At 47.0% G+C, this 60,948-nt stretch overlaps 12 non-coding genes across 12 annotated transcripts; 2 read left to right on the top strand and 10 right to left on the bottom strand.

The window, feature by feature from the left end:
- Window positions 1–1,202: 1,202 nt before the first annotated feature.
- Trnar-ucg (transfer RNA arginine (anticodon UCG)) lies at window positions 1,203–1,275 on the bottom strand. The gene has a single exon. It is a non-coding gene; the product is annotated as a tRNA-Arg (tRNA).
- Window positions 1,276–2,206: 931 nt separating this feature from the next.
- Trnak-cuu (transfer RNA lysine (anticodon CUU)) lies at window positions 2,207–2,279 on the bottom strand. Its single transcript has one exon. It is a non-coding gene; the product is annotated as a tRNA-Lys (tRNA).
- A 452-nt stretch (window positions 2,280–2,731) lies between these two features.
- On the bottom strand, window positions 2,732–2,804 carry Trnar-ucg (transfer RNA arginine (anticodon UCG)). Its single transcript has one exon. It is a non-coding gene; the product is annotated as a tRNA-Arg (tRNA).
- Window positions 2,805–4,225: 1,421 nt separating this feature from the next.
- On the bottom strand, window positions 4,226–4,298 carry Trnar-ucg (transfer RNA arginine (anticodon UCG)). Its single transcript has one exon. It is a non-coding gene; the product is annotated as a tRNA-Arg (tRNA).
- Window positions 4,299–5,202: 904 nt separating this feature from the next.
- Trnak-cuu (transfer RNA lysine (anticodon CUU)) lies at window positions 5,203–5,275 on the bottom strand. The gene has a single exon. It is a non-coding gene; the product is annotated as a tRNA-Lys (tRNA).
- Window positions 5,276–7,277: 2,002 nt separating this feature from the next.
- On the top strand, window positions 7,278–7,350 carry Trnan-guu (transfer RNA asparagine (anticodon GUU)). The gene has a single exon. It is a non-coding gene; the product is annotated as a tRNA-Asn (tRNA).
- A 692-nt stretch (window positions 7,351–8,042) lies between these two features.
- On the top strand, window positions 8,043–8,115 carry Trnar-ucg (transfer RNA arginine (anticodon UCG)). The gene has a single exon. It is a non-coding gene; the product is annotated as a tRNA-Arg (tRNA).
- Window positions 8,116–11,268: 3,153 nt separating this feature from the next.
- Trnar-ucg (transfer RNA arginine (anticodon UCG)) lies at window positions 11,269–11,341 on the bottom strand. The gene has a single exon. It is a non-coding gene; the product is annotated as a tRNA-Arg (tRNA).
- A 14,781-nt stretch (window positions 11,342–26,122) lies between these two features.
- Window positions 26,123–26,195, bottom strand: Trnak-uuu (transfer RNA lysine (anticodon UUU)). The gene has a single exon. It is a non-coding gene; the product is annotated as a tRNA-Lys (tRNA).
- A 452-nt stretch (window positions 26,196–26,647) lies between these two features.
- Window positions 26,648–26,720, bottom strand: Trnar-ucg (transfer RNA arginine (anticodon UCG)). Its single transcript has one exon. It is a non-coding gene; the product is annotated as a tRNA-Arg (tRNA).
- A 5,790-nt stretch (window positions 26,721–32,510) lies between these two features.
- On the bottom strand, window positions 32,511–32,583 carry Trnar-ucg (transfer RNA arginine (anticodon UCG)). Its single transcript has one exon. It is a non-coding gene; the product is annotated as a tRNA-Arg (tRNA).
- An 8,996-nt stretch (window positions 32,584–41,579) lies between these two features.
- Window positions 41,580–41,652, bottom strand: Trnar-ucg (transfer RNA arginine (anticodon UCG)). The gene has a single exon. It is a non-coding gene; the product is annotated as a tRNA-Arg (tRNA).
- Between the last annotated feature and the right edge of the window lie 19,296 nt (window positions 41,653–60,948).

Raw genomic sequence — 60,948 nt, 5'->3', positions numbered from 1 at the left:
GCGACTGCGACTGCGACTGCGACTGCGACTTCTGCGAAGCCCTAACACTTCGATACGTAGCAGTACTCTGCAAGGTATCGAAGGGCGGAACTCTTCCGAGGTCCGCCGAAGAATCGGCCGTACTGCTTTGGCAAATGCTTTATCTGCGCTATTCGCCTTAGTCACATCAGAGAGTAATTCTTAATAATACGCCTGTCGCTAATTGTTCCTCATCACAGATACTGTTTGCTATACGGCCACGATACGCAACTGATTTCCAAGATTCGTTTTCCTCCTGTGAGTATGGAACTCACGAACCCTGGTTTACTAGACCAATCCTCTACCACTGAGCTAAACAGGCGCCGCCTAGCGGCACTTTTGCGTACTTCGTCCATATGGTCGTCTGAATCATCAGACTTCAGCTGACAACACATCATATTTTCGACTAATATTTGCAGCTATGGCGACCCATTACTGCTTGGCTACACATCTGACACGTAGCGGATTTCTCTCCAAACAAAACCACCTGCACTTCAGAACATGACTTTCACACATGTCTACAAAATCACCTTCATCTTCAAATACAGTTTTCTTGCGACTGATGGAGTCGTAGGCAAATTTTAAAGTTGCTATTTCCATTACATCACGTTAATCAGAAAATCGGTAATTTACATCTGCAGCGGAAAAAAATTCCGTTCCGAACAGCGTAGGGCTCGAACACACGAACCTGTGAATAAGAGTCTCATGCTCTACCAACTGGGCTAGCCGTGCTGCCTCGTTGGATACCTGCTGGGTAGCAAATCACACTGTACTCGTTTGGGTTGGGTGGTCCCATACAGAATCTCTCCATGCTGCCTAATGTTTTCCTAACGTCACACTCGTCACGTAGTTCACTTTTATTTCATAATCATTTCTGAGAGGTAAAGGAATTGCATGACAATCAGCAGAGCTAGCGGCGTCAAAATTAACACACATACTTGATGTGACTCAAAAGCCGAACGAGTTACTTTCCGACGTTGTTTTAGATGTGCAAGTGCCAGTCAAAACTCGCGGTGAGGGCACTCTGCCGACCATTTAGCTAGTTAACACCGGTCTTGTTGTGTGTGTTTCAGGCTCAAGACCATCTCAAAGCACAGAATGGTCAACAGCAACATTCAGACGGTTTCGTACTGCTCAATTGCTACATTAAAACGGTATGTTTCTTTTTCAGAACTGGAAAAACACGACCGTGACAGGATTCGAACCTGCAATCTTCGGATCCGAAGTCCGACGCCTTATCCATTAGGCCACACACTTACTGACGACCAAGTACAACTTATATACGACTCATCTCGAAACGCTCACGCCCCTGAGGAATTGTGTTTTCGTTCCACACAGCCGCTGCCCCTTACTCTTTGCCACCCATTCGTTACATTCAACCTCTTACGAGACTGACCAAACATAGACAGGAAAACAAGACCACACACTTTGCGCATTCGGAATCGATGGCAGGGTGTCCCTCGCCGCATTTGCTACGATGGCCATTTGCTACTTCTGCAGAAGCGGCGGCGGCGACGACGACGACGACGACGACGACGACGACGACGACGACGACGACGACAGGCTCAGAGGTTTGTGAGAAATACATCTATAAAATGTAATTCAGACTGACTCGTCCCACTTTATGCCGTACTGCTTTGGCAAATTCTTTAACTGAACCATTCGCCTTAATCACATCTGGGAGAAGTTCTTAATAATACGCCTGTCGCTAATTGTTCCTCATCACAGATACTGCTTTCTATACGGCCACGACGCGCAACTGATTTCCAAGACTCGTCTTCCTCCTGTGAGGATGGAACTCACGACCCCTGGTTTACTAGACCAATGCTCTACCACTGAGATAAACAGACGCCGCATAGCGGCACTTTTGCGTACTTCGTCCGTATGCTCGTCTGAATCATCAGACTTCAGCTGACAACACTTCATATTTTCGACTAATATTTGCAGCTATGGCGACCCATTACTGCTTGGCTACACATCTGACACGTAGCCGATGTTCTCTCCAAACAAAACCACCGGCACTTCAGAACATGACTTTCACACATGTCTACAAAATCACCTTCACCTTCAAATACTGTTTTCTTGCGAGTGATGGAGAAGTAGGCAAATTTTAATGTTGCTATTTCCATTACATCAAGTTAATCAGAAAATCGGTAATTTACATCTGCAGCGGAAAAGAATTCCGTTCCGCCCAGCGTAGGGCTCGAACCCACGACCCTGTGAATAAGAGACTCATGCTCTACCGACTGAGCTAGCCGTGCTGCCTCGTTGGATACCGGCTGGGTAGCAGATCAAACTGTACTCGTTTGGGTTGGGTGTTCCCATACAGAATCTCTCCATGCTGCCTAATGTTTTCCTAACGTCACACTCGTCACGTACTTCACTTTTATTTTATAATCATTTCTGAGAGGTAAAGGAATTGCATGACAATCTGCAGAGCTAGCGGCGTCAAAATTAACACACATACTTGATGTGACTCAAAAGCCGAACGAGTTACTTTCCGACGTTGTTTTAGATGTGCAAGTGCCAGTCAAAACTCGCGGTGAGGGCACTCTGCCGACCATTTAGCTAGTTAACACCGGTCTTGTTGTGTGTGTTTCAGGCTCAAGACCATCTCAAAGCACAGAATGGTCAACAGCAACATTCAGACGGTTTCGTACTGCTCAATTGCTACATTAAAACGGTATGTTTCTTTTTCAGAACTGGAAAAACACGACCGTGACAGGATTCGAACCTGCAATCTTCGGATCCGAAGTCCGACGCCTTATCCATTAGGCCACACACTTACTGACGACCAAGTACAACTTATATACGACTCATCTCGAAACGCTCACACCCCCTGAGGAATTGTGTTTTCGTTCCACACAGCCGCTGATCCTTACTCTTTCCCACTTATTCGTTACATTCGACATGTTACGAGACCGACCAAACATAGACAGGAAAACAAGACAACACACTTTGAGCTTTCGGAATCGATGGCAGGGTGTCCCTCGCCGCATTTGCCACGATGGCCATTTGCTACTTCTGCAGAAGCGGCGGCGGCGACGACGACGACAGGCTCAGAGGTTTGTGAGAAATACATCTATAAAATGTAATTCAGACTGACTCGTCCCACTTTATGCCGTACTGCTTTGGCAAATTCTTTAACTGAACCATTCGCCTTAATCACATCTGGGAGAAGTTCTTAATAATACGCCTGTCGCTAATTGTTCCTCATCACAGATACTGCTTTCTATACGGCCACGACGCGCAACTGATTTCCAAGACTCGTCTTCCTCCTGTGAGGATGGAACTCACGACCCCTGGTTTACTAGACCAATGCTTTACCACTGAGCTAAACAGACGCCGCATAGCGGCACTTTTGCGTACTTCGTCCGTATGCTCGTCTGAATCATCAGACTTCAGCTGACAACACTTCATATTTTCGACTAATATTTGCAGCTATGGCGACCCATTACTGCTTGGCTACACATCTGACACGTAGCCGATGTTCTCTCCAAACAAAACCACCGGCACTTCAGAACATGACTTTCACACATGTCTACAAAATCACCTTCACCTTCAAATACTGTTTTCTTGCGAGTGATGGAGAAGTAGGCAAATTTTAATGTTGCTATTTCCATTACATCACGTTAATCAGAAAATCGGTAATTTACATCTGCAGCGGAAAAGAATTCCGTTCCGCCCAGCGTAGGGCTCGAACCCACGACCCTGTGAATAAGAGACTCATGCTCTACCGACTCAGCTAGCCGTGCTGCCTCGTTGGATACCGGCTGGGTAGCAGATCAAACTGTACTCGTTTGGGTTGGGTGTTCCCATACAGAATCTCTCCATGCTGCCTAATGTTTTCCTAACGTCACACTCGTCACGTACTTCACTTTTATTTTATAATCATTTCTGAGAGGTAAAGGAATTGCATGACAATCTGCAGAGCTAGCGGCGTCAAAATTAACACACATACTTGATGTGGCTCAAAAGCCAAATGAGTAACTTTCCGACGTTGTTTTAGATGTGCAAGTGCCAGTCAATACTCGCGGTGAGGGCACTCTGCCGACCATTTCGCTAGTTAACACCGGTCTTGTTGTGTGTGTTTAAGGCTCAAGACCATCTATAAGCACAAAATGGTCAACAGCAACATTCAGAAGGTTTCGTACTGCTCAATTGCTACATTAAAACGGTATGATTCTTTTTCAGAACTGGAAAAACACGACCGTGACAGGATTCGAACCTGCAATCTTCGGATCCGAAGTCCGACGCCATATCCATTAGGCCACACGGACACTGACGACCAAGTGTAACTCATATACGACTCATCTCGAAACGCTCACACCCCCTGTGGAATTGTGTTTTCGTTCCACACAGCCTATGCCCCTTACTCTTTCCCACCCATTCGTTACTTCCAACCTCTTACGAGACCGACCAAACATAGACAGGAAAACAAGACCACACACTTTGCGCATTCGGAATCGATGGCAGGGTGTCCCTCGCCGCATTTGCTACGATGGCCATTTGCTACTTCTGCAGAAGCGACGACGACGACGACGACTACGACGCGAGAGGCTCTGAAATTTGTGAGAAATACATCTATAAAATCTAATTCAGACTGCCTCGTCCCACCTTATGCCGTACCGCTTTGGCAAATGCTTTATCTGCGCAATTCGCCTTAATCACATCTGAGAGTAATTCTTAATAATACGCCTCTCGCTAATTGTTCCTCATCACAGATACTGTTTGCTATACAGCCACGTTGCGCAACTGATTTCCAAGATTCGTCTTCCTCCTGTGAGGATGGAACTCACGACCCCTGGTTTACTAGACCAATGCTCTACCACTGAGCTAAACAGGCGCCGCCTAGCGGCACTTTTACGTACTTCGTCCGTACGGTCGTCTGAATCATCAGACTTCAGCTGACAACACTTCATATTTTCGACTAATATTTGCAGCTATTTCGACCCATTACTGCTTGGCTACACATCTGACACGTAGCCGATGTTCTCTCCAAACAAAACCACCTGCACTTCAGAACATGACTTTCACACATGTCTACAAAATCACCTTCACCTTCAAATACAGTTTCCCTGCGACTGATGGAGACGTAGGCAAATTTTAAAGTTGCAATTTCCACTACATCACGTTAATCAGAAAATCAGTAATTTACATCTGCAGCGGAAAAAAATTCCGTTCCGCCCAGCATAGGGCTCGAACCCACGACCCTGTGATTAAGAATCTCATGCTCTACCGACTGAGCTAGCCGTGCTGCCTCGTTGGATACCTGCTGGGTAGCAGATCACATATTACTCGTTTAGGTTGGTTGGTCCCATACATAATCTCTCCATGCTGCCTAATGTTTTCCTAACGTCACACTCGTCACGTACTTCACTTTTATTTCATAATCATTTCTGAGAGGTAAAGGAATTGCATGACAATCTGCAGAGCTAGCGGCGTCAAAATTAACAAATATACTTTACGTGACTCAAAAGCCGAACGAGCTACTTTCCGACGTGGATTTAGATGTGCAAGTGCCAGTCAAACCTCGCGGTGAGGGCACTCTGCCGACCATTTCACTAGTTAACACCGGTCTTGTTGTGTGTGTTTCAAGCTCAAGACCATCTCCAAGCACAAAATGGTCAACAGCAACATTCAGAAGGTTTCGTACTGCACAATTGCTACATTAAAACGGTATGTTTGTTTTTCAGAACTGGAAAAAGACGACCGTGACAGGATTCGAACCTGCAATCTTGGGATCCGAAGTACAACGCCTTATCCATTAGGCCACACAGGCACTGATGACCATGTATAACTTATATACGACTCATCACGAAACGCTCACACCCCCTGAGGAACTGTGTTTTCTTTCCACACAGCCGCTGCCCCTTACTCTTTGCCACCCATTCGTTACATTCAACCTCTTACGAGACCGACCAAACATAGACAGGAAAACAAGACCACACACTTTGCGCATTCGGAATCGATGGTAGGGTGTCCCTCGCCGCATTTGCTACGATGGCCATTTGCTACTTCTGCAGAAGCGGCGGCGGCCGCAACGACGACGACGAGGACCGCGAGAGGCTCTGAGATTTGTGAGAAATATATCTTTAAAATGTAATTCAGACTGCCTCGTCCCACCTTATGCCGTACCGCTTTGGCAAATGCTTCATCTGCGCCATTCGCCTTAATCACATCTGAGAGTAATTCTTAATAATACGCCTGTCGCTAATTGCTCCTCATCACAGATACTGCTTTCTATACGGCCACGACTCGCAACTGATTTCCAAGATTCGTCTTCCTCCAGTGAGGATGGAACTCACGACCCCTGGTTTACTAGACCAATGCTCTACCACTGAGCTAAACAGGCGCCGCCTAGCGGCACTTTTGCGTACTTCGTCCGTATGCTCGTCTGAATCATCAGACTTCAGCTCACAACACTTCATATTTTCGACTAATATTTGCAGCTATGGCGACCCATTACTGCTTGGCTACACATCTGACACGTAGCCTATGTTCTCTCCAAACAAAACCACCTGCACTTCAGAACATGCCTTTCACACATGTCTACAAAATCACCTTCACTTTCAAATACAGTTTTCTTGCGACTGATGGAGACGTAGGCAAATTTTAAAGTTGCTATTTCCATTACATCACGTTAATCAGAAAATCGGTAATTTACATCTGCAGCGGAAATAAATTTCGTTCCGCCCAGCGTAGGGCTCGAACCCACGACCCTGTGAATAAGAGTCTTATGCTTTACCGACTGAGTTACCCGTGCTGCCTCGTTGGATACCTGCTGGGTAGCAGATCACACAGTACTCATTTGGGTTGGTTTTTCCCATACAGAATCACTCCATGCTGCCTAATGTCGCAGTACGAAACCGTCTGAATGTTGCTGTTGACCATTTTGAGCTTGGAGATGGTCTTGAGCCTGAAACACTCATAACAACACCGGTGTTAACTAGCGATAAGGTCGGCAGAGTGCCCTCACCGCGAGGTTTGACTGGCACTTGCACATCTAAAACAACGTCGGAAAGTAACTCGTTCGTCTTTTGAGTCACATCAAGTATGTGTGTTAATTTTGACGCCGCTAGCTCTGCAGATTGTCATGCAATTCCTTTACCTCTCAGAAATGATAATGAAATAAAAGTGAAGTACGTGACGAGTGTGACGTTAGGAAAACATTAGGCAGCATGGAGAGATTCTGTATGGGACCAACCAACCCAAAGGAGTACCGTGTGATCTGCTACCTAGCATGTAGGAACGAGGCAGCACGGCTAGCTCAGTCGGTAGAGCATGAGACTGTTAATCACAGGGTCGTGGGTTCGAGCCCTACGTTGGGCGGAACGGAATTTTTTTCCGCTGCAGATGTAAATTACTGATTTTCTGATTAACGTGATGTAGTGGAAATAGCAACTTTAAAATTTGCCTACGTCTCCATCAGTCGCAAGAAAACTGTATTTGAAAGTGAAGGTGATTTTGTAGACATGTGTCTAGTAAACCAGGGGTCGTGAGTTCCATCCTCACTGGAGGAAGACGAATCTTGGAAATCAGTTGCGAGTTGTGGCCGTATAGATAGCAGTATCTGTGATGAGGAACAATTAGCGACAGGTGTTTTATTAAGAATTACTCTCAGATATGATTAAGGCGAATGGCGCAGATAAAGCATTTGCCAAAGCAATACGGAATAAGGTGGGACCAGGCAGTCTGCATTACATTTTATAGATGTATTTCTCACAAATCTCAGAGCCTCTCGCGGTCCTCGTCGTCGTCGCTGCGGCCGCCGCCGCTTCTGCAGAAGTAGCAAATGGCCATTGTAGCAAATGCGGCGAGGGACACCCTGCCATCGATTCCGAATGCGCAAAGTGTGTGGTCTTGTTTTCCTGTCTATGTTAGGTCGGTCTCGTAAGAGGTTGAATGTAACGAATGGGTGGGAAATAGTAAGGGGCAGCGGCTGTGTGGAACGAAAACACAATTCCTCAGGGGGTGTAAGCGTTTCGAGATGAGTCGTATTTAAGTTATACTTCGTTGTCAGTGACCGTGTGGCCTAATGGATAAGGCGTCGGACTTCGGATCCGAAGATTGCAGGTTCGAATCCTGTCACAGTCGTGTTTTTCCATTTCTGAAAAAGAAACATACCGTTATAATGTAGCAATTGAGCAGTACGAAACCGTCTGAATGTTGCTGTTGACCATTTTGAGCTTGGAGATGGTCTTGAGCCTGAAACACTCATAACAACACCGGTGTTAACTAGCGATAAGGTCGGCAGAGTGCCCTCACCGCGAGGTTTGACTGGCACTTGCACATCTAAAACAACGTCGGAAAGTAACTCGTTCGTCTTTTGAGTCACATCAAGTATGTGTGTTAATTTTGACGCCGCTAGCTCTGCAGATTGTCATGCAATTCCTTTACCTCTCAGAAATGATAATGAAATAAAAGTGAAGTACGTGTCATTTCTGACAGGTAAAGGAATTGCATGACAATCTGCAGAGCTTGCGGCGTCAATATTATCACACATACTTCACGTGACTCAAAAGCCGAACGAGTTACTTTCCGACGTTGTTTTAGATGTGCAAGTGCCAGTCAAACCTCGCGGTGAGGGCACTCTGCCGACCATTTTGCTACTTAACACCGGGCTTGTTGTGTGTGTTTCAAGCTCAAGAACATCTCCAAGCACAAAATGGTCAACAGCAACATACAGACGGTTTCGTACTGCTCAATTGCTCCTTTATAACGGTATGTTTCTTTTTCAGAACTGGAAAAACACGACCGTGACAGGATTCGAACCTGCAATCTTCGGAACCCAATTCCGACGCCTTATCAATTAGGTCACGCGGTCACTGACGACCAAGTATCCATTATATGCAACTCATCTCGAAACGCTCACACCCCCCTGAGGAATTGTGTTTTCGTTCCACACAGCCGCTGCCCCTTACTCTTTGCCACCCATGCGTTAGATTCAACCTCTTACGAGACCGACCAAACATAGACAGGAAAACAAGACCACACACTTTGCGCATTCGGAATCGATGGCTGGGGCCCTCGCCGCATTTGCTACGATGGCCATTTGCTACTTTTGCAGAAGCGGCTGAGACGACGACGACGACGACCGCGAGAGGCTCTAAGATTTGTGAGAAATACATCTATAAAATGTAATTCAGACTGCCTCGTCCCACCTTGTGCCGTACCGCTTTGGCAAATGCTTTATCTGCGCCATTCGCCTTAATCACATCTGAGAGTAATTCATAATAAAACGCCTGTCGCTAATTGTTCCTCATCACAGATACTGTTTACTATATGGCCACGACATGCAACTGATTTCCAAGATTCGTCTTCCTCCTGTGAGGATGGAACTCACGACCTGGTTTACTAGACCAATGCTCTACCACTGAGCTAAACAGGCGCCGCCTAGCGGCACTTTTGCGTACTTCGTCCGTACGGTCGTCTGAATCATCAGACTTCAGCTGACAACACTTCAGATTTTCGACTAATATTTGCAGCTATGGCGACCCATTACTGCTTGGCTACACATCTGACACGGAGCCGATGTTCTCTCCAAACAAAACCACCTGCACTTCAGAACATGCCTTTCACACATGTCTACAAAATCACCTTCACCTTCAAATACAGTTTTCTTGTGACTGATTGAGACGTAGGCAAATTTTAAAGTTGCTATTTCCATTACATCACGTTAATCAGAAAATCGGTAATTTACATCTGCAGCGGACAAAAATTCCGTTCCGCCCAGCGTAGGGCTAGAAGCCACGACCCTGTGATTAAGAGTCTCATGCTCTACCAACTGAGCTAGCCGTGCTGCCACGTTCGTACCTGCTAGGTAGCAGATCAAACAGTAATCCTTTGGGTTGGTTGGTCCCATACAGAATCTCTCCATGCTGCCTAATGTTATCCTAACGTCACACTCGTCACGTACTTCACTTTTATTTCATAATCATTTCTGAGAGGTAAAGGAATTGCATGACAATCTGCAGAGCTAGCGGCGTCAAAATTAACACACAAACTTGATGTGCCCCAAAAGCCGAACGAGTTACTTTCCGACATTGAGATAGATGTGCAAGTGCCAGTCAAACCTCGCCGTGAGGGCACTCTGCCGACCATTGCGCTAGTTAACACCGGTCTTTTTGTGTGTGTATCTGGCTCAAGACCATCTCCAAGCACAAAATGGTCAACAGCAACATTCAGACGGTTTCGTACTGCTCAATTGCTACATTATAACGGTATGTTTCTTTTTCAGAACTGGAAAAACACAACCGTGACAGGATTCGAACCTGCAATTTTCGATCCGTAGTCCGACGACTTATCCATTAGGCCACACGGTCACTGACGACCAAGTATAACTTATATACGACTGATCTCGAAACGCTCACACCCCCTGAGGAATTGTGTTTTCCTTCCACAGCCGCTGCCCCTTACTCTTTCCCACCCATTCGTTACATTCAAGTTCTTACGAGGCCGACCAAACATAGACAGGAAAACAAGACCACACACTTTGCACATTCGGAATCGATGGCAGGATGACCCTCGCCGCATTTGCTACGATAGCCATTTGCTACTTCTGCAGAAGCGGCAGCGGCGACGACGACGACGACCGCGAGAGGCTCTGAGATTTGTGAGAAACACATCTATAAAATGTAGGCAAATTTTAAAGTTGCTATTTCCATTACATCACGTTAATCAGAAAATCGGTAATTTACATCTGCAGCGGAAAAAAATTCCATTCCGCCAGCTTAGGGTTCGACCCCACGACCCTGTGATTAAGAGTCTCTTGCTCTACCGACTGAGCTAGCCGTGTTGCCTCGTTGGATAGCTGCTAGGTAGCAGATCACACAGTATTCGTTTGGAATGGTTGGTCCAATACAGAATCCCTCCATGCTGCCTAATGTTTTCCTAACTTCACACTTGTCACCTACTTCACTTACATTTCATAATCATTTCTGAGAGGTAAAGGAATTGCATGACAATCTGCAGAGCTAGCGGCGTCAAAATTAACACACATACTTGACGTGACTCAAAAGCCGAACGAGTTACTTTCCGACGTTGTTTTAGATGTGCAAGTGCCAGTCAAACCTCGCGGTGAGGGTACTCTGCCGACCATTTCGCTAGTTAACACCGGTCTTGTTGTGTGTGTTTCAAGATCAAGACTATCTCCAAGCACAAAATGGTCAACAGCAACATTCAGACGGTTTCGTACTGCTCATTTGCTACATTTAAACGATATATTTCTTTTTCAGAACTGGAGAAACATGACCGCGACAGGATTCGATCCTGCAATCTTCGGATCCGAAGCCCGACGCCTTATCCATTAGGCCACACGGTCCCTGACGACCAAGTATAACTTATATACGACTCATCTCGAAACGCTCACACCCCCTGAGGAATTGTGTTTTCGTTCCACACAGCCGCTGATCCTTACTCTTTCCCACTTATTCGTGACATTCGACATGTTACGAGACCGACCAAACATAGACAGGAAAACAAGACAACACACTTTGAGCTTTCGGAATCGATGGCAGGGTGTCCCTCGCCGCATTTGCCACGATGGCCATTTGCTACTTCTGCAGAAGCGGCGGCCGCGACGACGACGACCGCGAGAAGCTCAGAGATTTGTGAGAAATACATCTGTAAAATATAATTCAGACTGCCTCGTCCCACCTTATGCCGTACCGCTTTGGCAAATGTTTTATCTGCGCCATTCGCCTTAATCACATCTGAGAGTTATTCTTAACAAAAAGCCTGTCGCTAATTGTTCGTCATCACAGATACTGTTTGCTATACGGCCATGACGCGCAACTGATTTCCAACATTCGTCTTCCTCCTGTGAGGATGGAACTCACGACCCCTGGTTTACAAGACAAGTGCTGTACCACTGAGCTAGAGAGGCGCGGCGTAGCGGAACTTTTGCGTACTTCGTCCGTATGGTCGTCTGAATCATCCGACTTCAGCTGACAACACTTAATATTTTCGACTAATATTTGCAGCTATGGCGATCCATTACTGCTAGGCTACACATCTGACACGTAGCCGATGTTCTCTCCAAACAAAACCACCTGCACTTCAGAACATGAGTTTCACACATGTCTACCAAATCACCTTCACCTTCAAATACAGATTTCTTGCGACTGATGGAGACGTAGGCAAATTTTAAAGTTGCTATTTCCATTACATCACGTTAATCAGAAAATCGGTAATTTACATCTGCAGCGGAAAAAAATTCCGTTCCGTCCAGCGTAGGGCTCGAACCGACGACCCTGTGATTAAGAGTCTCATGCTCTACCGATTGAGCTAGCCGTGCTGCCTCGTTGGATATCTGCTAGGTAGCAGATCACACAGTACTCGTTTGGATTGGTTGGTCCCATACAGAATCCCTCCATCCTGCCTAATGTTTTCCTAACGTCACACTCGTCACGTACTTCACTTTTATTTCATAATCATTTCTGAGAGGTAAAGGAATTGCATGACAATCTGCAGAGCTAACGGCGTCAAAATTAGCACACATACTTGACGTGACTCAAAAGCCGAACGAGTTACTTTCCGACGTTGTTTTAGATGTGCAAGTGCCAGTCAAACATCGCGGTGAGGGCACTCTGCCGACCATTTCGCTAGTTAACACCGGTCTTTTTGTGTGTGTGTTTCAAGCTCAAGATCATCTCCAAGCATAAAGCAACATTCAGACGATTTCGTACCGCACAATTGCTACATTAAAACGGTATGTTTCTCTTTCAGAACTGGAAAAACACGACCGTGACAGTATTCGAACCTGCAATCTTCGGATCCGAAGTCCGACGCCTTATCCATTTTTTTTTTTATTATCAGATTGACTTTGTATATTTCACGAGAATTCAGACAACCATAGTCAATTCATCATTTAATATTAGCTGCAAAATGAAAATCAACAAATTAGTTGAAACACAAATAAAACATTACTTCTGAAGGGGAAGGCCAACCCGTTAACCCACCCGTATGAATTTTGTATATATATATACACTCCTGGAAATGGAAAAAAGAACACATTGACACCGGTGTGTCAGACCCACCATACTTGCTCCGGACACTGCGAGAGAGCTGTACAAGCAATGATCACACGCACGGCACAGCGGACACACCAGGAACCGCGGTGTTGGCCGTCGAATGGCGCTAGCTGCGCAGCATTTGTGCACCGCCGCCGTCAGTGTCAGCCAGTTTGCCGTGGCATACGGAGCTCCATTGCAGTCTTTAACACTGGTAGCATGCCGCGACAGCGTGGACGTGAACCGTATGTGCAGTTGACGGACTTTGAGCGAGGGCGTATAGTGGGCATGCGGGAGGCCGTGTGGACGTACCGCCGAATTGCTAAACACGTGGGGCGTGAGGTCTCCACAGTACATCGATGTTGTCGCCAGTGGTCGGCGGGAGGTGCACGTGCCCGTCGACCTGGGACCGGACCGCAGCGACGCACGGATGCACGCCAAGACCGTAGGATCCTACGCAGTGCCGTAGGGGACCGCACCGCCACTTCCCAGCAAATTAGGGACGCTGTTGCTCCTGGGGTACCGGCGAGGACCATTCGCAATCGTCTCCATGAAGCTGGGCTACGGTCCCGCACACCGTTAGGCCGTCTTCCGCTCACGCCCCAACATCGTACAGCCCGCCTCCAGTGGTGTCGCGACAGGCGTGAATGGAGGGACGAATGGAGACGTGTCGTCTTCAGCGATGAGAGTCGCTTCTGCCTTGGTGCCAATGATAGTCGTATGCGTGTTTGGCGCCGTGCAGGTGAGCGCCACAATCAGGACTGCATACGACCGAGGCACACAGGGCCAACACCCGGCATCATGGTGTGGGGAGCGATCTCGTACACTGGCCGTACACCTCTGGTGATCGTCGAGGGGACACTGAATAGTGCACGGTACATCCAAACCGTCATCGAACCCATCGTTGTACCATTCCTAGACTGGCAAGGGAACTTGCTGTTCCAACAGGACAATGCACGTCCGCATGTATCTCGTGCCACCCAACGTGCTCTAGAAGGTGTAAGTTAACTACCCTGGCCAGCAAGATCTCCGGATCTGTCCCCCATTGAGCATGTTTGGGACTGGATGAAGCGTCGTCTCACGCGGTCTGCACGTCCAGCACGAACGCTGGTCCAACTGAGGCGCCAGGTGGAAATGGCATGGCAAGCCGTTCCACAGGACTACATCCAGCATCTCTAAGATCGTCTCCATGGGAGAATAGCAGCCTGCATTGCTGCAAAAGGTGGATATACACTGTACTAGTGCCGACATTGTGCATGCTCTGTTGCCTGTGTCTATGTGCCTGTGGTTCTGTCAGTGTGATCATGTGATGTATCTGACCCCAGGAATGTGTCAATAAAGTTTCCCCTTCCTGGGACAATGAATTCACGGTGTTCTTATTTCAATTTCCAGGAGTGTATATGTATATATATATATATACATGCCACAAAAAAAAAAAAATAAGAAAAAATACAACAAGGGAGGGGACTCAAGCTCAGGGAAGAAACAGGAATCACAGGGGAACTTAACCAACACCTTGACGGTTAAACACAAGAAAAAGCATATTCGCAAAAAGCGTTCGGTATTGTGGTAACCGCTGCCATTTCCAATGTGCAGTTGACAAATAATGATGAAAAACGCGGGGATCTGGGTCAATACCGCCTTCAATGACGTAGTGGACATAGTAACCCAAGAGCCAGACAATCGTGTTCGTTTTCGTCTGAGGAAAATAAGAGATGTACGGATGTAAGAAGATGTCGTCTGGGAATGCGGTTTCAGGCCCTCTAGTAAGAAAAGCTAATTGACGGCGGACCCAGAGCCAATGATCCCGTCCGCAAGCAACTAGCCTGTGAAGTAAGGTGTCAGTTAGATGACATTCCTCACACTGATCAGTCGGACGAAGGCCAATACGAAAAAGACGATCACCAGTAGGTATCAGACGGTAAATGACCTTATACCACGTTGAAACAATCTCCATCGGCAAAATGGGAAGACTAAGATGAGACCAGACCGTTTTCCATGAAGTTGATGGGGAAGCAAGTTCAACAGAAGAAGGGAAACATGCTGTACCCCAACGGATTTGTAGCATGTTGGTAGTAATATGCGTCATAGAAAGTATATCAGCACCCAGAATACCGACACGTACAAAGTATTCACGAATGTGCCGCAATTTAGGATTAATCCGTCCAACATCAACAGGAGGGGTCAGAATGGCCGGCCGGAGGCGGGAAAGTAAACGAGAGGTGACTGAATGCGGAGCCCGCGTACAGGTTAAAACATTGCGGCGGGCAAATAAGATGGACGTCTTCACTTTGATATCTGAAAGACCCAATCCTCCAAGCTTCCGAGGCCTGGCCAAAACTTCATACCGGACACGGAAGACATGGCGGCGCCACAGAAATCGACTAGACAGCTGTTTCAGCCTGCGGGCCATCATCGCGGGAAGCGGGAAGACCTGCGCAACGTAGTATATTTTACTGAAGACATAGGTCTCTAAAACCCGTGCCTTGTGAAGGAGGCTAAGGGAACGGCGGTCATGTTCAAGGATCGCCCCGTGAACACGAGTCGTAACCTCACGCCAATTTAGTGCCGCCATTTTGATCGGATTACGATCCACTATGATCCCCAAGGTCTTATGGCGATCGACAACCGTCGCCCAAGGAATGACGACATGATCAAAGCCTCTCAACGGCAGGAACGTGCATTTGCGATCATTAATGCGAGCACCAGCAAGACCACAAAATGAATCCAAGGTATCCTTAAGCCGCGGTATGTCCTCGGCATGTTGTACTAAAACCATGACGTCATCGGCGTATGCACGGACTGCAAAAATTTCCCCCAATATATTCCAGCCACGTAAGTGCATGGTGAGATGGCGAAGTAAGGGCTCTAAGGATAGAACAAAAAGTGACATGGATAAGGGGCTTCCCTGGGGTAACCCCCGTCTGATCGATATCCGGGGGGTAGGGTGACCGTTCACAATCACCGAGACACTGATACCGGTAAAAAGATTAGTTAAGACTTGTCGAGCATCATTATTAAAGCCGACAGCGGTGAGCACTCTCGATAAAAAATCATGGCTGACGCGATCGAACGCTTTTTGGAAATCAAGAAAAAGCAAAGCCCCTGGGATATTAGCGGCAGCCGCCACCGAGATTACATCGCGACATTCGAGAACGGAAGTCAGTATCGTGCGTCCAGGCACACAGCTTTGGTGGGCGGCAATAATGGTATCGAGCAGCTTAGAGAGACGGATATTAATTGCTCGAGCGACAAGTTTATAATCAAAGTTAAGGAGAGTAATAGGACGGAGGGAATCAATTGCAGGTCGACCTGTGGATTTCGGGAGGAGGACCATTCTGCCTTCCTGAAAAGGAGCAGGAAGTGAGACTCCCCGCATCACTTCATTTACCATTGACGTTAAGGTGTCACCAATGAGCGGCCAAAATTGAACATACAACTCCTTAGGAATACCATCTAATCCAGGCGACTTGCGGGACTGCGCTCCTGCAACAACATCATATATGTCATCCTTCTGAAAGGGACGCAGAAAGGCGTCGTTTAATTGAGGAGTAACGACGCGAGGCAGCAAGGAGGTAAAGTCGTCAAGAGAGGTTTTCGCCGGGACATGAGTATCGTACAGATCAGTAAAATAGGTGTAAATGAAGTCAGAAATGTCACGGTGAGAGGTGAACACGCGGCCGTCAGCGGTTGTGAGGGAGGCAAGGCACCCACGTTTCCGGCGCGACCGTAAATGGACTAGATGGTAGAGTGACGTCAGTTCCTCTTGTAGAAGGATCGTGGTTGAGACCTCGTCCGCAGGCCCTCCATTTGAATGCGTTTGAGCTGCAGCAATTTGGCTTTGATGCGCTGTATATCAGTAACCCGTAGGGGAGCATGCGTAGCACTATCGTACAGTTGACGTAAGACAGAATAGTAAAATTCTTGCGTTCGTCGATCTTCTGCCACCTTCGCAGCCCCAAAACGCATGAGAGCACTACGGATGTGTGGTTTTGCATACAGTGTCCACCATGCCACGATAGACGGGTACCGGTCCATAGTACGAGAACAACGAGTCCAAATGTCCTCCAGGACGATACCAAGGGAGGTATCTTGCAAATACGCTATATTGAGCATCCAAGGAGGACGAAACAATTTTACCGGTTGTCGCTCGTAATTAAACGTAACGGCTACAGCGCAATGATCAGTAAAACAGGCTGGTATCACATCAACAGCCAGAAGTTGCACACACAAGGAATCGGAAAGGTAAAAGCGATCGAGGCGACTGCTAGACGTGGGAGTAAAGTAGGTATGTCGCACAAGTGTAGGATAGCGAGAAACCCACACGGCACGCAGGTGCAAGGAGCGCACAAGGTCATCGAGTTCTTTACTGAAATTAAAATTAGGAGACTGATCTACCGGCCGTAGAACACAATTGAAGTCCCCACCTAAAATTATCTTTGTCGGGGATTTTCGAAGCAGGTAAATGACTTCTTCTTTATAGAAACTCGAACGTGCGGTAGTACAACCCGAACCAGAAGGGGCATAAAGAAGGAGTAAACTGAGATCATAAAACGTGCATCCGATCCCCCTTCCACTGTCGAGTACTTCGAAATTCATCAACGGAATGCCTTCTCTATAAAACAAGGCAGTGTCCGTAGAAAGTTCGGAAGCGACATTAAAAAACGACGATAACCCAGGAATGGAAAACTGGTCGAATAGGACTTCCTGTAAAAAAACAACATCTGCGCCAGACTGACAGATAAACTGTCGCAAAGCGGCGAGCCGAAGCTCAGAACATATTCTGTTAATATTCAGAGTAAGAAATGTATATGCTTGCATGGAACTTCAACCCAGAAAGAAGAAAAAAGATCGGTAGAGAGCCGTCAGCTGACGGAGCAACATACAAGTAATCATACCAGAAACAAGCGCTGAACCACAGAGAGAAAAACTACGAAACAGAACCCTCATCTTCCCACTGCTTTTTCTTCGGCCGTGACGCGGCTCTCTGTGGCTTTTTACGGATTCGACTGCGGCTCCGCGGTGCCGACGCTGCAGCGTTCGGCTGCGTGGGAGCATCATGTAGACATTCCGTGTCAGATTGCGGGAGAGAGGCCTCTACATCCCACTCGTCCGCAGACATGGGTTCGCGGTGGGACAGTTGGTGAATAACAACGGGATCCACTGGCTCTGGAGAATCAATCAGTTGTTTGATGGGAGGAGGCTGTGACCCAGAGGGGGCGACAGAAATTCCAGAAGGGGGATGCGAGACAGAGTCAATAGGAGAAGTGTCAGAGAGAACCGGAGAAGGCACGTGGCAACCAGAAGCAGGTTCCGTCACGGGCGCCTCCGAAGAGGCTGCCGCGGCAGCAGGAACAACGTCAGATAAGGTGTCAGGGAGCTTCTGCAAAGGCGTGATAGCACCTGTGGCGTCCTCATCCACGATTTCCGACTGAGAAAGAGAGTCCTTTACCGGAGGCCCATCGGAAGGGCGAGCCAATAAGGAAGATTCATCAGCCGCATCATCCTGTGTTCGCCGACGCTTGCCGTGAGAAATCAGCGCGGGCACATCGGAATTAAGGGCAGCAGCATCCCTATTCAAGGACAACGGGGGAAAATCACGGCCGTTGTTGGGCAACGGATCACTGCGTCCCTCAGTAACAGTGAGCGATTCAGTCCGAGATCCTTGCGGGAGAAGATCAGCTAAAGTAAATTTTTTACGCTGTTCGTATGTAGGTTTTAATACCACCACACGCCGCCGACAATTAGTACGGAAATGACCAGTTTCATTACAATAATAACATGTTCCTTACTGGCCACTGTACGTGATATGGACCCTATAACCACATACCTGTAAGTGAGAAGGAATAGGTTTTTTGACCACCATTTCCACCGACCGAATACCACTATATACCTGTAAGCGGTGCTGAGCAGACCAGCGTTCCTTTCGAATATGGCGTACGTCCCCATAAGGAAGCAAAACGGACTTCAGAAAACAGTCGTCAACCTCGGGCGGAAGGTTAAATATCCGAACATTCGTATATATCACTTCTGCATTTGCCAAGAGAACCATACTAATGGAACCATCACGGTGCGTAAAGGGTACCTGAGAACCATGACGAGAAAGTAGCCTATCAACCTGGAGCGGGTCAAGAAACTTAACAAAAAACACATATAATTCGCTGTCGAAATATGCGGTATGCACCTGATCAGTAGTGACCTTAACTGTATCGACTAACCAGTCATGTATCTCCAAAGAACCGGGCTGGACATGACGCGTGGATTTGTCAAAGGTAAAACTGACTGTACCTGTACGCGGAACTTTCGTGGGAACCATTGTGGACATCACGGCGAGAGACGACGCCGCGACAGGAAGGGCCGCACGAACACCAAACACCAGCCGACAACCAGCGATTACGACGCGCACGGAGACCAACACGGCACTAAACTGACAGGAGGAAAACACGCTGCGCTACGGTAGAGGCGGAACTAAGAGCACAACCTAGTCGCCGGACGCGTGAAGCGAGAATGTGATTATTTCTGGAGGCGCTGCGTATCGATCCCAGTACCTCTCGCACGCTAAGCGAGCGGTATACCATCTGAGCTACGCCCCCCCCCCCCCCCCTTCATTAGGCCACACGGTCACTGACGACGAAGTATAACTTATATACGACTCATCTCAAAACGCTCACACCCCCTGAGGAATTGTGTTTTCGTTCCACACAGCCGCTGCCCCTTACTCTTTCCCACCCATTCGTTACATTCAACCTCTTACGAGGCCGACCAAACATAGACAGGAAAACAAGACCACACACTTTGCACATTCGGAATCGATGGCAGGATGACCCTCGCCGCATTTGCTACGATAGCCATTTGCTACTTCTGCAGAAGCGGCAGCGGCGACGACGACGACGACCGCGAGAGGCTCTGAGATTTGTGAGAAACACATCTATAAAATGTAATTCAGACTGCCTCGTCCCACATTATGCTGTACCGCTTTGGCAAATGCTTTATCTGCGCCATTCGCCTTAATCACGAGTAAATCTTAATAAAACGCCTGTCGCTAATTGTCCGTCATCGCAGATACTGTTTGCTATACTGCCACGACGCGAAACTGATTTCCAAAATTCGTCTTCCTCCTCTGAGGATGGAACTTACGACCCCTGGTTTACTACACCAGTGCTCTACCACTTTTTTTTATTATTATGGGACTCGAACCCACAATCCCCGGTTTAGGAGACCGATGCCTTATCCATTTTTTTTTCTTACGACCCCTGGTTTATTAGACCAGTGCTCTACCACTTTTTTTCCCTTTTTTTCTCTTGTCTTTTTTGTTTTTTTGTTGATTTATTTCTTATTCTTTATATTTTTTTTAGACCCGTGGTGTACAAGACAAATGCTCTGCCCCTTTGTTTCTTTTTTTACCATTTTTTTGTTTCTTTTTCGTGTGCCATTGTTTAAAAGTTAGGGGTGGCAATCAGATTCAGGCCTGCGGAAACAAAGCGGGCAGGGGTCGAAACCCAAGGCCTGGCCACGATGATTCCACCGTCCTGTTTCCGAATGGCACCTGTACAACGGCGTCGTACTTTCCCCTACTGTCTCGGTTCTTGGTCTTACTTTTGTTTTTCTTGTTCGCCCTAAAGGTCCACGTAAACTTCAGTCCAGGTGTAGAGAATAATTTTACATAAAGGCGGCAAAACCAGCTACAGTATAAAAGAAATCGGCTCACACAGGCGACCTTAGCCAACACCCTCCCTTTCAAATGTCAGGCTAAGCATATTTGCAAAATCTTTACAGAGTCCTGGCAAGCGCAATCGGTTCCAGTAAGCAGTAAGGATGTACTGCCGAAACGTTAGGTGTTCATCCTCTTCATGACAACTATTGACAAAATGTACGAAGTGTCCAAGCAACCACATAACGGTATTGAGCTTCGTTCACGGATAAAAGGAAGAATCGGGCCGTACGATGATGTCAATGGTATAAGCGGTTTCGGCAGTCCTAGTGACAAAAGCCAGTTGTTTCCTAAGCCAAAGCCAATTAGCAAGGTGCCCACTGCAGGTGAATCGATGCTCAAGTGTGTCCAGGAGACCACACCGAGTGCAGTTGTCCGTGTCAGAAAGACCAATACGGTGCAGTCGTACGTTGGTGGGGACCAAACCATTAACTACCCTACACCATGTGGACGCCACAGCCATTGAGTGGATCGGCAGACTAACATTCTTCCAGACGTTCCTCCAGGACACTGATGGAGACGCCAGTTCGATTGGATTGGGACCAGTCAGCCCCTCACAACGGGCAATCAAGCTCTTGGTCGTTGGCACCGGTCGTCGCAAGAAGACGTCACCGAGGTAACTAACCGCAATATAAAATTCCCGGACGTGTTTCAACTTAAAATTGAGGCGACCAACGTCGACAGGTGGAGCAAGGCTCTTCGGACGCAGAACAGTAAAAAGTCTGGATGTAATTGAAGTTACTTCTTGCGTAACAATGAGACTCGTACGGCAGACGTACAAGGCAGATGCCTTGCGAGTAATGTCAGTGAGGCCCAAGCCTCCGGAGATACGCGGTTTCGTCATAATCTCGTAACGCAACTTGAATAGATGACCCTTCCATATAAACCTGCTACACAATTCGCGCAACCTTTTCGCCACCATCATGGGAAGTAGGAACAGCTGAGCAACATAATAGGCTTTACATAACACGTACGTGTCTAAAATTCTGACTTTTTGCAAAATGGTAGCAGAGCGCTGCTCATGGACCATCAGAGCCCCCTGTATCTTCTCGGTGACAGATTTCCAATTAAGAGCCGCCATTTTTATAGGACACCGATCAATGCTAATCCCCAATGACGTATGGCGATCGACAAAAGTGGCCCAAGGGACACCAGCATCGCTAAACCTCGAATATCAAGGAACTTACATTTACCCTGATTGAGACGCGCTCCAGAGACACAATAGTATGCATCAACTGCCCCTTTCAACAATGTGATATCATCACGTTGACGGAGGAGAACAACGACATCGTCCGTGTACGCCTTAACCGTGAGCTTCCCACCAGAGAGGGTCATACCCTGAAGCTTGAAAGCAAGAGTCCGAAGCAGCGGTTCCAGGGACAATATGAATAGAGACATAGAGAGCGGACTACCCTGAGGTACCCCTCGGCGGATAGCAATGGGCGGCGTCAGCTGCCCATTGACTGACACCCGAGCAGTTATTCCCCTATACAAATTACCAAGAACACCACGTGATGAAGCGTTAAAACCTATTGTATCTAAAACACGATTTAAAAACACATGACTGACGTGATCAAAAGCCTTGTAAAAATCGAGGAAAGCAAAGGCACAATGAACGTTTGTAACCGCCGCAACCGAGACAACATCCCGATATTCGGCTACAGGGGTCAGAATAGATCTACCAGGAAAACAACATTGATGTGCCCCAATCACAGACCGAAGCAGAGAAGACAATCGACTATTTAACGCTTTAGCAGCTGTCTTGTAATCAAAGTTCAGCGATGTGAGCGGACGAAGATTGGCAGCAGATAAACGACCAGTGGACTTCGTTATTAAAACAATTTTCCCTACTTTAAAATCGGCTGGCACATCCATCCCCCTGACAATCTCATTTAAAATCTGCGTAAAAGTGCCACCCAAAAGAGGCCAAAAACGGAGATAAAATTCTTTAGGCAGGCCGTCTGGACCCGGCGATTTACCGGACGGAGAGCGAGCAATAAAACCGAAAACATCATCTACCTGGAACTCCCGGAGAAAGTCGCCGTTCGCGTCAGGCGTGATAGTCGCAGGAAGATCCTCAAGGACATCATCAGAAAGTGACGCACCAGAATCATCGGCAGAATAGAGACTAGCGTAATACTGATGAAGAGCACGCGTCATATCCTCCTGTGCAATAAGCTGTCGTCCATCATCCACCATAAAAGAAGAGATGAAGGTGCGACGACGTCGAGTCTGATGCCGCAGCAGGTGGTACAAAGAAGTCAGTTCACCTTCAACAAGAGAGTGAGGTTTCGACTTTACTCGCAGACCATCCAACTGTCGTCGTTTGAGGGTCAAGAGCTTTGCTTTAATACGACGAACATCATGGATCCGCAGAGGAGAAGGACCCGCCGCGTCATACAGTTCACGCAGGACAGAGTAGTAAAATTCATACGTGTTCTTAAAATCACGCGCCCTTGCGGCACAGTAAAAAATCAAAATCTGACGAATCTTGGGCTTGGCAAACACAGTCCACCAAACGAGCAAGGAGGGGTAACGCGGGACAGAGTGAAGACATCGCTCCCACACGGCACTTACAACTTCATCAATGGCACTGTCGGCAAGGTGGGAAACATTTAACCTCCACTGGGAACGATAAAGTCTTGCAGGTTGGTGACTAAGATTTACATTTGCAGTAAAAGCACAATGGTCAGAAAAACTAGTAGGAATAACATCGACAGAAAGAATGTTATCACATAAAAAATCAGAGAAGTAGAATCTGTCGAGTCTACTGCATGAGGACGCGGTAAAAAACGTAAATTTCACCAGGGTGGGATATTTGTGTTCCCAAACATCACGCAGGTGCATCGTACGAACCAAGTCATGTAAATCTCGGCAATAATTAAAATTGGGGGACTGGTCTTCGGGGCGTAAAACACAATTAAAATCGCCTCCGAGCAGGAGACTCCGAGGACTCTTGCGCAAAAGATAAATAAGCTCTTCCCTATAAAAGCGCGATCGAGCCACAGTGCGACCCGAACCAGAGGGGGCATACAAAACAACTAGGCAGAGATCAAAAAGACGACAACCAATCCCACGGCCAGAGTCAAGGAATTCAATGTCAGTAACAGGAATACCTTCTCGAAAGAAAAGAGCAGTTCCTGTCGAATTTTCCGGTGCGACATTAAAAACAATTTGAAATCCAGGGAGAGAGAGATCAGAAAACAATACTTCCTGCAAAAATACTACGTCCGCACAGGAGCCGTAGAGAAACTGCCGCAAAGAGGCAATGCAAACGTCGGACTCAATAAGGTTAACATTTAAGTAAAGAAAGGTGTATGCTTGAACCATGGAGAGAAAAGCGAGAGAAGAAATCACCTACACCGACGCATCAACATCAAAGTCCATAGCAGGGGAGACGGAGGCATCCGAGGGAAGAGGACTGCTACCCCCTTCTGCGGATCCCTTACGTTTCGGTTTTTTACGAACAGCATTGACGTTCGGCTGAACGCGCAACTTGCGTCGGCTGACGGGCAAGGAAGCGGCAGCCGCCGGTGACGTAGGAGGTTCAAGTTCTGTATTCGACACCACCCGCGCCGGTCCACAGTCAGGGTCCCGGGTCGCGGGGGAAACATCCGACGAAACGGACTGGTCTACACCAATACTAGCTTCCGGCAAACATGGACTACACGGAGGCGAAACGTGAGCAGGAAGGTCTGAAGCTGCAAAGTTGGATGGAAGCGGAGCAGCTCCGCTGGCAGAGGTGTGGGGCAGCGAAGCAGGAAGTTGTTGCGACTCAACTTGTTGTGACAACGAAGTCGGTTCGGAAGGCGGCGCCAACAGGCCCGACCGACGAGCCGACTCGAGAGAAGCCGCGTCGGAAGCCGGAGGGGCGTCAGCAGCCGCTACCGGAACAGCTACTTCTGGGGAACAGGGAGCATCTACACTACTCTGTTGCTCGGAGGATGTCGGTCTCTCGGATTGGGGCATCTCGGGGAGATCCTCATCCGTACTATTTCCATCTTGTGCGCGACGCCGTTTATTATTCAAAAGCGGCACACCCACCTGAGGAACAGACGGAACAACATCAGAATTTGCACGCAAAGGAGGAAATTCTGTGTCAGGGGCGTGCAAAACCTGCGTCGGGGCGCTACTACCACTGGACTGTTCGACACCAAGAGCAGAACCACCGGCAACGAGGTCAGCGACCGTTAACTTGCGACGCTGTTCGACAGAAATTTTTAACACAAAATCCCTCCGCGGACAGTTGGTACGCACGTGGCCACTCTCATTGCACAAAAAACAGGTGCCAACCTGACCACTATATGTTACATGGACACGATATCCACCGATCTGCAGGTGCGATGGAATATTCTGCTTCACGTGCATTTCGATGGAATGAATACCACTGTAACACTGCAGGCGATATTGGCTGGACCAGCGTTCAAGGCGAATACTCTTAACATCACCATACTTGAGTAAACCCTCCTTAAGATACACATTATCCACCTCCGGCGGAAGGTTGTAAACACGAACACTGGTGTACGTAATGGAAGCATTTGAAAGCAGTATGGTACTGACAGAATCATCCCGATGCCGAAAGAGAACCTGATGACCAAATTTGGAAATAATTTTCTCAACCTGAAGGGGGTCCATAAATTTAACAAAGAAAACATAGAGTTCTGTATCAAAATAAGCAGTGTGCACCTGATCGGAATGGATGCCAAAGATATCTACTAACCAAACATGAATCTCAAGGGAACTAGGTTGCACGTGGCGGGTGGACATGTCAAAAGCAAAACTAACTGTAGCCTGACGAGGAATAACCTGAGACTACATTTTCAAAAAATTCGCGGTCTAAGCCGCTACACAAAAAACACTGAAATACACGCAGAAAGTAACACAAGGAACGAAACAACGACGGAGAAAACACACTAAAGGTACAACACCACAAGTAAACAAACGATATCCCACTAAACGTAACGCTACGGCGGAGCGGAACACTAGGCACGTCCACACTGCACGGCCTCTGAAGCGGAACTGTGCCACTGAGCTAAAGAGGCGCGGCGTAGCGGAACTTTTGCGTACTTCGTCCGTACGGTCGTCTGAATCATCAGACTTCAGCTGACAACACTTCATATTTTCGACTAATATTTGCAGCTATGGCGACCCATTACTGCTTGGCTACACATCTGACACGTAGCCGAAGTTCTCTACAAACAAAACCACCTGCACTTCAGAACATGACTTTCACACATGTCTACAAAATCACCTTCACCTTCAAATACAGTTTTCTTGCGACTGGTGGAGACGTAGGCAAATTTTAAAGTTGCTATTTCCATTACATCACGTTAATCAGATATTCGGTAATTTACATCTGCAGCAGAAAAAAATTCTGTTCCGCCCAGCGTAGGGCTCGAACCCACGACCCTGTGAATAAAAGTCTCATGCTCTACCGACTGAGATAGCCGTGCTGCCTCGATGGATACCTGCTGGTTAGCAGATCACACAGTACTCGATTGGGTTGGTTGGTCCCATACAGAATCTCTCCATGCTTCCTAATGTTTTCCTAACGTCACTCTCGTCACGTACTTCACTTTTATTTCATAATCATTTCTGAGAGGTAAAGGAATTGCATGACAATCTGCAGAGCTAGCGGCGTCAAAATTAACACACATACTTGACGTGACTCAAAAGCCGAACGAGTTACTTTCCGACGTTGTTTTAGATGTGCAAGTGCCATTCAGACCTCGCGGTGAGGGCACTCTGCCGACCATTTCGCTAGTTAACACCGGTCTTGTTGTGTGTGTTTCAAGCTCAAGACCATCTCCAAGCACAAAAAGGTCAACAGCAACATTCAGACGACTTTGTACTGCTCAAGTGCTACATTAAAACGGTATGTTTCTTTTTCAGAACTGGAGAAACACGACCGCGACAGGATTCGAACCTGCAATCTTCAGATCCGAAGTCCGACGCCTTATCCATTAGGCCACACGGTCACTGACGACCAAGTATAATTATATACGACTCATCTCGAAACGCTCACACCCCCTGAGGAATTGTGTTTTCGTTCCACACAGCCGCTGCCCCTTACTCTTTCCCAACCATTCGTTACATTCAACCTCTCAAGAGAGCGGCCAAACATAGACAGGAAAACAAGACCACACACTTTGCGCATTCGGAATCGATGGCAGGGTGTCCCTCGCCGCATTTGCTACGATGGCCATTTGCTACATCTGCAGAAGCGGCGGCGGCGGCGGCGACGACGACGACGACGACGACGACGACGACGACGACCGCGAGAGGCTCAGACATTTGTGAGAAATACATCTATAAAATGTAATTCAGGCTTTCTCGTCCCATCTTATGCCGTACTTTTTTTTTTCCTTATTGTTATTTTAAACCTATACATAGGTAGGCCAGCAGCGGCGTAACTAAGCCGCTCTTCGGCCACAGACATGAACATAGTACAAGCAGTAATAGACACACAGAGACATTGAGGTTAAAAAACAGTAGACAAAACAGAGTAAAATAACAGAAGCCGTTCACTGTGGAGCAGTCAAGTTAAAAGTGATTCACACAGCACATAACGGAGAGATACAAAGTAGCACACGTGAACGATGGAGCACGGAACAAGAGACACGGATCTCTAGCGGGACGACAGAACACATAAGCACTGCGGTGACAATCTTCGGCGGTTGGTGATGTACTTGACACACGAGTAAGGCCGGGGACCTGCCAGAGGGAAGGGGCGAGGGTAGGAGGGAATGGGGGAGGGGTTGATGCCAATGGGGAGAGGATGGGTGAGGGAGGGGTGGTGTGCGGAAGCCCAGGGAGAGGGGGAGGGAAGGAGGGAAGGAGAGAAGGGAGAGAGGGTGCCCACAGGATAAGGAGAGGAGAGGGAAGGCAAGGCTCAAAGTTGGTAGGAGTTGTAAATGGGGGGAAGGAGGGCATTATCTGGGAGTGGGAGCTGGCGGAAGCCACCTTGGGAGAGGGTGTGGAGAGTGTGAAGATGGAGAGCAGGTGGGATACAGGAGTACAGGCGTGGCAGCGGGTTGGGGTGGGAGAGGATGGGAGAGACAAGCGGGTGGGGAGGATCAAGGTTGTGGGAGGTGTAGAGGATCCGTATCCGTTCGAGGAAAAGGAGGAGGTGTGGGAAGGGGATGAGGTCATAGAGGATCCGCGTGGGGGAAGGGAGGCTGATGCGATAGGCGAGGCGGAGTGCATGGCGTTCAAGGATTTGAAGGGATTGGTAAAAGGTAGGAGGGGCGGAGATCCAGGCGGGATGGGCATAACAAAGGATAGGACGGATGAGGGATTTATAGGTGTGGAGGACGGTGGACGGGTCCAGACCCCATGTGCGGCCAGAGAGGAGCTTGAGGAGGCGGAGTCGGGAGCATGCCTTGGCTTGGACTGTCTGGAGATGAGGGGTCCAGGAGAGGCGACGATCAAGAGTGACGCCAAGGCACTTGAGGGTGGGGGTGAGGTTAATAGGACGGCCATAAATGGTAAGACAGAAATCAAGGAGACGGAAGGGGTGGTTTTGCCTACGATTATTGCCTGGGTCTTGGAAGGATTGACCTTGAGCAACCACTGGTTACACCAAGAGGTGAACTGGTCAAGATGGGATTGGAGAAGGTGCTGGGAGCGTTGCAGGGTGGGGGCGAGGGCTAGGAAGGCGGTGTCATCGGCGTACTGGAGAAGGTGTAAGGGGGGGGGGTGCAGGCGGAGGCATGGCCGCCGTATAAAGAAGGTAAAGAAGAGGGGAAAAGACGGAGCCTTGGGGCACACCGGCGGAGGGGTAGAAGGTGTAGGAATCCGTGTTGTGGATGGTGACATAGGAAGGACGGTGGGAAATGAAGGAGGCGATCAGACGGACGTAGTTTATGGGAAGGGCAAAGGTTTGGAGCTTGAAGAGGAGACCAGAATGCCATACACGGTCATATGCGCGTTTAAGGTCGAGGGAGAGGAAGATGGCAGAGCGACGGGAGTTGAGTTGTCCTGAGAGGAGGTGAGTGAGGTGAAGGAGAAGGTCATCGGCAGAGAAGGATGGCCGAAAGCCACATTGGGTGGAGGGAAGTAAACGGTGCTGGTGGAGGTGCTGGTGGATGCGGCGGGTAAGAATGGACTCCAGGACCTTGCTGAAGACCGAGGTAAGGCTTATAGGACGGTAGGAGGAGACAGCAGAAGGTGGTTTATCAGGTTTGAGGAACATTAGGATCCGGGAGGTTTTCCACAGGTCGGGGTAGAAGCCGGTGGACAAGACCACACTGTACAGTCTGGCCAGGGTGGAGAGGAAGGAAGTGGGAGCTTCACAGAGGTGACGGTAAGTAACACGGTCGTGACCAGGAGCGGCGTTGCGTTTGGTGCGGAGTATAGCTAGGATGTCTTGAGTAGTGATAGGGGTATTGAGTTCGGTGTGTGTAATGTTGTCCAAGTATTGGAAGCCAGGAGCGAGTGGAGGGACAGAGGTGTCAGTTCGATCACGGACATCGGGGAAGAGGGAATAATCGAACTGGGGATCGTCAGGGACAGTAAAGATATCCGTGAGGTAGGAGGCAAAATGGTTGGCCTTACTAAGGTTGTCAGGAAAGGGACGGTCATTATGGAGTTAAGAGGTAGGGTAGCATTAAGACGGGTGCATGTCTGTCGCTAGTCCCGGCGTTTCTTAGCCGCGAGCAAGTTCCGGATGTGTCTCTGGAGTTGCCGGTGGCGTCGTAGTTTGTCCCGGTCACGCGTGTGAAGGAAGGCACAGTAAAGATGACGGGATTCTCGAAGGAGGAGAACGGCCTGTAGGGGTAAAGTGGGACGGTGCGGGTGGACAGCGACGGTAGGGATGTGGGCCTCCACGTCCTCAGACAAGATCTGCTGGAGAAAGGACGCGGCATGGGTGATGTCATGTGGGCGGTGGTAGGTGAGGGGGTGGCTATCGACTCGGGCAGTAAGGGTATTCCGGTAGGCATTCCAGTCGGCACGGGAGTAATCATGGACATACTTGGGGGGTGGGTCAAGGCGATGGTCGTGATGGGGGCGACGACCGTCAGATATGGTAAGGAGGACAGAGAGATGGTCACTGATAATAGGATCAAGGACATCCACCGCTATGCGGCCAAGGAGGTTGGGGGAGGCCAGGACAACATCGGGAGTGGTATTGGATTCAGGGCGGGTGTGTTGGGGAAGAGGAAGGACATCTCCTCGCAGGGTGGCGAGGAACCGATGCCACCGCCGTAGCTGGGCAGCGGAGCGACTATGGATGTTAAGGTCGGCGGCAATCACGTAGGAGGAGAAGGTACGGCGGATGTGGGAAAGGAAGTCGAAAGGAATAGGGGCTGTGAAGCGGACATAAATGGTGGCACAGGTAATGGTGAGGCCGGGGAAGAAGAGGATGAGGATCAGATGTTCTGTGGGGTCAGGAGGCAGGGGTTGGAGCCGAACAGGGATCTGGCGGTGGTGGCCAATGGAGACTCCAGCACGCGCTATTGGGAGGGGATTCTCGGAGCGATGAAGGAGGTAGGGGGAGGTGTGGACGGTGATGTGGGGCTGGAGAAAGGTTTCGTTCAGGAGGAAGGCAGCAACGCGGTGGGTCGTGAGTGTATGCAGAAGGAGGTTCTTGTTGACAGGAAGGGAGCGGATGTTATTGAACAAGATACGGTGCTGTCGCGCCAGGATGGGAATTTAGACGAGGGTGTCAAGATGGGAGAAGGTGAAGTGGGCCTGGTTATGGGAGTAGGTGGCATAGGTATTGAGATGGAACACGGAGCGTGCGGCGAGGGATATCTGCTGGAGGGTGTGGGGGCGCTGAAAAGGATGGACGTTTTGGAGGACAATGGTGACAAAGCGGATGATGTCCTCAGCAGTGGGGGGGGGGACGAATGGAGTTACCAGGGGGGTAGTGTCATCCAGAGGGTGGACAGGGAAGGTGAGTTCAGGAGTGGAAGGGGCTGGTGGAGCCTTGCATTTCTGGGAGTATGTGGGGTGAGGGAGGTTACAGGTGTTGCAGGATGGAGGGGACTGAAGGTTGGGGCACTGCTGGAGGAAGTGCGCTTGCTTGCAGTGCGGGCAGACAGGGGCCTCGCGGCACTCAGATGTTTGGTGTGCATTATAGTGCAGGCACCTCTGGACTGGGGAGGGGAGAGGGAAGGGTCGACCTTGTAGCGGCGGTTGAAGAGGAGGGCTCCCTCCTTGAGGAGAAGGTCGATCGAAGGAGCGTGCTCAGAAAAAACCCACATAAGGCGGGTGGGGCTGGCAGGGTTGTGGATCCGGCGAACAGCACGAACATCGAGGTAGGGATGCGCCTTAAGCTCTGCCAGCACCTCCTCCTCCGTGATCGTCGGACTAAGCCGAGTGATCACGGTGGTGAGGGTTGGCGGGCGACGCGGGGGTTGGTGTTGACGGGATGGGGAAGGGGAAGGAGCAGGGGCGAGAGAGGCATTGGGGCCGAATCGGGTAATGGGGATGCGGGATAGGATGTCGGTGTGGAGGGTGGGGCTATAGGAGGTGATAAGGACGGAGTCCCTACGGGGGGTGAGAAGGGAGATAGGGGTGCCAGGAAAGTGTTGGCGGAGGACCAAGGTGAGGTTGCGGGCCTCCAGGAGAGAGGGATCTGGACAGGAAAGGAGGTATCTGTAGGAGGGGGTGGTAGAGGAAGCGGTAGAAGTGGCGGGCGGGGAGACATCCATGGCATCTTTGGGGGGAGGAGGGGGAAGGGGCTGTTATTTCTTGGGAGTGGAGTGGGCAGGGGTGCCACTTGGACGTTTTATAGGATGGGAAGAGGGGCGGGGTACAGGAGCAACCTGGAGATGTTGGGGGGAGGCAGGTCCCGGCAGTGGTGCTGGGGCCGGCGCTGCAGATGATGCAGGTGCGGGCGCAGGTGCTGGTGCTGGTGCTGGTGCTGGTGAAGGTGCGGCACTGGTGGTGGCTCTCCGAGCCACAACCCGGGCGGGGGCTGCACGAGCGGATGAAGTGGCTTGGGGGAGTGGAGGGAAGGGGTCAGGTGAGGTGGTTGGGGGAGAAGGAGCGACAAAGGGAGCTGGGGAGGGAAGGGTGAGGAGGGGTGGGATGTAGGGGGCGGGGGGTGTTTGAGCACACCAAGGAATGGTGGTGGCAGCTGCTGAGGGGGAGGTGTAAGTGATGGCTGTGATAGAGGCGGTGGTGGTAGGGATGGTAATGGTGAAATGCAACAACTGAACGGGATGAGGGAAAAAGAAACACTAAGGATGACAGACAACGAAGACAAACACTACACTACACTGCACAAGTCCAGGAAGGCGAAGACGGCGGCGGCGGCTGCTGCTGCGACGGCGGGGAGCGGGGTCCGGGGCCCCGCCCTGCTGCTGCGGCGGCGGAGGAGGACGGGCTCGGCGGCGGGCTGGTGGAGGCGGCGGAGATGACGACGAACGGGGCAGACTGCGTCAGCCGGCGACGAGAACGGCGAGCAGGAAGGGCTGCACCGGCGACAGGAGTCGCGGTGCGGGGGCGGCGGCTGCTGCTGCTGCTGCTGACACTGGTGCCTGCGCTGTCAGAACTTTTGGAAATGCTGGAACCGCTGGAACTGCGACGGGAAACGCTACTGGAACTGCTGCTGCTGCTGCTAAACCTATGGCTTCGACGATTGCGGAAATCAATCCTCGAAGGGCGCAACTCTCTCGAGTTCCGCCAAAGACGGCGTGCCGTACCACGTTGGCGAATGCTTTATCTGCGCCATTCGCCATCACAGATACTGTTTGCTATACGGCCATGACAATTCCTACATTAAAACCGTAAGTTTCTTTTTCAGAACTGGAGAAACACGACGGTGACAGGATTCGAACCTGCAATCTTCGGATCCGAAGTCCGATGCCTTATCCATTAGGCCACACGGTCACTGACGACCAAGTATAATTTATATACGACTCATCTCGAAACGCCATTCGCCTTAATCACATCTGAGAGTAATTCTTAATAAAACGCCTGTCGCTAATTGTTCGTCATCACAGATACTGTTTGCTATACGGCCATGACGCGCAACTGATTTCCAAAATTCGTCTTCCTCCTGTGAGGATGGAACTCACGACTCCTGGTTTACTAGACCAGTGCTCAACCACTGAGCTAAAAAGGCGCAGACTAGCGGAACTTTTGCGTACTTCGTCCGTACGGTCGTCTGAATCATCAGACTTCAGCTCACAACACTTCATATTTTCGACTAATATTTGCAGCTATGGCGACCCATTACTGCTTGGCTACACATCTGACACGTAGCCGATGTTCTCTCCAAACAAAACCACCTGCACTTCAGAACATGACTTTCACACATGTCTACAAAATCACCTTCACCTTCAAATACAGTTTTCTTGCGACTGATGGAGACGTAGGCAAATTTTAAAGTTGCTATTTCCATTACATCACGTTAATCAGAAAATCGGTAATTTACATCTGCAGCGGAAAAAAATTCTGTTCCGCCAAGCGTAGGGCTTGAACCCACGACACTGTGATTAAGAGTCTCATTCTCTTCAGACTGAGCTAGCCGTGCTGCCTCGTTGGATACCTGCTGGGTAGCAGATCACACAGTACTCGTTTAGGTTGGTTGGTCCCATACAGAATCTCTGCATGCTTCCTAATGTTTTCCTAATGTCACACTCGTCACGTACTTCTCTTTTATTTCATAATCATTTCTGAGAGGTAAAGGAATTGCATGACAATCTGCAGAGCTAACGGCGTCAAAATTAACACACATACTTGACGTGACTCAAAAGCCGAACGAGTTACTTTCCGACGTTGTTTTAGATGTGCAAGTGCCAGTCAAACCTCGCGGTGAGGGCACTCTGCCGACCATTTCGCTAGTTAACACCGGTCTTGTTGTGTGTGTTTCAAGCTCAAGACCATCTCCAAGCACAAAATGGTCAACAGCAACATTCAGACGGTTTCGTACTGCACAATTGCTACAATGAAACGGTATGTTTCTTTTTCAGAACTGGAGAAACACGACCGCGACAGGATTCGAACCTGCAATCTTCGGATCCGAAGTCCGACGCCTTATCCAATTTTTTTTTTGCTCTACGACTCTTTTTTTTTTACTGCTCAATTGCTACATTAAAACGGTATGTTTCTTTTTCAGAACTGGAAAAACACGAGCGTGACAGCATTCGAACCTGTAATCTTCAGATCCGAAGTCCGACGATTTATCCATTTTTTTAATTGCCTTATCCATTTTTTTATTTTTTTGTTTTATGTATTTATTTATTTATTTATTTATTTTTTAGTCTGGCGCCTTGGACCGCTTTTTATTGTTTTTTATAAGGATGCATATCAGTAGGCGCATGACGGGGACAAAGAGGGCAGGGGTCAAAGAACTCGAGGCCTGGCCACGATGCCCCCACCATCACTCCTACCGAATGGCTCCTTCTGTGCATTTTAATTGTTATAGAAAAGCGGGTATAGTCGTGTATATTTTTCGCCTGCTCTCTTTATTGTGGTAAGGAGCACTGGTTGTACGACGTCTGGGGGGGAGATCTCATTGCAAAGCCGTCATTCGAGTTTTCAGTCAACAGACATTCGAGTACTAAACATGTGATTATATTGCAATATACATCAAGCATTTATGAGACACTTATTGGGTTGCAGACGTAACATAAATGGATAAAAGAAGAGGCATTTCCTTCATCTTGAACGTAGATTCATACTTCACTTCTGCAGTACTTCTAAAATAGTAGATTTAGTGTTAAACTGTGCGCTTTAACCAATACCTATTCGTTCGAATAAAATGATCGGCATGTTTCCATACATTTTCCTGTGGTCTGCATATTGCTTAATGTTGCTGTACTCCATTTGCATAAAAAGCTTGAATTCCGTTTCGTCGTCACCACCTATTTTATTGATAATGTAATGGACAAACTGTCCCATTAACCAGTGTATTGCATTATTTTTGGTTTTCGGGTAATATTTAGTTTCAGGTCTGAAAAGCACCATAGGAGTAATGGAATTGGGTGACGTTCGTTGCAGTAGTGCAAGACTTTTCCTGAGCCAATGCCAATTGTTGAGATTTCCAGCACACGTAAATCTATGAATCACTGTGTCAACTAGTTTACATTTCTGACATAAGGGGGTTTCAGCTTTCCCAATTTTATAAAGCCGCTCGTTGGTGCTGACAATATTATTGACGGCTTTGTACCATGCCGTTACCACATGTGAATTGAGCCCGTTAAAACTAATATTCTCCCAAATTGCATCCCAGTTGTGACTCATATATTTCGTGGCAATTTTATTTTGTCCTTCATAGTGTTGTCTTTGTCTCATGATATCTCTGGCTGTAATGTGCAGTGAAGTTCTGAATTTCTCGTTAACATAGCTCAATTCTGTGTACAAGATCCTAACGTATCGCAGGCGGGGGTTAATTTTTTGTACGTCTGCCGGTGGTTGAAGGCTTTCTGGTTGGACACATTTAAACAATTGTGTAGTAATATTTCCGGGGTTGGCGTGAAATATGTTTAAAGACCTTTTTATGAAAAGCGCAGATGCTTTATTGCGTATGTCCACCAGTCCGAGGCCTCCATTTCTAGGATGTAAAGTCGCAGTTCTTAGGTTAACCCTGAAGATTTCCCCCTTCCATAAGAAATTTGCAACCCTCGACATTATTTTCTGAGCTATCAACTTCGGCAAGGGAAAAACTTGTGCCATATAAAATGCCTTTGAGAGAATGCATAAGTTAATGAACCTGACCCTCTGAACCTGGTTCATAAGTCGTTGTGAGTTCTCAATAAGTCCCCCTTGAATCTTTGTTAATACCTCTTTCCAAATGAGGGCTGTCATCCTCATTGGACATGCCGTCAGGATTGTCCCCAGGGTTTTATGGGTGGTAACTGACTTCGCCCAATCGCTGTGTATCCGTTCAAGACCCCGCATTCCCAGGATTGTACTTTTATTTTAGTTTGCTGTCGCACCCGATGCGCTGCAGTAGTTTTGAAGAATGGCCCCTAGTCGAATTACATCATCTTGCCCTCTTATGACGACACCAACATCGTCAGCATAGGCTGTCACTACAGTTTTCCTGCCAGTTATAGTTATGCCCTTTAACCTTTCATGAACACTTCTTAAAAAGGGCTCTAACGACACAACAAACAAAAACATAGATAAGGGACTTCCCTGTGGGATGCCGCGGTTTATTTGAATTTGCCGCGTCAGCTGACCGTTGACAGCTAATTTAGCGTTCAGACCAGTAGCAACGTTTTTTATAACATTAACTGTTTTGTGGACGAGTCCCATTTTTGTCAGTACCTCAAATAGGAAGCGGTGATTCACCGAGTCGAAAGCCTTATTAAAATCTATAAAAAGTAAAGCACATTTGATATTGGAAACCGATGCTAAGGCGATGATGTCTCTATATTCAGAAATCGTATTAAAAATACTTCTATTTGCTCCACATGACTGATGTTGACTAATTAATTTGTCGGTCAGAGGGGAGAGTCTCTTTTTTTAAAATCCTGCATACTATTCTGTAGTCAGTGTTTAAAAGGGAAATAGGGCGGTAGTTGTTTATACTTTTCGTCCCTTTGTTTTTCGGTAAAAGTACAATTTTGCTGTCTTTAAAATCTGCAGGTATCGTCTGCTCGTTAAAAATCTCATTGACAATGCATGTAAACATGTCACCAATTAAGAACCAGAACTTTCTGTAAAATTCTACAGGGAGTCCGTCGGGTCCAGCAGATTTATTCACCGGGGACTTGGTTATTGTCTCACGAACCTCTTCGTTACCGACTTCAGAAAGGATTTCGTTGTTTTCAGAACTTGTCAATTGTAATAGACGGCAAATCATCGAGTAAAACTGAAGTGATATCAGGTGTTCCCCAGGGAAGCGTCCTGGGACCTCTACTGTTCCTGATCTATATAAATGACCTGGATGACAATCTGAGCAGTTCTCTTAGGTTGTTCGCAGATGATGCTGTAATTTACCGTCTAGTAAGGTCATCCGAAGACCAGTATCAGCTGCAAAGCGATTTAGAAAAGATTGCTGTATGGTGTGTCAGGTGGCAGTTGACGCTAAATAACGAAAAGTGTGAGATGATCCACATGAGTTCCAAAAGAAATCCGTTGGAATTCGATTACTCGATAAATAGTACAATTCTCAAGGTTGTCAATTCAACTAAGTACCTGGGTGTTAAAATTACAATCAACTTCAGTTGGAAGGACCACATAGATAATATTGTCGGGAAGGCGAGCCAAAGGTTGCGTTTCATTGGCAGGACACTTAGAAGATGCAACAAGTCCACTAAAGAGACAGCTTACACTACACTCGTTCGTCCTCTGTTAGAATATTGCTGCGCGGTGTGGGATCCTTACCAGGTGGGATTGACGGAGGACATCGAGAGGGTGCAAAGAAGGGCAGCTCGTTTTGTATTATCGCGTTATAGGGGAGAGAGTGTGGCAGATATGATACACGAGTTGGGATGGAAGTCATTACAGCATAGACGTTTTTCGTCGCGGCGAGACCTTTTTACGAAATTTCAGTCACCAACTTTCTCTTCCGAATGCGAAAATATTTTGTTGAGCCCAACCTACATAGGTAGGAATGATCATCAAAATAAAATAAGAGAAATCAGAGCTCGAACAGAAAGGTTTAGGTGTTCGTTTTTCCCGCTCGCTGTTCGGGAGTGGAATAGTAGAGAGATAGTATGATTGTGGTTCGATGAACCCTCTGCCAAGCACTTAAATGTGAATTGCAGAGTAGTCATGTAGATGTAGATGTAGATGTGGGGATAAAACACTGAGAAACTCTTGCAGAGACCCCTCGTGAGGTGGGCTGAAGGAATATAATGCATAGTAGTACTGGTATACTGCATTTAGAATCTCCTTCTGAGACGTCAGTGTTGTGCCATTGGGGGTTTTAAGTTCACTAATAACAGTGCGTCGCCTATTCTTTGCATGCCGAAGCAGATGATATAAGGATGTTGTTTCATCATCTACCACCGACTTCGCCTTGGACTTCAGTTTTAAACCTCCTATCTGTTGTCTTTTAATGGCGAGTAATTTCGCTTTGGTGTGTCTGATGTCTTGTAATCTAATGGTTGACACGTTTGCCTGGTCATAGAGGTCCCACAACAAACTGTAATAAAATTCCATAAAGTTTTTTAACTCCCACGCTCTTTCTCTGCTGTATCTGGTACACACTTTTCTCAGTCTCGGCTTTGCAACCTTAATCCACCAGTCTAATACTGTGGGGTGCCTCTCGATCGACCGCAGACATAAGGTCCACGCATCCGATACCGCGTCTGCCAAACCTTGCTCTTTTAAGAGAGAGACATTTAGATGCCACTGGTTCCTAAAAATCTGAATCGGCTGTGGAGCTAAATTAATGCACGCCTTCATACTGCAGTGGTCACTAAAATATACAGGTACGATTTCTGAATTTACTAGACATCTTTCCAAGTTTTGGGAAACATAAATTCTGTCTATTCTACTGCGCGAAGTCTGTGTTATATACGTATATTCAACCTTCGTTGGATATTTTAGTTCCCATGCGTCCTTTAGTTTTAGGTCGGTTACTAGGCGTTTAAGTTCCAAAGAACCGTTAAAATGTGGTTGTTGATCTTTACGATTTAACACACAGTTAAAATCACCGCCCATTATAAAACTGTTTCGGTTTCGACGTAATAAATATATAAGTTCCTCTTCATAAAATGCTGCCCTGTCCTGTCTATTACTATTTCCTGAGGGCGCGTATAAGTTAATCAATGTGGTACCTAAGACGTTAATACTAATTGCCCTTCCAGATTCCAACCGCTCCACTTGAGATACGGGAATCCCTTCCCTGAGCAGAACCGCTGTTCCTGTATGTGTTTGACAAGATACGTTAACAATTGCGGTGTATCTTGGTATTACAAATTCCGTCGTTACAACCTCCTGTAGCAAAGCGATATCGGTTCCAGAGTCATACAAAAATTCCTCGAGAGCAGCTAGCTTTAATGAGGTTCGAATTTTATTTATATTGATCGTTGTGATAGAGTATGCTTGCATCTCTAACTTGCTATTGGCCACCGACAAAGTTGGTCAAAAAAAAAAAAAACGTACTTTTGGAGTGCTGAAATCCGGTTTAGAACTACAGTCATTCAGAACTTGGTAGCAGTCCTAGTAACACGGTCGCTAAACGTTAGTTTGTCTGCCATTGTCATCCTGCACCTTAGTACTGAGGGGCTGTTCGACATTGAGTGTGTCAGGAGGCTCATCTGGAGCACCTTCTCTGACAATTTCATATCGTATATTTTTCTGTGATTTTACGTCGGACTTGTCCGCTTTTTGTTTGGCTTGGGTGCGAGAAACAGTAAGATTCGGTTGTGGTTTTAGCGTACGGCGGTGGACGCCCTGAAAACCCTGACCTGATTTTGTTGTGGCAACACTCGACGCGGCCGCTTCAGCAGCAGTGTCTAGAGAGACCTGGTTTGTAAACACTGCCTGCTGTTTACATGCTACCTTCGTTTGTTGTGATGCTTGCGACGGTGTTTGCTTATTTTCCGGTTCAGGAGTAAACACTTTCTCTTGTTTACACTCTGGTGCCGGTTGCTGTGCTGTTGCGGTGTCGCGGTGTTGTTGTTCTACCGCTTTCGCGAAGTTCCCGTCGGTAAACAGCTGATTATTGCTGTTTTCAGCTGGGCAAGTTGTCACTGCTTGGGGGACTTCTACTTTCTCGCTGTCGGCAGCTGCCGTTGCATTTTCTGGCAGTGAGCGAGATGTATCAGAAACTGCAATTAAATCCACTTGCATTCCGTCTTGGTGCACATGCAGATTTTCATCCCCAGCTTTCTGTTTACGTACAGCAGGAGATTGTCGGGAGGTGTCATCATCAGAATGATCATCTGTATGTTCAAGTGGTCGTTTCTTGGTTAGTACGTCTAACTCACGGGCAGAGGAATCACAATTGAAGCGTGTTACCAAGGGTGGAAAATCACTGCCATCAACTGCAATAGTTCCAGAACTAGGTACAGGATCCGAACCCTCACCCTGTTTGGCTGTGTTATCGGTTGCCAATACTTCGCTCAAGGTCATCTTGCGGCGTTGGACTAAATTTGTTTTTAGTACAAAGACACGACGGGGACATTCCTGCCTTAAATGACCCGATTCATTGCATATATGGCACGTAGGGGTTTGATCAGTATAAATTACGTGTGCTTTATGCCCGTCAACAGTTATATGAGATGGGATATTCGTCTTTACTTCCATCTCTACCGAACGAATACCATTGAAGCTCTGAATTTTAAATTGCTTCGACCAACGTTCGTTAACTATATCCTTTACCTCAACATATTGAGACAGGGCATCCTTAATTTTCTCATTATCTATCTCGATAGGTAAATTTAACACCCGCACAGATCTACAAAGAGCATCAGCTCTCCTGATAGCCACTTTACTTGTAGTGCCGTCTCTAGGCAAAAATTCGACATGATACCCGAATTTTCCAATAATTTTATCGACCGAAACGGGATCCAAAAACTTTACGAAAACACAGTAGTTGTCAGTATCTAGCTGAGTGGTATGCACCTTATCAGAATTTATGCCAAGTACCTGATCAAGCCAATCATGAATTTACAGAGCAGTCGGCTGAACACGTCGGGTTTCCTTAGCGAAGGCAAAAACCAGCGTATTCTTCCTCACAGTTGTAGCCATGGTATGCAGTAATCAAGGGGAGATTCCGGTAATTACCGAAAACTCCACAAACGACATATAATCGTCGATAGAAAACACAAAAACAGAACACAGCAGGCAGAAGAATCACAAGTTACACACGAAGAAAATCACGAAACTCAAAAACACCGAAACGCAAAAGTATACACTGGCGAAACATGGACTACACGCAGCAAAAGGAGGCACGTCCGTACGCGTCGGCAGGTAGAGCCAGAATGGCCTGAGAAATTGTGTTTTCGTTCCACGCAGCCGCTGCCCCTTACTCTTTCCCACCCATTCGTTACATTCAACCTCCTACGAGACCGACCAAACATAGACAGGAAAACAAGACCACACACTTTGCGCAATCGGAATCGATGGCAGGGTGTCCCTCGCCGCATTTGCTACGAGGGCCATTCGCTACTTCCGCAGAAGCGGCGACGACGACGACCGCGAGAGGCTCAGAGATTTGTGAGAAATACATCTATAAAATGTAATACAGTCTGCGTCGTCCCACCTTATGCCGTACCGCTTTGGCAAATGCTTTATCTGCGCCATTCGCCTTTATCACATCTGAGAGTAATTCTTAATAAAACGCCTGTCGCTAATTGTTCGTCATCGCAGATACTGCTTGCTATACGGCCATGACGCGCAACAGATTTCCAAAATTCGTCTTCCTTTTGTGAGGATGGAATTCACGACCCTTGGTTTACTAGACCTATGCTCTACCACTGAGCTAAACAGGCGCCGCCTAGCGGCACTTTTGCGTACTTCTTCCGTACGGTCGTCTGAATCATTAGACTTCAGCAGATCACACAGTACTCGTTTGGGTTGGGTTGTCCCATACAGAATCTCTCCATTCTGCCTAATGTTTTCCTAATGTCACAATCGTCAAGTACTTCACTTTTAATTCATAATCATTTCTGAGAGGTAAAGGAATTGCATGAAAACCAGCAGAGCTGGCGGCGTCAAAATTAACACACATACCTTATGTGACACAAAAGCCGAACGAGTTACTTTCCGACGTTGTTTTAGATGTGCATGTGCCAGTCAAAACTCGCTGTGAAGGCACTCTGCCGACCATTTCGCTAGTTAACACCGGTCTTGTTGTGTGTGTTTCAAGCTCAACACCACCTCCAAGCACAAAATGGTCAACAGCAACATTCAGACGGTTTCGTACTGCAGAATTGCTACATTAAAACGGTATGTTATTTTTCAGAGCTGGAGAAACACGACCGTGACAGGATTCGAACCTGCAATCTTCGGATCCGAAATCCGACGCCTTATCCATTAGGCCACACGGTCACTGACGACCAAGTATAACTTATATACGACTCATCTCGAAACGCTCACACCCCCTGAGGAACTGTGTTTTCGTTCCACACAGCCGCTGCTGCTTACTCTTTCCCACCCATTCGTTACATTCAACCTCCTACGAGACCGACCAAACATAGACAGGAAAACAAGACCACACACTTTGCGCATTCGGAATCGATGGCAGTTTGTCCCTCGCCGCATTTGCTACGAGGGCAATTTGCTACTTCGGCAAAAGCGGCAGCGGCGACGACCGCGAGAGGCTCAGAGATTTGAGAGAAATACATCTACAAAATTTAATTCAAACTGCCTCTTACCACCTTATGCCGTGCCGCTTTGGCAGATGCTTTATCTGCGCCATTCGCCTTAATCACATCTGAGAGTAATTCTTAATAATACGCCTGTCGCTAATTGATCCTCATCACAGATACTGTTTGCTATACGGCCACGATGCACAACTGATTTCCAAGATTCGTCTTCCTCCTGTGAGGATGGAACTCACGACCCCTGGTTTACCAGACCAATGCTCTACCACTGAGCTAATCAGGCGCCGCCTAGCGGCACTTTTGCGTACTTCGTCCGTACGGTCGTCTGAATCATCAGACTTCAGCTGACAACACTTCATATTTTCGACTAATATTGGCAGCTATGGCGACCCATTACTGCTTGGCTACACATCTGACACGTAGCCGATGTTCTCTCCAAACAAAACCACTTGCACTTTAGAACAGGACTTTCACACATGTCTACAAAATCAACTTCACCTTCAAATACAGTTTTCTTGCGACTGATGGAGACGTAGGCAAATTTTAAAGTTACTATTTCCATTACCTCACGTTAATCAGAAAATCGGTAATTTACATCTGCAGCGGAAAAAAATTCCGATCCGCCCAGCGTAGGGCTCGAACCCACGACCCTGTGATTAAGTCTCGTGACTGACTGAGCTAGCCGTGCTGCCTCGTTGGATACCTGCTGGGTAGCAGATCACACAGTACTCATTTGGGTTGGTTGGTCAAATACAGAATCTCTCCATGCTGCCTAATGTTTTCCTAACGTCACACTCGTCACGTACTTCACTTTTATTTCATAATCATTTCTGAGAGGTAAAGGAATTGCATGACAATCTGCAGAGCTAGCGGCGTCAAAATTAACACACATACTTGACGTGACTCAAAAGCCGAGCGAGTTACTTTCCGACGTTGTTTTAGATGTGCAAGTGCCAGTCAAATCTCGCGGTGAGGGCACTCTCAAGACCATTTCGCTAGTTAACACCGGTCTTGTTGTGTGTGTTTCAAGCTCAAGACCATCTCCAAGCACAAAATGGTCAACAGCAACTTCCAGACGGTTTCGTACTGCAGAATTGCTACATTAAAACGGTATGTTTCTTATTCAGAACTGGAGAAACACGACCGTGACAGGATTTTTTTTTTAAGGGCCTCCCATCTCCCCTTATAGCCTTCCTTGCCCTCACCAAAATATGCCTTCATCGGCGAGCTTCAACGCCTCATATCTGTCGTGGTGGTATACGTCCGTCGCGGACGGCTTCTCTCGTGAATCATGTCGTGAAAATCTAATAAGAAATGAAATGTCTTCCACAAAATCAAATTTTCTGTTATCCTTGAAATGCACAATAAAAGACACTGCACCCCTGCAGACGATGAAAATCTCAAAATAAAATATCCATCCTAAAAGAAGCCACGGGCGACTACGAGCAATATGTCCTAATAGAGTTCTTCGTTAAAAGATACACAAGAAATTCAATGACCATTCTTGGTGAACAAGATGCGCGTGGAGAGGACAAACTAAAAACTCACTGCGCAGTCCATAAGAAGTATGTAATAAAATAAAAGTAAATTAATATTGCCACTTCCATATGAGAAACGAAACGCACCACTGCTGTGATCCAAATGAAAGTAGTATAAAAAGCATTTTTCTTCTGTAACGCATGTTAGCCTCACACACGCATCAAAACCATCGGGTCAAAGGCAAACAAAAATGATTGAAAAATGAACAAGTATGGATAGCCTCTTCAGTCTTCAACACAGTTTTCCATATATCAATGATTGAACGTTTTTGTAACCATGTTGTAACGCAGCACGCAGAAAATTAGCAAAAAGTTCGTTGTAATGCTTCAGCCGCTGTACATGGGAATGTGCATCCCACAAGTACGCTAAATACGTAGACGCATCCTGAACGTGGCACTCCAGAATTGCGTAGACCGTGTGGCCTAGGAGCCACACCGTTGCATTGTGCTTGGTGCGAGGGAAGGGTTGGAACCCTGGCGCAAGAACATCACTGACAGTCACGTGTGAGGGTGTCGTCCGGTTGATCAGAGCCACCATGACCCTACACAGGGCCCAGACTGGTGCCACAAAACGACACTGAAAGCGATGCTCCCTTGTGTCCGGAACGCCACAAGCACCACAGTTGGCAGATGGCAGCAGACGGATTTCCGAAAGACGTTGGTTTGTGGCCACCGTATTGTTGACCAGTTTATACCACTGGGACCGAACGCCAGAGGGCAACACAGGATGATGAACATTAAGCCAGACCTGCCGCCAGTTGGTCGCGGGGAAGCGAAGAGCGAGCTTGTGAGGGGGTGGCCTCCCCACCATTGCCGCATACAGTCGGCGAACATTCCGGTTCCTGTCCAGCGCCGCTTCCAGGACATAGCTCCGCTGCAGGTAGTAAGCTCTGACGTAGCGGAGTTGATACGGGATGCCCACAACGGACACCGGTGCGCTCTCGGAGGGCGGCCGGTAAGCGACTAGCATGGCCGCCGCCATTCCATCCGGGCTGTCAACCTGCAGGGCGGCCGTGCGGTGACCCAGCAGCGCCGAACACTTCCGGGAGAAATCTACGAGGCCGAGTCCCCCGAAGGTGGTGTCGAGGACACACGTTGCCGCCCGAACCTTGAAAATTTCGTGGCGCCACAGGAGCCAGTACGCGGCCTGCGAAAACGATCGGGCGAGGGGTCGCGGAACGTCCAGGAGTTGTGCCACGTACCAGGCCTTAGAATACACGGCGCTGTTAATGAGGTCGACTTTCTGGAGGAGTGTGAGACGTCGGCTGGTGTAAGTCTTACATGGGCCTTTGACATGATTCAGCAGCCGGCGCCAGGTGCGCGCCCGCATCTGCTGAGGATTAGCGGTTACATCAAGTCCCAAGATCGTATGAGTACGGGCTACTCGAAACCATGTCTGATCGGGATCCACTTTGCAATTTCCTAAAGGAATCAGCACAGTCTTCCTTGGATTAATCAGGGCACCCGACGCACATTCATACCACCGCAGTAAGGGCCGTATTTGATGAAAATCATTGTCGTCGCCGATAAAAACACCTACGTCATCAGCATAAGCGAGACACGTCACTGAGGCACGATGAATGCCCACGCCGCCTATCGTGCGGTCCAGCGCACGCAGCAGTGGGTCCAAAGCAATTACAAAAAGGTACATAGATAAGGGACAGCCCTGTCGCACCGATCTACTAAGAACTATAGGTGGCGTTCGCCATCCATTGATTGTCACCACCGAACTGGCCCCTGTCAGGAAATGGCGTATCACGCGAATGAAGCGGAAGCCAAAGCCCATCCTTTCCATAACGTGCATCAAATAATCGTGGCTCATCCTGTCAAACGCATTGGCAAAGTCCACAGAAAGGACTGCTGCTGAAAGTCGGTGGACGGCGGAGTTTGCGATGACGTCACGATAGGTAGATGCCGCATTGAAAATGGTACGCCTCTTAACGCCACATGATTGAAAGGGACAGATGACTTTGTCCATTACTGCCTGTAACTTCGCTGCAACACATCTGGCGGCCAACTTGTAATCAGCATTCAACAGCGTAATCGGCCGCAGATCGGTGACCAGGCACGTACCCCGTTTTTTGGGGATCAGAACAATGTGCCCTCGGGATGACAACGCCGCGAAGCACTTCGTTCACCACTACCGTAAACTTGTCCCCTACAATGTCCCAGAAAGTAACATAAAACTGTGTAGGAAGACCGTCGGGGCCAGGCGACTTGCCCGTTGTACTGGCTTTCAAGATCTGTAAGACTTCCTGGTTCGACATCTCTGCAACCAGCTCTTCACGCTCAGGATCGGATATGCAGTCGGCTAAGTCTTCTAATAAAATTCGCATGGCCTCGCCGTCCGCGGCAGTATCGTGAAAAAGCGAAGTATAATAGTCGGCGATATGGCGTACAATTTCGTGCCGCTGCGATAAGACAATCCCCGCATCAGTTTCCATCGCATCAATATACTTTTTGCGAGCCTGTTTCTTCTCCCGGGCAAGATGATAGAGCGACGGTTCCTCGTCATCAACGTGGCACAAGGGACGGCTCCGAATCGTTAAACCCTTCGACCTTTCCTGGTGCAGCCGCAGAATCCTAGCTTTAATTTTGCCCAGACGGAGTCTAATGTTCGCGTCGGGGGCAACAGGTGAATTAATAGCATCCTGGAGGCACTGCTGATAGAATGCCAACGTACGCGTGTGCCAGTAACTCGCTTCTCTACTATATAATTGCGCCGCCTTCCGCAGAAGCGGTTTGGCATGCGCCACCCACCACTCGATGCAGGACCCGTAATGATGGACCTTTGCTAAACACCGCTGCCATGCGACACACAGCTCTGCACGGAGCCCTTCGGCACCCAGATACCCGGTATTTAATTACCAGTATGCTGCGAGTGATTTCGCGCGACAGCACTGCAGCCGCAAAGCACACACGTAGCCACAATGATCACCATGGCGACAGGCAGAACTTCGACGGCGCATAAAGCATCTGTTAGCTCCCGTGAAACATAGATCCTATCTATTCTACTGGCCCCGCCAGTAGAAAAGTGCGTATACTGCGTCAGGGTTGGGTGGTAGTGACGCCACGTATCACGCAAGTCCACTGCAGTTAAAAGGGTGTTCAGTTCTGCACATTTAGTGGGGGTGGGATACTGGTCCGCATTAGCAACAACACAATTAAAATCACCGCCGAATATAAGAGGACGAGCCGTAGCTAAAAAGGGACAGACGTCCGTGGTAAAGAAACGAGCTCTTGTGCGTTTTTGATCAGTCCCCGAGGGCACATACACGTTGACAAATTGGACACCCTCAATAACACACGCCAGTACACGACCATCTGGGAGAAGTCTGATGTCCGTAGGTTCGAAAAACCACTTATATAAATTTGCTGTGCCACAGTTATTGTCACTATTAAGGTTGTAAATAACATAGTAACCTGGAATATTGCTAAAAACATCACTAGACACTTCTTGAAGAAGAGCAATACTAAAGTTTCCATGATATAAAACATCTTTAAAGGCAGCTACCTTGTGCACCGCTGAGATTCCGGCAACGTTTAAAGTCAAAACGGAAAACACACTCGGTGGGAGTGAATGCGTTGACATTTTAAACAGATGGACAAGACAAAACAATATAAAAAGCACCAACGAAGTGATAAAACGCCGGACTTATACTTAAATGAATGGCAGTTGGCATAAAATGGAAATCGGGATTTAATACAACAGGCAGCATGCGGACTTTTCTCCATGGGAGTAATGTCTGAATCTGTCTACGCTTTGATCTTTCCCTGGAATACCAGTTGTAGTTTCCGAAGCACATCTTGAGGCATTCTGTAATCGCTGGACCTTCAAAGTGTTGATGACACACTGAAATTGCATCGGGATTGATTACAACGGGCACCATGCGGACTATTCTCCATGGCAGTAATGTCTCAATATGCCGACGCTTTGATCGTTCCCTGGAAGACCAGTAGTATTTTCGGAGAACTTCTGGAGGCTAACTGTAATCTGTGGACCTTCAGAGGGTTTGATGGAACACAGGAATTGCATCGGGATTGAATACAACAGGCACCATGCGGTCTTTCCTCCATGGGAGAAATGTCTCAAACTGTCTACGCTTTGATCGTTCCCTGGAAGATCAGTAGTAGTTTCCGATGCACATCTGGAGGCATTCTGTTATCTGTGGACTTTCAAAGTGTTGATGAAACACAGAAATTGCATCGGGAGTGAATACAACTGTAACCATGCGCACTTTCCTCCATGGGAGTAATATCTCAAACAGTCTACGCTTTGATCGTTCCCTAGAAGACCAGTAGTAGTATCCCATGCACATCTTGAGGCGTTCTGTAACTGTGGTCCGTCAGTGAGTTGGTGAAACACAGAAATGGCATCGGTATTGAGGACAACGGGCACCATGTGGACTTTTCTACATGGGGGTCATGTCTCAAACTGACTACCTTCTGATCGATTCCTGGAAGACCAAAAGTAGTTTTGGAAGCACATCTGGAGGCATTCTGTAATCTGTGAACTTTCAGAGTGTTGATGAAACACAGAGGTTGCATCGGTATTGAATACAACATGCACCATGCGGCCTTTTCTCCTTAGAAGTAATGTCTCAAACTGTATACGTTTTGATCGTTCCCTGGAAGACCAGTAGTAGTTTCCAAAGCACATCTGGAGGCATTCTGTAATGTGTGGAGCTTCAGAGTGTTGATGAAACACTGAAATTGCATCGGGATTAAATGCAACAGGCACGATTTGGACTTAGCTACATGGGAGTAACGTCTCAAACTGTCTACGATTTGATCGTTCCCTGGAAGACCAGTACTAGTTTCCGAAGCACATCTGGATGCGTTTTGTAATCTGTGGAGCTTCAGTGTGTTGATGAAACACAGAAAAAGCATCGTCATTAAATACAACAGGCAGCATGCGGACTTTTGTCCATGGGAGTAATGTCTCAAACTGATTACATTTTGATCGATTCCTGGAAGACCAAAAGTAGTTTTCGAAGCACATCTGGAGGCATTCTGAAATCTGTGGGCCTTAAGAGTGTTGATGAAACACAGAAATTGCATCGGGATTGAATACAACAGACACCATGCGGAGATTAGTCCATGGGAGTAATGTCTCAAACTGTCTTTGCTTTGATCGTTCCCTGGAAGACCAGTAGTAGTTTCCTAAGCACATCTGGAGGCATTCTGTAATCTGTGGAGCTTCAGAGAGTTGATGAAACACAGAATATGCATCGGGGTTGAATACAACAGGCACCATACGGACTTTTCTCCATGGGAGTAATGTCTCAAACTGTCTTTGCTTTGATCGTTCCCTGGAAGACCAGTAGTAGTTTCCGACGCACATCTGGAGGCATTCTGTAATCTGTGGAGCTTCAGAGTGTTGATGAAACACAGAAATTGCATCGGGATTGAATACAACAGACACCATGCGGAGTTATCTCCATGGGAGTAATGTCTCAAACTGTCTTCGCTTTGATCGTTCCCTGGAAGACCAGTAGTAGTTTCCGAAGCACATCTGGATGCGTTTTGTAATCTGTGGAGCTTCAGTGTGTTGATGAAACACAGAAAAAGCATCGTCATTAAATACAACAGGCAGCATGCGGACTTTTGTCCATGGGAGTAATGTCTCAAACTGACTACATTTTGATCGTTTCCTGGAAGACCAAAAGTAGTTTTCGAAGCACATCTGGATTCATTCTGAAATCTGTGGGCCTTAAGAGTGTTGATGAAACACAGAAATTGCATCGGGATTGAATACAACAGACACCATGCGGAGATTAGTCCATGGGAGTAATGTCTCAAACTGTCTTTGCTTTGATCGTTCCCTGGAAGACCAGTAGTAGTTTCCTAAGCACATCTGGAGGCATTCTGTAATCTGTGGAGCTTCAGAGAGTTGATGAAACACAGAATATGCATCGGGGTAGAATACAACAGGCACCATACGGACTTATCTCCATGGGAGTAATGTCTCAAACTGTCTTTGCTTTGATCGTTCCCTGGAAGACCTGTAGTAGTTTCCGAAGCACATCTGGAGGCATTCTGTAATCTGTGGAGCTTCAGAGTGTTGATGAAACACAGAAATTGCATCGGGATTGAATACAACAGACACCATGCGGAGTTATCTCCATGGGAGTAATGTCTCAAACTGTCTTCGCTTTGATCGTTCCCTGGAAGACCAGTAGTAGTTTCCGAAGCACATCTGGATGCGTTTTGTAATCTGTGGAGCTTCAGTGTGTTGATGAAACACAGAAAAAGCATCGTCATTAAATACAACAGGCAGCATGCGGACTTTTGTCCATGGGAGTAATGTCTCAAACTGACTACATTTTGATCGATTCCTGGAAGACCAAAAGTAGTTTTCGAAGCACATCTGGAGGCATTCTGAAATCTGTGGGCCTTAAGAGTGTTGATGAAACACAGAAATTGCATCGGGATTGAATACAACAGACACCATGCGGAGATTAGTCCATGGGAGTAATGTCTCAAACTGTCTTTGCTTTGATCGTTCCCTGGAAGACCAGTAGTAGTTTCCTAAGCACATCTGGAGGCATTCTGTAATCTGTGGAGCTTCAGAGAGTTGATGAAACACAGAATATGCATCGGGGTTGAATACAACAGGCACCATACGGACTTTTCTCCATGGGAGTAATGTCTCAAACTGTCTTTGCTTTGATCGTTCCCTGGAAGACCAGTAGTAGTTTCCGAAGCACATCTGGAGGCATTCTGTAATCTGTGGAGCTTCAGAGTGTTGATGAAACACAGAAATTGCATCGGGATTGAATACAACAGACACCATGCGGAGTTATCTCCATGGGAGTAATGTCTCAAACTGTCTTCGCTTTGATCGTTCCCTGGAAAACCAGTAGTAGTTTCCGAAGCACATCTGGATGCGTTTTGTAATCTGTGGAGCTTCAGTGTGTTGATGAAACATAGAAAAAGCATCGTCATTAAATACAACAGTCACCATGCGGACTTTTGTCCATGGGAGTAATGTCACAAACTGACTACCTTTTGATCGATTCCTGGAAGACCAAAAGTAGTTTTCGAAGCACATCTGGAGGCATTCTGTAAGCTGTGGACTTTCAGAGTGTTGATGAAACACAGAGATTGCATCGGTGTTGAATATAACATGCACCATGCGGACTTTTCTCCTTAGAAGTAATGTCTCAAACTGTGTACGATTTGATCGTTCCCTGGAAGACCAGTAGTAGTTTCCGTAGCACATCTGGAGGCATTCTGTAATCTGTGGACCTTCTGAGTGTTGATGAAACACAGAAATTGCTCTGGGATTGAATACGACAGGCACCATGCGGACTTTTCCCCATGGGAGTAATGTCTCAAACTGACTAAATTTTGATCGATTCCTGGAAGATTATTAGTAGTTTTCGAAGCACATCTGGACTCATTCTGTAATCTGTGGCTTTCAGAGTGTTGTTGAAACACAGAAATTGCATCGGGATTGAATACAACATGCACCATGCGGACTTTTCTCCATAGGAGTAATTTTTCAAAATCTCTACGATTTGATCGTTCCTTGGAAGACCACTAGTAGTTTCCGAAGCACATCTGGTAGGCATTCTGTAATCTGTGGACCTTTAAGTGTTTATGAAACACAGAAATTGCATCGGGATTGAATACAACAGACACCATGCGGAGTTTTCTCCATTGGAGTATTGTCTCAAACTGTCTCTGTTTGATCGTTCCCTGGAAGACCAGTAGTATTTTCCGAAGCTCAACTAGAGGCATTCTGTAAACTGTGGATCTTCACAGTGTTGATGAAACACAGAAATAGCTTCGGGATTGAATACAACATGCACCATGCGGACTTTTCTCCATAGGAGTAATGTCTCAATCTGTGAACGATTTGATCGTTCCCTGGAAGACCAGTAGTAGTTTTCGAAGAACATCTGGTGGCATTCTGTAATCTGTAGAGCTTCAGAGTGTTGATGAAACACAGAGATTGCATCGGGATTGAATACAACATTCACCATACGGACTTTTCTCCATGGGAGTAATGTCTCAAACTGTCTTTGCTTTGATCGTTCCCTGGAAGACCAATAGTAGTTTCCGAAGCACATCTGGAGGTATTCTGTAATCGGTGGAGCTTCAGAGTGTTGATGAAACACAGAAATTGCATTGGGATTGAATACAACAGACACCATGCCGAGTTTTCCCCACAAGGACTAATGTCTCAAACTGTCTTCGCTTTGATCGTTCCCTGGAAGACCAGTTGTAGTTTCCGAAGCATATCTGGAGGCATTCTGTAATCTGTCTAGCTTCAGAGTGTTGATGAAACACTGAAATTGCAACGGGATTAAATACAACAGGCACGATTTGTACTTTTCTACATGGGAGTAACGTCTCAAACTGTCAACGATTTGATCGTTCCCTGGAAGACCAGTAGTAGTTTCCGAAGAACATCGGGAGGCATTCTGTAATCTGTAGAGCTTCAGAGTGTTGATGAAACACAGAAATTGCATCGGGATTGAATACAACGGACACCATGCGGAGTTTTCTCCATTGGATTATTGTCTCAAACTGTCTTCGTTTGATCGTTCCCTGAAGACCAGCAGTATTTTCCGAAGCTCATCTGGAGGTATTCTGTAATATGTGGACCTTCAGAGTGTTGATGAAACACAGCAATTGCATCGAGATTGAATACAACAGGCACCATGCGGACTTTTCTCCATGGGTGTAATGTCTCAAACTGTCTTTTCTTTGATCGTTCCCTGGAAGACCAGTAGTATTTTCCGAAGCTCATCTGGAGGCATTCTGTAATCTGTGGAGATTCAGCGTGTTTATGAAATACAGAAATTGCATCGGGATTGAATCCAACAGGCACCATGCGGACTTTTCTCCATGGGTGTAATGTCTCAAACTGTCTTTGCTTTGATCGTTCCCTGGAAGACCAGTAGTAGTTTCCGAAGCACATCTGGAGGCATTCTGTAATCTGTGGAGCTTCAGAGTGATGATGAAACACAGAAATTGCATCTAGATTGAATACAACAGGCACCATGCGGACTTTTCCACATGAGAGTAATGTCACAAACTGACTAAATTTTGATCGATACCTGGAAGACCATTAGTAGTTTTCGAAGCACATCTGGAGGCATTCTGTAATCTGTGGACTTTCAGAGTGTTGTTGAAACACAGAAATTGCTTCGGGATTGAATACAACATGCACCATGTGGACCTTTCTCCATAGGGGTAATGTCAAACTCTCTACGCCTTGATCGTTCCCTGGAAGACCAGTAGTAGTTTCCGAAGCACATCTGGAGGCATTCTGTAATCTGTGGAGCTTAAGAGTGTTGATGAAACACAGAAATTGCATCGGGATTGAATACAACAGACACCATGCGGAGTTTTCTCCATTGGAGTATTGTCTCAAACTGTCTTCGTTTGATCGTTCCCTGGAAGACCAGTAGTATCTTCCGAAGCTCATCTGGAGGCATTCTGTAATCTGTGGACCTTCAGAGTTTTGATGAAACACAGCAATTGCATCGGGATTGAATACAACAGGCACCATGCGGACTTTTCTCTATGTGTGTAATGTCTCAAACAGTCTTTGCTTTGATCGTTCCCTGGAAGACCAGTAGTAGTTCCCGAAGCACATCTGGAGGCATTCATTAATCTGTGGAGCTTCGAGTGTTGATGAAACACAGAAATTGCATCGGGATTGAATACAACAGACTCCATGCGGAGTTTAGTCCATGGGAGTAATGTCTCAATCTGTCTTTGCTTTGATCGTTTCCTGGAAGACCAGTAGTAGTTTCCGAAGCACATCTGGAGGCATTCTGTAATCTGTGGACTTTCAGACTGTAGTTGAAACACAGAAATTGCATCGGGATTGAATACAACTGGCACCATGCGGACTTTTCTCCATGGGTGTAATGTCTCAAACTGTCTTTGCTTTGATCGTTCCCTGGAAACCCATTAGTAGTTTCCGAAGCACATCTGGAGGCATTCTGTAATCTGTGGAACTTCAGAGTGTTGATGAAACACAGAAATTGCATCGGGATTGAATACAACAGGCACCATGCGTACTTTTCTCCATGGGTGTAATGTCTCAAACTGTCTTTGCTTTGATCGTTCCCTGGAAGACCAGTAGTAGTTTCCGAAGCACACCTGGAGGCATTCTGTAATCTGTGGAGCTTCAGAGTGTTGATGAAACACAGAAATTGCATCGGGATTGAATACAACAGGCACCTTGCGGAGTTTAGTGCATGGGAGTAATGTCTCAAACGGTCTACGCTTTGATCGTTCCCTGGAAGACCAGTAGTAGTTTCCGAATCACATCTGGAGTTATTCTGTAATCTGTTGACTTTCAGAGTGTTGATGAAACACAGAAATTGCTCTGGGATTGAATACAACAGGCACCATGCGGACTTTTCCACATGGGAGTAATGTCTCAAACTGACTAAATTTTGATCGATTCCTGGAAGACCATTAGTAGTTTTCGAAGCACATTTGGAGGCATTCTGTAATCTGTGGAGCTTCAGAGTGTTCATGAAACACTGAAATTGCATCGGGATTGAATACAACATGCACCATGCGGACTTTTCTCCATAGGAGTAATGTCTCAAACTCTCTACGCTTTGATCGTTCCCTGGAAGACCAGTAGTAGTTTCCGAAGCACATCTGGAGGCATTCTGTAATCTGTGGAGCTTCAGAGTGTTGATGAAACACAGAAATTGCATCGGGATTAAATACAACAGACACCATGCGGAGTTCTCTACATTGGAGTATTGTCTCTAACAGTCTGAGTTTGATCGTTCCCTGGAAGACCAGTAGTAGTTTCCGAAGCACATCTGGAGGCGTTCTGTAATTTGTTGACCTTCAGAGTGTTGATGAAACACATAAATTGCATCGGGATTGAATACAATAGGCTCCATGAAGACTGTTCTCCATGTGCGTTATTTCTCAAACTGTGATGCTTTGACCGTTCCCTGGAAGACCAGTTGTAGTTTCCGAAGCACATCTTGAGGCGTGGTGTAATCTGTGGACCTTCAGAGTGGTGATGAAACAAAGAAGTTGCATCGGGAATGAATACAACAGGCACCATGCGGAGTTTTCTCCATGGGAGTAATGTCTTAATCTGCCTACGCTTTGATCGTTCCCTGGAGGAACAGTAGTAGCTTCTGAAGCTCATCTAGAGACATTTTGTAATCTATGGACCTTCAGACTGTTGATGAAACACTGAAATTGCTTCGGGATTGAAAACAACAGGCACCATGCATACTTTTCTCCATGGGAATAATGTATCAATCTCCTTACGCTTTGATCGTTCTCTGGAAGACTGGTAGTATTTGCCTGCATATCTGGAGGCATTCTATAATCGTTGGACCTTCAGAGTGTTGATGAAACACAGAAAATGCATCCGGATTGAATACAACCGGCAAAATGCATATTTTTTACCATGGGAGTAATGACTCCAACTGTCTACGTTATGATCGTTCGCTGGAAGACCAGTAGAAGTTTCCGAAGCACATCTAGAGGCGTCCTGTAACCTGTGGACCTTCAGAGTGTTGATGAAACACAGAAACTGCATCGGGATTAAATACAATAGGCTCCACGAAGACTTTTCTCCATGGGAGTAATTTCTCAAACTGTTATGCTTTGACTGTTCCCTGGAAGACCAGTTGTAGTTTCCGAAGCATATTTGGAGGCGTGGTGTAATCTGTGGACCTTCAGAGTGGTGATGAAACAAAGAAATTGCATTGGGATTGAATACAACAGGCACCATGCGGAATTTTCTCCGTGGGAGTTGTGTCTCAATTTGCCTACGCTTTGATCTTTCCCTGGAGGAACAGTAGTAGCTTCCGAAGCTCATCTGGATTCATTTTGTAATGTATGGACCTTCAGAGTATTGATGAAACACTGAAATTGCATCGCGCTTGAATAAAACAGGCACCATGCATACTTTTCTCCGTTTGAGAAACGTCTCAAACTGTCTACGATTCGATCGTTGTTTGGAAGTCCAATTGTAGTTCCCGAAGCTCATCTGGTGGCGTTCTGTAATCTGTGGACCTTCAGTGAGTTGATGAAACACAGAAATTGCATCGGGATTGAATACGTCAGGCATCATGCGGACTTTTCCCCATGGGAGTAATGTCTCACACTGTCTTTGCTTTGATCGTTCCCTGGATGACCAGTAGTAGTTTCCGAAGCACATCTGGAGGCGTTCTGTAATCTGTGGACATTCAGAGTGGTGATGAAACAAAGAAATTGCATCGGGATTGAATACAACGGGCAACATGCGGACTTTTTTCCGTGGGAGAATCGTCTCAAACTGTCAACGATTTGATCTTTCCCTGGAGGAACAGTAGTAGCTTCCGAATTCCATCTGGAGGCATTTTGTAATCTATGGACCTTCAGAGTATTGATGAAACACTGAAATTGCATCGGGCTTGAATACAACAGGCACCATACGGACTTTTCTCCATGGGAGAAACGTCTCAAACTGTCTACGATTCGATCGTGCCTGGAAGACAAATTGTAGCTTCCGAAGCACATCTGGTGGCTTTCTGTAATCCGTGGACCTTCAGAGTTTTAATGAAACTCGGAAATTGCGTCGGGATTGAATACAATAGACTCCATGAAGACTTTTCTCCATGGGAGTAGTATCTCAGACTGTTACGCTTTGATCGTTCCCTGGAAGACCAGTAGTAGTTTCCGAAGCACATCTGGAGGCGTTCTGTAACCTGTGGACCTTCAGTGATGTGATGAAACACAGAAATTGCGTCGGGACTGAATACATCAGGCACCATGCGGACTTTTCAACATGGGAGTAATGTCTCAATCTGTCTACGCTTTGATTGCTCCCTGAAAAAAGAGTAGTATTTTCAGAGCACAGCTGGATTCATTCTGTAACCTGTGGACCTTCAGAGTGGTGATGAAACAAAGAAATTGCATCGGGATTGAATACAACGGGCAACATGCGGACTTTTTTCCGTGGGAGAATCGTCTCAAACTGTCAACGATTTGATCTTTCCCTGGAGGAACAGTAGTAGCTTCCGAATTCCATCTGGAGGCATTTTGTAATCTATGGACCTTCGGAGTGTTGATGAAACACTGATATTGCATCGGGCTTGAATACAACAGGCACCATACGGACTTTTCTCCATGGGAGAAACGTCTCAAACTGTCTACGATTCGATCGTGCCTGGAAGACAAATTGTAGCTTCCGAAGCACATCTGGTGGCTTTCTGTAATCCGTGGACCTTCAGAGTTTTAATGAAACTCGGAAATTGCGTCGGGATTGAATACAATAGACTCCATGAAGACTTTTCTCCATGGGAGTAGTATCTCAGACTGTTACGCTTTGATCGTTCCCTGGAAGACCAGTAGTAGTTTCCGAAGCACATCTGGAGGCGTTCTGTAACCTGTGGACCTTCAGTGAGGTGATGAAACACAGAAATTGCGTCGGGACTGAATACATCAGGCACCATGCGGACTTTTCAACATGGGAGTAATGTCTCTATCTGTCTACGCTTTGATTGCTCCCTGAAAAAAGAGTAGTATTTTCAGAGCACAGCTGGATTCATTCTGTAACCTGTGGACCTTCAGAGTGTTGATGAAACACAGAAATTGTATCGGGATTGAATACAACAGGCAGGAAGGGGACTTGTCTACATGGGAATAACAACTCAAACTGTCTACGTTTTGATCGTTGCCTGGAAGACCAATTGTAGTTTCCGAAGCACATCTGGTGGTGTTCTGTAATCTGTGGACCTTCAGTGAGTTGATGAAACACAGAAATTGCATCAGGATTGAATACAACAGGCACCGTGCGGTCTTTCCTCCATGGGAGTAATGTCTCATTCTGCCTACGCTTTGATCGACTCCCGGAAGACCAGTAGTAGTTTCCGAAGCACATCTGGAGGCATTCTGTAATCTGTGGACCTTTAGGGTGTTGATGCAATACAGATATTGCATCATGATTGATTACAAGAAGCACAATGCGGACTTTTCTCTATAGGAGTAATGTCTCAAACTGTCTACGCTTTGACCGTTCCCTGTAAGTCCAGTAGAAGTTTTCGAAGCACAGGAGGAGGCGTTCTGTAATCTGTGGACTTTCAGAGTGTTCATGAAACACAGATGCTGCATCGGGATTGAATACAACATGCACCATGCGGACTTTTGTCCATGGGAGTAATGTCTCAAACTGACTACCTTTTGATCTATTCCTGGAAGACCGAAAGTAGTTTTCGAAGCACATCTGGAGGCATTCTGTAATCTGTGGACTTTCAGAGTGTTGATGAAACACAGAGATTTCATCGGGATTAAATACAATAGGCTCCACGAAGACTTTTTTCCATGGGAGTAATTTCTCAAACTGTCTACAATTCGATCGTTCCCTGGAATACCAATAGTAGTTTCCGAAGCACATCTGGTGGCGTTCTGTAATCCGTGGACCTTCAGGGCGTTAATGAATCTCAGAAATAGCATAGGGATTGAATACAACAGGCACCATGCGGACTTTTATTTGCCTACGATTTGATCGTTCCCTGTAAGACCAGTAGTAGTTTCCGAAGCACATCTGGAGGCATTTTGTAATGTATGGACCTTCAGAGTGTTGATGACACACCGAAATTGCATCGGGATTGAATACAACAGGCACCATTTGGACGTTTCTACATGGGAGTTACAACTCAAACTGTCTAATCTTTGATCGTTGTCTGGAAGACCAATTGTAGTTCCCGAAGCACATCTGGTGGCGTTCTGTAATCGGTGGACCTTCAGTGAGTTGATGAAACACAGAAATTGCATCGGGATTGAATACAACAGGCACCATGCGGACTTTTGCCCATGGGAGTAATGTCTCTATCTGTCTACGCTTTGATCGCTCCCTGGAAGACCAGTAGTATTTTCCGAGCACAGCTGGAGGCATTCTGTAATCTGTGGACCCTCAGCGTGTTGATGAAATACAGAAATTGCATCGGGATTGAATACAACAGACTCCATGCGGAGTTTAGTCCATGGGAGTAATGTCTCAAACTGTCTTTGCTTTGATCGTTCCCTGGAAGACCAGTAGTAGTTTCCGAAGCACATTTGGAGGCGTTCTGTAATCTGTGGACATTCAGAGTGGTGATGAAACAAAGAAATTGCATCGGGATTGAATACAACGGGCAACATGCGGACTTTTCTCCGTGGGAGAATCGTCTCAAACTGTCTACCCCTTGATCTTTCCCCGGAGGAACAGTAGTAGCTTCCGAATTTCATCTGGAGGCATTTTGTAATCTATGGACCTTCGGAGTGTTGATGAAACACTGAAATTGCATCGGGCTTGAATACAACAGGCACCATACGGACTTTTCTCCATGGGAGAAACGTCTCAAACTGTCTACGATTCGATCGTGCCTGGAAGACAAATTGTAGTTTCCGAAGCACATCTGGTGGCTTTCTGTAATCCGTGGACCTTCAGAGTTTTCATGAAACTCGGAAATTGCGTCGGGATTGAATACAACAGGCACCATGCGGACTTTTCTCCATGGGAATAATGTCTCAATTTGATTACGATTTGATCGTTCCCTGTAAGACCAGTAGTAGTTTCCGAAGCACATCTGGAGGCATTTTGTACTCTATAGACTTTCAGAGTGTTGATGAAACACTGAAATTGCATCGGGATTGAATACAACACGCACCCTGCGGAATTTTCTCCATGGGAGTAATGTCTCAAACTGTCTACGCTTTGACGATTCCGGAAGACCAGTAGCAGTTTCCAAAGCACATCTTTAGGCATAGTGTAATCTGTGGACCTTCAGATTGTTGCTGAAACACAGAAAAAGCATCGGGATTGAATACAACAGGCACCATTTGGACTTTTCTACATGGGAGTAACAACTCAAACTGTCTACGCTTTGATCGTTGCCTGGAAGACCAATTGTAGTTTCCGAAGCACACCTGGTGGCGTTATGTAATCTGTGGACCTTCAGTGAGTAGATGAAACACAGAAATTACATCGGGATTGAATACATCAGGCACCATGCGGACTTTTCCCCATGGGGTTAATGTCTCTATCTGGCTACGCTTTGATCGCTCCCTGGAAGACCAGTAGTATTTTCCGAGCACAGCTGGAGGCATTCTGTAATCTGTGAACCCCCAGAGTGTTGATGAAACACAGAAATTGCATCGGGATTGAATACAATAGGCTCCAAGAAGACTTTTCTCCATGGGAGTAATGTCTCAAACTTTTACGCTTGGATCGTTCCCTGGAAGATCAGTTGTAGTTTTCGAAGCACATCTGGAGGCGTTCTGTAATCTGTGGACCTTCAGAGTGGTGATGAAACAAAGAAATTGCATCGGGATTGAATACAATAGGCTCCATGAAGACTTTTATCCATGGGAGTAATGTCTCAGACTGTTACGCTTTGATCGTTCCCTGGTAGACCAATAGTAGTTTCCGAAACACATCTGGAGTCATTCTGTAATCTGTGGACACAGAAATTGCATCGGGATTGACTAAAACAGACACCATGCGGAGTTTTCTCCATTGGAGTATTGTCTAAAACTGTCTTCGTTTGATCGTTCCCTGGAAGACCAGTAGTAGTTTCCTAAGCACATCTGGAGGCATTCTATTATCGTTGGACCTTCAGAGTGTTGATGAAACACAGAAAATGCATCCGGATTGAATACAACAGGCAAAATGCATATTTTTTACCATGGGAGTAATGGCTCCAACTGTCTACGTTATGATCGTTCCCTGGAAGACCAGTAGAAGTTTCCGAAGCACATCTAGAGGCGTCCTGTAACCTGTGGACCTTCAGAGTGTTGATGAAACACAGAATACAACAGGCAAAATGCATATTTTTTACCATGGGAGTAATGGCTCCAACTGTCTACGTTATGATCGTTCCCTGGAAGACCAGTAGAAGTTTCCGAAGCACATCTAGAGGCGTCCTGTAACCTGTGGACCTTCAGAGTGTTGATGAAACACAGAAATTGCATCGGGATTAAATACAATAGGCTCCACGAAGACTTTTCTCCATGGGAGTAATTTCTCAAACTGTTATGCTTTGACTGTTCCCTGGAAGACCAGTTGTAGTTTCCGAAGCACATTTGGAGGCGTGGTGTAATCTGTGGACCTTCAGAGTGGTGATGAAACAAAGAAATTGCATTGGGATTGAATACAACAGGCACCATGCGGAATTTTCTCCGTGGGAGTTGTGTCTCAATTTGCCTACGCTTTGATCTTTCCCTGGAGGAACAGTAGTAGCTTCCGAAGCTCATCTGGATTCATTTTGTAATGTATGGACCTTCAGAGTATTGATGAAACACTGAAATTGCATCGCGCTTGAATAAAACAGGCACCATGCATACTTTGCTCCGTTTGAGAAACGTCTCAAACTGTCTACGATTCGATCGTTGTCTGGAAGACCAATTGTAGTTCCCGAAGCTCATCTGGTGGCGTTCTGTAATCTGTGGACCTTCAGTGAGTTGATGAAACACAGAAATTGCATCGGGATTGAATACGTCAGGCATCA

The sequence above is a fragment of the Schistocerca gregaria genome, unplaced genomic scaffold, assembly GCF_023897955.1.
Source record: "Schistocerca gregaria isolate iqSchGreg1 unplaced genomic scaffold, iqSchGreg1.2 ptg000156l, whole genome shotgun sequence".
Classification (NCBI taxonomy): domain Eukaryota; kingdom Metazoa; phylum Arthropoda; class Insecta; order Orthoptera; family Acrididae; genus Schistocerca; species Schistocerca gregaria.
This window is presented reverse-complemented; position numbering and strand designations above follow the sequence as displayed.